The sequence below is a fragment of the Crinia signifera genome, chromosome 1 (assembly GCF_055691185.1).
Source record: "Crinia signifera chromosome 1, ASM5569118v1, whole genome shotgun sequence".
NCBI classification, from domain to species: domain Eukaryota; kingdom Metazoa; phylum Chordata; class Amphibia; order Anura; family Myobatrachidae; genus Crinia; species Crinia signifera.
Window position 1 is genome coordinate 412,964,422 of NC_139217.1, and position 72,089 is coordinate 413,036,510.

The 72,089-nt window shown below is 44.8% G+C and overlaps 1 protein-coding gene across 1 annotated transcript; it reads left to right on the forward strand.

Moving 5' to 3' along the window:
- Positions 1–27,464: 27,464 nt before the first annotated feature.
- On the forward strand, positions 27,465–39,199 carry ARRDC3 (arrestin domain containing 3). The gene is made up of 8 exons (XM_083151796.1): positions 27,465–27,990; positions 31,842–31,923; positions 32,472–32,619; positions 33,267–33,369; positions 33,570–33,826; positions 34,893–35,052; positions 35,297–35,448; positions 36,780–39,199. The coding sequence occupies exons 1-8, from the start codon at positions 27,711–27,713 to the stop codon at positions 36,834–36,836; spliced, it is 1,239 nt and encodes a 412-aa protein (XP_083007922.1). The 5' UTR covers positions 27,465–27,710; the 3' UTR covers positions 36,837–39,199.
- Positions 39,200–72,089: the final 32,890 nt, after the last annotated feature.

A 72,089-nucleotide genomic window follows, 5' to 3' on the forward strand; every position in this document is an offset into this window, starting at 1 on the left:
CGTGAACCCGAAGCGTGGCGAGCGCAGTGATCCCACGAGGTGCGGCGGTACGTGTCCTCCGACCTTTTCATACCCCCACTATCCACGTCGGCATGGAGTTGAGAATAGAAAGTGTGGCGAGCGCAGCGAGCCACCGAGCCCGAAGCGTGGCAAGCGGACGTGGATACCTTCACAGGTATCGGCGTCCCCTCGCGGGCTTCACAGGTATCCGCTGCGCTCGCCAAGCTTCGGGCTCGGTGGCTCGCTGCGCTCGCCACACTTTCTATTCTCAACTCCACGCCGACGTGGATAGTGGGGGTATGAAAAGGTCGGAGGACGCGTACCGCCGCCCCTCGTGGGCTCGCTGCGCTCGCCACGCTTTGGGTTCACGTTTATAGTGGGGGGGTGGCGTGGGGGTGCATTTCACATTGTAAGCACCCATTTGGGTGCTTAAAAGCACCCTTTAGGGTGCTTAAACAATGTTTCATCGCATAGGGGGCAAAAATCGCGTCGCATCGCATGCCATCGGGTGCATGGCATGCGATGCGATAAAAACATCGCACGATGTACATCGGGGGCGCCGCTATAATACACAAGTACCGGTTGAAGTATTGCCCAGGGGGTGTTGAGAAGCCTTACACCGGCCCTGCCTATACTTCGGACACGCGGGCATGTACTGAGGCACGAGGAAAAGAAATTCTGTACTGAATTAAGAAGAGGATTCTTCACCATTAGAGCAGTAACATTCTGGAACACATTGCCGGTGGGGGTGGTTACAGCAACTACTGTTTTATTTAATTCAAAACTGGATGCATTTTTGGCCACTAAGGGAATCCTATAGATATGACTTACTCAATTCAGTTACAAGTTAGATTCTGTAGGTTGAACTCGTTGGAATAATGTCTTTTTTCAGGCTTAATTACTATGTTACTCTGTAGTATAATACTGACTTACAAACTATACAATCAATAGCATGATGCCACAATATATAGTTACATGGTTATTGCACCATATTTCACATTGGGGCTGATTCAGACAGAATTCGGCCCCCTCCCCGATGTTTGGGGTCTGCACATGTGTATGCACATGCGCAAACCCGTGAGCGAACGGGTTTCACTCTGGACAGGGAGGGCTGGGGGCAGGCAGCGGAACCCCCAGAGTTTTATGGGCTTCCCCATAAAAACGCTGGGTGTTCTCCTGAGAATGCAGGTGTGGCAATGCCTGATCGGGGCGGGCTGCTGACGTCACATGACATCAGTGCCTAAGCCCATTTCAGCAATAGGATTGTTCTCATGTAGGCAAAGATCGGAGAGGGTGTCTCCATCACTGCCCTACGGCCCCTCCATTTGGCTAGCAGGATGTGGCCATTGGTGCAGCCTCAGTTCAAGCACCCTGCGATGTGTAGTGTCTGAGCTAGGGATGGCCATCTACCATCGATGATTTATATTCATCAACGGTAACTTCTTTTAGCATGTGTGGCGAGAACCAGATGGTTTCTCTCCATTGATGATACAGAACTACCAATAATTATTTTCTCGGCTCCTGATTGGCCGCTAGGCGGCCAATAGAATCATTTGGAGGAGAGGCGCAGAAGATGAAACATCTCTGCATCTCTCCTCAGTCCATTGCGGGGAGCTGCCAGAATCGCCGGCATTTGGCAGAAGACCTGGACTACTTCGGAACGAAGAGGACAGATCTTCGCAGGAGGAGCTTGGTGAGTTAGATTTCCTTCCACAGGTCCCCCATGGATTTCTTCGGATCCAGGACTCCGGACTCTTCAGCCCTGGAGTCCCAGACCCTGGAGCACCGGACCCTGGAGCCTGGAGGCCCGGACCCAGGAGCACCGAACCCAGGGCCGGCGCCACCACTAGGCAGGATTAGGCATTTGCCTAGGGCGCCGGCCACTGGAGGGCGGTACTGAACCGCCGAGGTACCATAGAGAGGTACCAGAAAGCAGGGAGCAGGTGAGTATGTAATCCTCCTCCCTCTCCCCTCCCCGACCCCCATCCCACCCGTTAATTAATGCTGCCCCCCCCCGCCGCCGGCCGCCTGCTTCCTGCTCCCCGCTGGGGGGATTTCAGTGTGGCAGTATCGCCCGCACACCCCCCCCCCCCCGTGCCGTATCGCGCCCGCCGAACCCGAACACCCCCCCCCCCCCCGTGCCGCAGCATCGACCGCACCGTCCCCCCGGCTGGGCGGGCGGCATGCGGGTTTTGCCTGGGGCGGGCGGGGGACCTACCGACGAGCTCAAGATAGGTAAGTATCAGTATGTGTGGGCTTTGGGTGTATTAAAGTTTTCTTTTTATTGTGTCTGTGTGTGTGTTTGACTATTTTTATTACTGTGGAACTACAAGTGCCAGCGGGCCCTTTAATGCCCCGCATGCTGGGACTTGTGGTTCTCCAAGTCTCAGCATGCGGGGGAGGCTTGCTGGGACTCATAGTTCCACAGTATTAAAAAATAGTTTATGCTATTTTTTTACACAGAATCAGCCCGGTGCTGTCCCCGGTGACCACCGCTCCAGGGTCACCGGGGACAGCACCAGGCTTCAGCCTGGTCAGGTAAGTCCTGGAGGGGGGACCCCTTTATTGGGGGGTCCCCACTCCCCTGGGACTCCTGGCCAGGCTGACTGGTCGGTAGGGTTAATGCTTTGGCCGGGGCGACTTGTATAAAAAGTCTCCCCCCGGCTGTGGCATTACCCTGCTGGCTGGTTTGGCCTGAGGCTGGTTCTTAAATACGGGGGACCCTTAGTCATTTTGTCCCCCGTATTTTGGGAACCAGCCCCGGACCTGGAGCATGGGGCTGGTTGTAAAAAATCGGGGAACCCCTATTTGCCAAGTTCCCTGATTTTTTATTACCAGCCCGGCTCTTTGAGCCTAATGCTGGTTACCAATTTTTTTATTTTTTTATTTCTTTTAACTTTTTTTACACTGAAGCCTGCACGGATCTGACTGATCCATGCAGGCTAAAGCCAAATACGACAGGAAAATGAAGTGTATTTTCCTGCCGTATTTGGCAGGCCATTCGCGGCCGTTTCACGCCAATTAGGCTGCTTATTAAATCAGGAACCACCATTCTATTGAATGGTGATTTCTGTCGTATTCCTTCGATGTTGTATTCATTGTAAATACAAATAGGAATGTCCCATCAATAACAATAAGAATACGAAAATTCATATTTTTGGCATAGTAAATGCCAAAAATACGTATACATATTGTTTTAATCAACAGAGTATGCTTGTGCATTCTATTCTTATCGTCTTTCCAATAAGACAAATATTAATGGAAAAGGTAGCAGGAAAACACATTAAGAGCTACCAAGTCATGCCACAGCATGGAGCAATTCGAAGGGCTGTTTAGTGTGCAGGGAGGCTAGATGTGAGTGGTCTCCTCTGTATTAAGGGGCATAAACATTGGGCAATTTTTGCCTCTTTTCTAAGTGATCTGTCTAGATCGTTTAGAGATGAAGCACAAATAGCTCCATGTGTACACCCCATAACGATGGTGATGCGCGGTTGTCATCTCCCGCTTAACTCTTTAGCACATACAGGCAGAGGCAGAACTCTGGGAGGCAATGGAGTCATCTGCCGCCGGGCTCCTGCTCCCAAGGGGGCACCTATCCTCCCCTGCAGGTTTGAATCAGTTAATTGAAAGCCATTGATATTACTTCTGTGGCTGACTCCCCCTCCCAGCAGGATGATAGAAGTCAAAGTTTCTTTATTTTTAAACATAATATACATAACATACATACATATATATTTACTGTATGTAAGGTGCAGTGTGTGTGTGTGCGGGGGGGGCGCACCAATATTTATCTTGCCTCCAGGCAACTGGGACGAACTTACGCCACTGCATACAGGTAAAATCTATATAGATCGCCTAGCATGGTTAGTACAGATCGCTCAGCACACATCGCTATTTGTGTATAGGCGATCTAACCACAGAGACGTCGTCTATCCTAGATCGCTTAGCACAGATCGCTAAGCACATGTCGCCCCGTAACTGTAAAATAGAGCAGAGATAACAATTAGCACCACCATTCTCAGTACACAATACAGCTTACATGCGGGAAAGCAAAAATATTCTCAAAGCGCTAGAATTAAATATTTGTTTAAAAGCAATTTCTCCATTGCAGACCTACTGTATCACACCTTCCAATGGCCACCTTAGCAAATTGGGTAGTGAGCACAAAGTGAACGTTTATCCACTAGCATCCATACAGGGTTGCAAGGCTTACGGGGCACTCCTGGGTGTCACCCACTGAGTATTGACAAAAAAATGATGGCTCCTCCCCGTGATATATTCCAGGTGCTGCACTGTAATATTATGTGCAGCACTTGGCTTCTGTCCCAGTGTAGGAGAGGGCACTGCAGACAAACAGTCTCCAGTGGTAGTGCAGCATCTGCTGGACCGCTGGATTGATGAAAACTGAGGTAGAACCATGCCTGCTTGCTATGAAGCCACACCCCTACCATCTAAGCCACGCACCCTGTATCCACGGCTAGTGGTGTCTGTCTATGCCTATATTATTATTGATGACAAAATGCAAGTTGTGGGGATGAGTACAAAATGTTTTTGCGCGTCTGCAGACCCCGGGATGCTGTATGCTCCAGGAGGTGGGCGGGGGTGGACAGGGGTCCGGATCAGGGGAACGCCCAGCGTTTTATGGATGTCCCCATGAAAATGCTTGGCATTCCCCTGGGAACACAGGGCGGACCGATACCTGCTGGGGCCAGCAGCTGATGTCACATGATGTCAGAGCCCGCCCCCTTTTCGGTGGACACTGAAAGGAAATAAAAGTCAAACTGAGTTTTATTTTCTGTAGGGGAGAAAAATCGTTTGATGGTCAACGATTTCTCTCCCCTTTTGGCCGCATGCAAGGGGTTGTGTTCGTGTACATCCCTTCACATGTTACAGAGGAGATTCGCTGGCGTGCGGGGTTGGGGGGGGGGGGGGGGGGGGGCGGCGAGCTGCGTTTCAGATCTCGCTATGCATTGATCGACTGCTGCTTAGCATGCCTTGCTGAATCAGGCCCTAACTACCTATGATGAATCTGTAGTGCAACTTTTTTTATTTTAAGGTTCAGTATTAAGAGTTTCCCCGGCAATATACAACAGCATAAAGTGCTCTGTAACCCGTGGTGCTTATCAAGAATTACGGCTCTGTATAAGCCTTTCAGCCATCCCATGTGAACCATAACCAGCAAAAATCCAATATCTTAGCTAAGATGATTGTTTAATGGGCGGCCATCTTTTAAAGGAGACTTTTATCTCTTCATGAGGTGAATCATTTCATGTCATACTTTTCGTTCAGTGGTGAACTTACCATTACTATTTGTCAGACTAGTTTTGTGTAACAATCTCGCAGGTGTACTAAGCTTTGGCGAGTGATACAGTGGAGAGATAACCTACCAACCAATCAGCTCCTGACTGACATTTTCAAACACAGCCTGACACAATGCAGTTGGAAGTTGATTGGCTGGTACTTTGGAGCTGATACAGACCTGTTCGTAGAGCAGCAAATTCAGCCCCTCTGTGAAGGCAGTAATACACATGTGCAGCCCCCCGCTGCGAGCACCTGTGGCAAAATTTTAATTTGCGCAGTGATTGACAGGCGTGGCATTCCGGGGTGGACACCCGTGGTTTAATGGTCGTGGCCACAAAATCAGTAGGCACACCAATAGAAACACAGGGCGGGCACCAGTGTACACAGGCGTCATGTGACGTCGGCCCCTTTCCCCCAATTCAGAGAAAATCATGCAGCCAAAAAGTAAATCCAGGGCTTTATTTCGGCGGCACGCAGAGGGAAAAAAAGGATTTTTCCTCTGTGTGGGCGCTTGTGAGTGGATGCATTAGCGTCAGTGGAGGATTATACATGGGGCAACACATCCGGAGCCCCCACACCCTCCCCTGGTACCTGGCCAGCGCGAGGATCCGGGTGGCGGATGTGAAGGCAGCGGTGGGGTCCCTGCAGCAGATGGGAACTATTAGCAATACTAGTTCCCATCCGCCGCGGGGACCCTGCCACTGACTGCCCATGTGCCGCAAGGACCCCGCTGCCTCCCCAGCGCTGCATGGACCCCGCTGCCTGGATCCCCACTCTGGACTGCCTCTGTCCAGGGCGGTGGGCTGCCTCGGTCTGGGGGGTTTGGCTGCCTCCACGGCTTTTAGTATTTAACTAGCACCCATGTCATGTCAACTCCGGTAGCCATGCAACACTTCAATTGCTCTTTCAGACGCCATCTAGTGGCCGCTGGCATGCAAAACACTTGAATTCCCTATTAGAGGCAAGGAGCAGCATTAGTCTTTTATTATATAGGATTAGTATAAAGTTAAAATTTGTAGTTTTCTGGATCTTTGTAATCCTTGCTCATACCAATTTTCCACTGCTGAAATAACCTGGGTTACTGCCAGGTTAACCCTGGTCGTGACTCAGTGGAAACAGGTCTCTGAAAAATAACCAGGTAAGGAGGCAGTGTAAGTGGGTGCAATGACCCAGATCCCAGTAAATCCTACTGGTTATTGGAGATGATTTCCTAAAAAGCCAATGTACTGTATAATACATTGTCCAGTCCCTGGTAGAACAATAAAGAATGCTAAGCATTATTCTTGTTTAGCCACTAGATACTATGTCACTGAATTTGGCACCTATTGTGTACGGACATGCAGTTCCTGCCCAATAATATAAAGAAGATAAAAAAGAACGGTACTCTTTACCTAGAACGGCGCCCACGATGTCCATCGCGGTCATCGGGGGTAAAAAATCGCGGGCATCGCGGCCATCGCATGCACTAAAAAAACGGGTGCGACGCGATGCCCGCGATTTCCCATAGGGATCAATGTTAAAAGTGTGATTGGACGCGATTTTAGTGTTCAATGCCTCAATGCCCGCGATTTTCCCATAGGAAACAATGTTAAATGGGCCACAGAGCCCTAATAGTCTGAAATGCCCCACCCCACAATTGTTAACGCCACCCCACGATCAACGTGAACCCGAAGCGTGGCGAGCGCAGCGAGCCCGCGAGGGGCGGCGGTACGCGTCCTCCGACCTTTTCATACCCCCACTATCCACGACAGCGTGGAGTTGAGAATAGAATAGTGTGGCGAGCCCGAAGCGTGGCGAGCGGACGTGGATACCTGTGAAGCCCGCGAAGGGACGCGTTTACCTGTGAAGGTATCCGCGTCCGCTCACCACGCTTCGGGCTCGGTGGCTCGCTGCGCTCGCCACACTATTCTATTCTCAACTCCACGCCGACGTGGATAGTGGGGGTATAAAAAGGTCGGAGGACGCGTACCGCCGCCCCTCGCGGGCTCGCTGCGCTCGCCACGCTTCGGGTTCACGTTGATCGTGGGGTGGCGTTAACAATTGTGGGGGCCATTTCAGACTTCAGAGGGACTATTTGGGCTCTGTGGCCCATTTAACATTGTTTCCTATGGAAAAATCGCGGGCATTGAGGCATTGAACAGGAAAATCGCGTCCAATCACACTTTTAACATTGTTCCCTATGGGAAATCGCGGGCATCGTGGGCATCGCGTCGCACCCGTTTTTTAGTGCATGCGATGGCCGCGATGCCCGCGATGGGCGCCGTGCTAGGTAAAGAGTACCAAAAGAACAGACAATAGGCGGGATGCAACTGGCATTGCAATTTGTTTTTGCTGCATCCTGCCACTCTCCACATGCATATCAGCATTTACTAAGGCTGAATATGTGAAGATTTTAGCAGAGTAGCTCTTGTATTAAGAGCTGTTGATTGTGATGATGTGACTCCTTTGTGTCATATCATAAGTATCTGCTTTGTATTATTTTAATCATTTGTGCTGGAATAAACAGTCAAGAGGTCCAAGGCTTCCACTGACAATGGTACCGTTGCTGAAGTGGTGGTCGGCTGTAAAAAAAAACATTGAAAAAAGCAGGAAAAAGAGGTATCCAAGGGCGTAACTACCATAGGTGCAAGGGGTGCAGCTGCTATGGGGCCCAGAGCTGAAGGGGGCCCATCTTTACTTTCTAAGTAATATGTGTTACATACATTTGTCACCATCAGTTGCTAAATAGGGGGCCCTCACAAACCTTTGCTATGGGGCCTACCAATATATAGTTACGCCCCTGGAGGTATCTGTACATCTGCTTCCTTGACAGGGACTTGCCTTCAGCCCTGTCAGCCAGGCAGATGTGATTGGACATCCAATACAGGATCTTCTGTGGGTAGCGGCCATACGCTGCATAGGAATATAGTCTATAATGGCAGCAGCAGCTGGTGGAGATAATTACATACCTGGATCCGAGAGGATCCAGCTCGTGCCAGCCATTCTGGAAAGAGCAGAAATGGTTGCAATTTCAAAAAATTTTTTAAGTTAATTTTTGAAGTTCAAGATGGCCACCCAGAGCCAATCATGGCCCTCTGTGTCATTGACCCTCTCCCTCTGAAGCATGAAGCAGCAGCTGGCAGTCCACCAGCAGTGCAGGAGCATATAAGAGCTCCCAAAAATAGAAGATGCCAGAAGTCCTGGTGGGAGCCGGCCACGCAAAAGAGCTTAACATCTGCCATCCCCCAGGTGATGATGCAGGAAGAAGATGGCGGAAACCCTGGAGAGACGGCAGACATGCAAAAAGTCCGCCACCCCCAAGTGAACATGCTGTTTAGTAAACTATTACAATAGTAAGTGTCTTTATTTATTTTAATATTTTATTTATAGGCAGACTATAAAGGTCTTATCGGGGCTCATTCTTCCCTGCTTACTACCCACCCGGACTGCCTGCTACCCTTAAAGAATACCACTGACGGCAGAGACCTCTCCCTCCCAGCCATGTACTGCTGACAAGCCCGCACCTGCTTACTTCTGGAAGCCACGCACGGAGTACCTGTATCTCCATCACAGGTCAGTGCGGCCCGCTCCCTGCCCAAAACATCATCGGCGGCCTGCCGGCTGTTAGTTGTCCGGCGAGCGGGTTGCAGCTAGAGCCGCACTCTGAACACCCTCCCTGGCTACTGCAGGAATTTGGAGACATGTTTAGCAAGAGGTATTGCCGCAACTTATTCAAAAGGGTAAAAAAGATTCTCCTAAATAACTGTGGATAGATCAGTCACTGGATAAACAGTGGATGTGGTACATTTGTGTCCTTATAATTGGAGGCTAAAAGGAACTGCTTCAAACCACTCCACACCATTAATTTTGTTTATATAGCAACATTCTCTACACACCTATCCTAGAGACTTTTACAACTTAACTATAGGCACTATATTATTCCGGAGCTGGTCTAGTTTAGCAATAACAACTGATTAATATCTCCTGAAATTCTGTGTGAGGAGTTGATATGTTATACTGTTAACCCAATCCTGAATCGATAACATTGTATATGTTTTTATTTATTTTTAATAATAAAATTTTAGTTAATAAATATATGAAAGTCATTAACTAACTTTTCCAGATGTGTGGCACTCTCTTTTATTCATATATATATAAATACACTCATGTATAAAATATACTGGTTTTTAAATATTTACCGGTAATTATCTATTGTTTAGTAAACTATTACAATAGTAAGTGTCTTTATTTATTTTAATATTTTATTTACAGGCTTTTAATGGTTTGGTATGCTGGCACTTGTGGTTTGCTGGGACCTGTAGACGGCCTGTAAAGAACAATATTATCATACTATGGACCCCGCACCAACCACACCTCTCAGGAGGGGTCCCCCTTTTTATTTGTTTGAGTTCCTCACTTTCTGGGGAATTGCAGCACTGGGCTGACCATTTTTGGGGTGGTTAATGTGATTGCGGTGGCATTATACCCCTGGCTGGTTCAGCCTGGTGCAGGTTATTGTTAAATAAGTGGAAACCCTGGGGGGGAAGGGGGGTGTAAATAAGCCTGTGCTGATTACACATCTTCATTTTCTAAATATAGCCTTCTCCAATTCCTTGATAACCGTTCTGTTCCTTCTCAAGAAATCCCTATCTACAGTATAATAGACTAACCTCTTGTTTAGCAGCCAGTGAGCCAAAGGCCTACTGACAGAGTACAGAGGACTATTTCAGTAATCTACACAGGGCAATGACCAAGAGACATTGAGTGATGTACTGTGGAGCACCTGGGGGGACATTTACATGTCTGCACATACTTGTCTGGTCTAGTCAAACAATGGGCCTTATTCAAAGTCGCATAGCAATTTATCTGCAGCTGCATTGTGTGCTCAAAAATAGATGTGTGTTTTATTTGTTTAGAGTCAGCCGCATCTATGTGGCTACCCCTTCCCTTTATATCATTTGTGATAGCATCATAATCTTCATAATCAGCACACAAGCTCTATCCTTGGTGCAACAGTTGTGACTGACCATACTGCACACTTATCCTACGTGCAAACACACGTGTGGTGGCCATAGGCGTGCGCAGCACATTTTATTAGGAGGTGCACTGTCAAAGCGGTGTGCCTAGCACCACCTATTGGGCATGTCTAACACAACCATTGGGTCTGTCTAACACCGCCAATCAGGCGTGCACTCACTACAATATAAAACGTCTCTCACCCACACCATTATATCCTGCCTATTTCAGTTTTAATCTTCTAATTACTCTGTGTAACATTACATGCAAATAAAGTCAAAATCATATCTGTATGACACAGATGTGTAGTGATATGACAATGGTGTAATACAATAAATAATGCAAAACACATAATTGATTGATGGGCGCTTATTTTAATGAAATACAGGTCTAAAAAGCAAAAGTCTTTGGTAAAAGGTATTGCTGGTATTACTAGCAGCAATAAGTGTGGGGTGGGGGCACAGCATTAGGGGGTGCCTGTGCACCCTAACACTCAATGTGTGCACGCCTATGGTGGTGGACTGATAGCCTGAAAATGCTCAGAGGTGCGTTTGCTACCTTGGGCAATCACAAATACATGCACAGATAAGGGTACATAGTGCGGGGGGAGGAACGAGGCCTCACCCTATTCCCCCAGCTCACCTGCACTGAAGCCTTCAGTATGGAGCATAGAGACAAATGGAGATCTGTATCCAGAGTGACCAGAGGTGCTGTGGTAGGAGTGCTGGATGCAGGGCTGGTGTAAGGCTTCTCAGTACCCTAGGCAAAACTTCAACTCCCCCCCCCCACCCCCCCCCCCACCTCCCCCCTCAAATTTTTTTATTACGTGGTCCTCCAATCCCCCCTCCCCCCCCCCCCCTCCCCGGAAGGTAGCCAAGTTCCCTGGAGGTCCTCTGCACCCTCCCCTTTGCCACACACAACAGAGTACAAGGAGGAGGGGGCAGCAATGTAGGAAGTATGACTCAAGGGAAAGTATAGAGGACTTAGAAGTTCCTCAGCCACCACCTGCATTAAGGACAACAAGGATGCTCATAGACATCCTTGATTTTTTGATTTGTAGACTTGATGGTGCCCCCCCAGATCCCAGCACCCTAGGCAGCTGCCTAAAGCTGCCTAGTGGTAGAGCCGGCCCTGGCTGAATGCGGGTTACTGAGGAGACAGATGGTGATGAGGCACAAGCCCCAGCACCAATCACAAGAGGACAGGAGCAGATGAAGCACACCCCAGGCATAGACATTGGTGGGCACACAGCACTTCAAACACCACACACCCGTCAGAAACAGGGTCTGCCCCCCAAATGCTACACACCCATATGTTGCCCTTAATTGTAGTTATATTCCTTTTGTCATGTCACTTTTACACACATTCTATAACTGACACCATTTAAAAAAAATCCCATAGGGCACTTGCACCTGATGAATGTGCACCTCATTTGTACGCCCCACCGCTTGTGACATATTGCTGCTAATCAGGGGCAGGGTTACAAAATAATCCCTTTAGTAAGTGAATTACACAGTTTCTGTGGATGGCTGAGGTCTAGTCTCCATCTCACCTGGTATTAATCAGCCACAAGTTCTTCTCCATCTCACCTGGAGGCAGATCTATTAACATTCCTTTTACATTTTAAAAATAACGGGTCCCGCTTCTCCTGCGAGGAGAAGCGGGCACCGGCTACGGCCGAATGTATTAACTCCCCATTTGCCGATAAGGAGAGCTGTTACACCCAGGGCCGTCTTAACATTAGGAAGGGCCCCTGGGCAACCTAGTTCACTGGACCCCCCCCCCCAAATTAGTTTGCCCAGGAGCCCACAGTCACCTCCCCAACCCTCACCTCTCTGGCTCCGTGCGGCAGCCAGTCAGCTTCCGGCGGCCGGGGATCCGATCATCTTCGCTGGGGGATCCGGGCAGCGGGATCAGAGCAGCGGCGGTAGCTAGGAGCCTGCCCTGAAGTGGCAAAGCGCTATTAACTGGCGGGACGGGAAGCGCTGTTGCATTTGAAAAGACTGGCCAGACGCTGATTGGCTGAATTCAGCCAATCAGCGTTCGGCCAGTCTTTTCAAATGCAGCAGCGCTTCCCGCCCCACCGGCAAATAGCGCTAATGGGAAAGATGGTGGCCGGGTGGCGGGGATCCGACCATCCTCGCTGGGGAAGGGGATCAGGGCGGCGGTGGCGGTAGCTAGGAGCCCGAAGCGGCGAAGCACTATTTGTCGGCGGGGGCGGGAAGCGCTGTTGAATTTGAAAAGACTGGCCGGATGCTGATTGGCTGAATTCAGCCAATCAGCATTCAGCCAGTCATTTTAAATGCAGCAGCGCTTCTCGCCCCCCCCTGCCGGCAAATAGCGCTTCGCCGCTTCGGGCTCCTAGCTACCGCCACCGATGCCCTGATCCCCCTGCCGGATCACCCAGTGAGGGTGATCAGAACCCCGGCACACGGACCCCCGAAATTAAATTCACTGCTAGCTAGGAGGTGAAGCGCTATTTGCCGGCGGGGTGGGAAGCGCTGTTGCCTTTTCAAAGACTGGCCGGATGCTGATTTTCTGAATTCAGCCAATCAGCGTCCGGCCAGTCTATTCAAATGCAACAGCGCTTCCCGCCGGCAAATAGAGCTTCACCGAATCAGGCTTCTAGCTACCGCCACCGCCCTGATCCCCCTGCCCGGATCCCCCAGCGAGGGTGAGCGGATTCCCGGACCCCGGCCACCATCTTTCCCATTGGGCTGGGCTGGGGGCCCCTAGGTCCTAGGGCCCCTGGGCAACTGCCCATCGTGCCCAATGGGAAAGACGGCACTGGTTACACCTAGTGTATCGCCCAGCGTTAGCGGCTCTCCTGATCGACACCCCAGGCAGCCCTGTGCATGCGCATTTAAAAAACCTCTTCTCTCCCCCTGGCCGGCTCTTTGTGCATGCAAGAGATCTCGCTTTTATTGCGAGATACAGCACAGCCCGGAGCCAGCAGCAGGGCTAATGTTGTCCCTGCAGTGCGCATAGGACATTGCTAGGCCTGGGCTAGCGAAGCGGCCAGGGAGCTAATTACTGCAGGGGACAGCCCCAGCGAGCGTTACTCAGCGGGCTGTCCCTAGTGCATGTTAGGTGCTCTGTTAATACATATGAAAAAACGTAGGGCCTTATTCTGATTGACTTTCAAGGCTGCGAAAATCGCAGCCTTGCCAGTCCATCAGACGCCACCCTCCACCCGCAGTGCAGGCCACCACCACCCTCGCACAGCTGCGAATAGATGATTTACATAATCATCCATTTGCAGGCAGGGAGAAATCATTCAATGGTCTCCGACCATCGAATGGTTTCTCCCAGGCACGCAGTTCAGAGTGATACTCTAAACTGCGGGGGTTGTGGTATGACACACCGACAGTCGGGATTCCGACAATCATTTCTCCGACGTCAGAATCCCGACTGCACAGCGGGGGGAGAGCAATGAAGCCCCTTGCGAGCTCGCTGCGCTCACCACTCTGCAGGCACGGATTTTATTCTCCCTCTATGGGGGTTGTGATCCCCCACAAGGGAGCAGTCCGGATTCCGACGTCGGAGTAATGACTGTCGGGGAGCCATCCGGCACCCACTGCGGGCAGGGCGCAAGGGTGCAAGTACAGGGGGCGGGCAGCTGACATCAGGTGATGTCAGCTGCCCACAGAAACGCGCCTGTGCATGTGGAGACACTAAACATCGGTCCTCCGTGCGAACGCACAAAGGACCGAATGAATAAAAAAAAGGCCCTTAATCCCCCCAGTTAACACAGTTGATACATCTGCCCTTGGTATTAATAACTCTCCAAAAATGTTTCAGTTCCCCAGGCAAGTATCATTTTATTACTTAATGCTCATTCTCCTTCATCTTTTCTCACAACCGGAACACTGTACCCAATGCTCAGAACTTAATCTACTGTAAGTGGTTATTTTCTCTACAGCAAGTCGTATTTTAGGTTTGAAGGGAAAGTATTAAAGGAAAACTAAGCCCAAAAGGTAAATTATTAAGGTAAATGCATTCTCCCCGGAATTGACATTAAAATATAAATGTTGCCATTATTTCTTATGTATTATTAGATTGTAAGCTTGCAGCAGGGCCCTCCTACCTCCAAGTCTGTCTGTTGTGTTACCCAGTTTGTTTTATCTCTGTCTACAATTGTAAAGCGCAACGGAATCTGCTGCGCTATATAAGAAACTGTAAATATATAAATATATAAATATTAATAAATATTATTAAAATTATATATAATAAAAGTGCACCAGCTGGTATTTAGGTATCTATTTAAAGTTATATACAGAGTTCAGTTTTGCATATTACATGTAAATTTGATTTAGTTTATACTTATTTATATGGTCTTTCATTTTTTTCTGAGTATGGTGCATAGAACGTAGCACATAGCACAGCGGTGTGGTCAGAAATGTGCTGTAGTTTGTTCAGTAGCAAACAGGAATAGATTTGTTGTTCACAAAACATAGAACTGGGAGAGGCCGGACATTTTTCCTGTGAGCTACTACAGTAATGTTTTGGGCATGATGTAATACTGTATATAGAGGGAGGTATAGCAAGTCTTGGAGAGATATTGGCCCTTATTCTAGTTCATTCGGTCGGATGCGAATTCGCACCAATGCGTGTGAACCAGATCCCACCTTGCAAATGGTGGTACGCCAGTGCACATGGTTTTGTCCATTTGAGAAGAAATTTGCCTTTGCGAGTGAACCGAAAGAGGGCTACAGCCTGTAATGTGGCAGTTAGAAGCTGATCGGCTGGTAGTTTATATCTCTCCAAGTTAACTTCATCCATGGTTTGATACATCTACCTCATATTTTTTTAAGTCCATTAAAATTGCTTGGGCCACTTCCACTTGCCTGACAGTAAAATGTGAAGGATGGTAAGTTGGATCTTCAACCAGCATTGACACAGCACTTACCCCTGTAATCCTAGCCAAGCACACAGCAATATCAGTAAAGTGTTTTCCTATGGCAGTGTTTGTGTCCTAAAGGTGTATTGTATTGATAATATCTTATTTTTGGACATACCTGTGAAAGCGGGAGGCTGATGATTGCTATCGGTGTGAGCGGGATACAGGAGGAGTCCAGTTGACTACCACACTATTCTTATCACCCTGACCTTGAGCCAAAGAAATGTTGCTTTTTTTTATCAAAAGACTTTTGCAGCTTGATAGTAAGAAGTAAGTATTGTACATACGGATATTATCAGTGTGTCTTTGTATAGGTGCTAACCACTCATCTCAGGTGTGTTTAATGTGTAATATGACCTTTGCTAAAAATGAACCAGAAATCTTAGCTAAAGCAAAGATATGACTCCATTGCAAACAGGGATTGTTTCATTTCAATGTGTAATAAATGAGTCATAAATTAGGATTGTGATTTAAATTATGAAAAACAATATTAATGAGACAATCATGATAGATGAGAAAATGACCCGAAGAAGAAAAACAAGGGGATATCCAATTACATGCAGTAAATTAGTGTATGGTGAAAGATTTATTTATGTTTTTGCCAGATAGTACTATCGAGCTATCCTATTATAGCCGGTTTTTACTGTGCAGTGAATGGCCTGTTATAGATTGATAACACAGCATAAGGGATTAAGGGCCTTATTCTGGTTGACTCGCTCGGGTGCGAATTCGCACCCTTGTGAGTCATCCAGAACATGCCCGGCTCATGGTGGTATGCCCACCGGGTTCATTTGTCCGGCACAAGAATGGAAGTTTTACATAAACAACATTCGCATGCCAGTGGGAACCTCCCCCATCTTTCGATGATCGCCGACCACTGAATGATGCGAAAGGCACACGATTTTTACAGGTGGTCCAGACCCTTCATACATATGAACGAAGAAATGCAGTGATATGGGGGGCAGCTGACATCCACACATGCATCTAGACTGCATTTACATATGTACGCCCAGCGTTTTCTTTGGAAAGTCTATGAAACGTGGCCAGTACCCCACGTCTCTCTCCACCCCCCGCTCGGAAGGCTTGGAACGTGCAATCGTCAAACAGATTAAGCGCAGAGTTTGCACGCTCCCAGCCTGTACACATGCGCAGAAATACTGCTGCACATGCACAAAAAATCGTCCCCGTGCAAACGAGCGGCCACAGCGAATGAACCAGATTATGGGCGGGATGTATTCAAATACATCGCCGCCCTTCGCCGCCCCCCCCCCCCCCCCGCCGCGATGCTGCCGCATATGTACTAACATATGCGGCTGGCATCGCGTGCGGTGACGGAGGCCCCCCGCGATACCTGTACACTGGTGTGCGGGGGGTCTCCGTCACCTCCCTGCCGCCACGCTCTCCCCTCATGCCGGGGACAGCTATGCATGCTGTCCCCGGCGCTTCCTCCTCCCCCATGCAGCCGGAAGGAGGCAGGGCTTACCTTCCAGGGTCCAGGAGGACCCTTCAGGAAGGTAAGCCAGAGGGGGGGTCGGCGAATCGGCAGGTTTGCGTCGGCGGGTGGCGAAAAGAAGCCCATAGGCTTCTATAGATACCCTTCAGTGCGGTATCATTTTTGATACATTGGAAAATGCGGTAAAACCGGGGTTTTACCGCATTTTCCATTTGATACATCTCGCCCTAAGGCCTTAATTCCTGGACCTAAGTGTTATAGGCTGAAACTCCTGGGGCTGCTTATTGGGGATTCTGCTTTGTTTGTCCCATTACGTTCTGGCATACGGGACTAACTGGAAAGTCCTCAGTGAAGCAATTACCCAAGGTCAATGACCGTGGGTAATTGGATACTAGCCTTATTGTAAGATGACATTTAAGCCGGGAGAATCAGCAATGTCTACTAAACAGCATTATGGAAACAAGTGATTTCGGTTACCTACCCAGAAACTTAAAATGCCAGTAGGCGTCCCACAGACCATATGTTTCACATGTCGTCTGACACTATTTTACTGTTCTAAGTATTCCCTTTCAGTGAGTTTATTAGAGGAAAGGAACAAGTTTATATTTTCAGGAGACTCTGCGTGAATGCTACAGACTATAGGCACAGTATAATGAGTGGTATAGTGGGTTCAAGTGGAGGAGTTAAGGCAGAGATGGGTAACTCTCTTAAGCTGGGTACACACTTGAGGAAAAGACATTTGTTCCGACATTGGAACGTGTATGTGTATATGTACAGATGGAGCCGCTGCCATCCTTGGCCGGCGCCCGCCAGATCCCTTTCACTGGCGAGCGCCAGCGATAGGGACTGGGACGCACGTGCTGTGTAAGGTAATGTAAGGGTGTGCCGCACTAGAGCCACCCAGCCCAACCAGTCCAGGGGCACCACACCCCACACCCCACACCACCATTACCCTAAATTGGGTCTACGATTAACCAGCAAGAAGTCACATGATAATGGGGCAGATGCATTAAGACTTAGCAAGAGATAAATACAAGGGTGATAAGGAGAGGTAAACCTCCAGCCAATCAGCTCCTTACTGACTTTTTCAAACACAGCCTGTAACATGGCAGTTAGCAGGTGATTTGTTGGGCGTTTATCTCTCCTTATCACCCTTGCATTTATCTCTTGTTAAAGCCTAATACACCTGCCCCAATGTATGTATGATTGCCATCACCTGTGGTGAAACACCTTTCTTATCAATTACCTGGCTCCTCACAGGTGATGGCAATCATACATTACCAGGGAAGTCCAGGAACAGAGCATTGTCTCCCTGAAGGAGAGGGTCAGGTAGGCAACCATTATATATATAAAATCATACCTCCCCAGGAGGGACAAAATACTATGTTCCTGGCCTCTTCTTAATTTGTGATGGCCACCACCTATGATCTTTGTTATACTTAATTAGTTTACCAAAGATGACAGCAATAAGAAAATTAAGAAGGGAGTCCAGAAACAGAGCATTGTATTCCCCTGGAGGAGGTATGTGGGTATATATGCAGTATATTAGCAACATGTCTGGGTTTTAAACCAGACAGGGCACTCACCACCACAGAAGGTAAAATTGCTTTTTAATCAGAAGGACGAAATGGCATGGTCGACGTTTCAACCCCAGAGGGCCGTTGTCAAGACAGCTACAAACTTTTTCAGTGTGTCACCAAAGCAAGCCAGGCATATATACCATAGCCATTCAGGGATTAACACCCAGCAGTTAATTAATGATCATCAAATGTATGGGACCTTCCCATTGATCACAACAATGCAGCAGCAATCATAGGAAATCCAATGGCCATATGCTAGCTAGCCTTGTAAAAAAACAGACACAAAAGAAATACAAACAACCTACAACATACTGTATATCGCTATATACTACCTTAGCCGCCAGGATCCCAGTGGTACGCATGCTGTAATCACACTGGCGGTATCCCAACAGTATAATAGATAGATAGATAGATAGCAGCGGCGTAACTATAGCACCGCAGCCCCCGCCACCTCGGGGGAGCGCTGTGCATATGGGGGCGCCGGGGGCTGTGGTGCTATAGTTAACCACCCCCCCCAATCCCCCGCAGACTTACCTATTGCGCTGGTCCCAGCGGCTCCGTTCTTCTGCTGAGGACCACCACAAAATGGCCGCCCCCATATAGCACACAGTTCTCTGAAACTGTCTGCTGTATGGGGGCGGCCATTTTGTGGTGGTCCTCAGCAGAAGAACGGAGCCGCCGGGACCAGCGCGATAGGTAAGTCTGTGGGGGATGGGGGGGGGGGTTTGCATATGCGGCGAGGCGGCGGGGCGGCAGGGCAGGGGGGTAGGGGTGCTTGGCGGGGCGGCGGCGAGGGGGGCGCCCCCCCCCCCTAACGGCGGGGGGGGCGCCCAAAACGTAGCTACGCCACTGATAGATAGATAGATAGATAGATAGATAGATAATGTTTGTGCACTGTAAGAATAACACATTACTGTTCCAACGTAAATATATAAAATTACTTCAGTGACTTTGAATAGAAACTGAGACCACCTGTGCTCTTTACGTACAACCAAAACAACAGATCTCAGTCAGGAGCAGATTTATTAAGCTTGGGGAATTGATAAAGTGTCTGTTTTTTATCACCGGCCAATCAGCTCCTACCTGTCATTTTTTAAACCAAGCCTGTAACTTCACAGTTAGGAGCTGATTGGCCGGTGATAAAAACCAGACACTTTATCACATCACCGAACTTAATAAATCTACCCCTGAGTTTGTAATTTTATATAGCGCTATATACATACATATGCTACTGTAATGCTTCCAGAAAAATGTTACCGTACCATACCAAACTAGAACACCAAGCCAGACCAAAAATCTATTTTATTACGCAGATGCTTTTGGGCCTTATTTTGGCTCACTCCTTCTGGCAAATTCCTTCTTAGACAAAACCGTGTGCACTGCAGTTGGGGTAGATGTTACTTGTGCAGAGAGAGTTAGATTAGATTTGTCTTCTACCGTTTTCTTCCATCTTACTTAGTGCCTCTTAGTTGAACTCTGAACATTGATCCTGTGAACCATATTTCCAGAAAACTGACAGCAGAGATGAAGCTTCTACATTACATTTCACCAGTGCTTTTTATTAAAAAATGATGAAAATGCAATTCAATTACAAAAATGTTTGTCTACTTGAATATTTTGTTCTTTGAAAAGTACAGACAAATATAGCACTTCTGCAATATGTCTCAAGTAGCATTTAGGGAATGCTTACAGCAATATTTATCGTAGCATATACAGTATATGGGAATAGTATTCACTCAAGACACAATGTCCCTGACGGAGTGATAGAAACAAAATAATATTATACAAATAGAAAATCTAAATGTTTGCTTTTCATACTATAGTGAGAAGAACTAGAAGTTTTGGAAAAGAAACCAAAATATAAAGTAGAGCACTCAAGGTTGAATTTTATATTGAATATAGGCATTAAAGAGAACAAAGTCTATATCAATCTCATACAAACAACACAGCGTATTATAACAAAATGCTAATTTACAAAAATAGAATAAAAAAACACAAAATAAAACATCTATTTAACCCTTTCAGTGCCGACATCTCTGTGAGAGTCAGATATGCAAAACATCCGCTAAATGCCATTTTCGCTCACATTTGTTATATACATTCAAATAAAAAATGTTGGTTCAAAAGAGATTAGATTTCTTATATAAGGCAGGGCCATCCTAACAGCATTGTAGGATGGCCATCCATCCCGCTTGGCCGGGGCGGGCAAAGCAATGCATTTTGGGGCAGGTAGAGAATGCTGGACTCTGATAGGTGGATAGCTCAGCATTCTCTACTGCCTCCCAAAAGGTTCAGAAGGCAGATGGCCACCAGTTGTGTGCGGTGGGGTGAGGCAGGTGAGGCACAGCCTTTCCTGTCATACTAATGTATATGCCAGAGTTTTGAATTCTTAAAATATGTCAAAAATACAAATAAAATATTAAAAAAATCTTATTTTTATCATTCTAATAATTTTTATAGTCAAAACTCTGGACTAAAAAGTCTATGGCAGGTGAGACAGTGCCTCACCTGGCTATCTTTTCGGCACATCTCTTTTCAAAACTCATCGAATCTCCAGCAGTATATACTGCTGCACATGTGTGTAATTCTGGCATGTACCCCATGGCTCATGTGTGCAAATCTGACTCTGGTACCTGCCAGGGACTCCGAAGCCATTTGCCTCACCGCACGGCCCTGATGGCCACAACCCAATATGCCCCAGCTTGAAGGCCCATAGAATTGGGGGCCCTTGGGCAGATGCCCATTAAGCCCATACATTAAGATGGCCCTGATATAAGGTTACAGGTCATTATGATTAACACAAATGTTAGCATGGCAATTTTCACACCTTTGTTGACAAATTTACTTGGCACTCAAAGGGTTAAAACACAACAAAACTACGCCCCACCACTTGTCCTCGGATCTGCAAATCGCAGTGTTTTTTCATGGTGTGGGCAGGGCCTAATGACCTGACAGCCCCATCCCACATCCCAAAGTGGCCAGCAGTGTCTCTTCTTCAGGCTTCTACCTTCGTGGAGACAAAAAAATCTACTCTCTGAGTTCAGGGGAAATACAGTAACTGTCTACACGAACTATGTTTCAATGCTAGGGGTTCAAACACATTCATTTTTTTCAGCAGCAAGGGAAATACTGTCTGCATTGGCAAGATCTGAAACCAGTTGGCAACCCATCTGCAACCAGTGTAGACTCGGCCATCCCGCATCTAAATTTCTCTGTACATCTTACAGCTGCAGTGCATTATGGTCATACCAAGATGCTAAGTTATTTCTTTTTTTTTTTTGATGGGGGGGGGGGGGGGGGGGTTGAACTCAATTCTAAATCAGCCCACATTGTATATATGTGTCCTTACAAGACAGAGTAGTGCACCTCACATTAAATCTTCAGTGGAGGAGTTAGAGGAAAATCACATCAGTGTTTTTTACGCCATTGGGCAGATAAAACAAAAGAGATGGAAATGACAATTTAGGCTATTGTTAAACTATCTCGTTTACTACTGCAGCCCATCCCTGCAAAGCTCTACAGTGCTTTATTCTGTATTGAAAGACATCTGTCACCAGATCCTCTAATGTCAATTAGCAAATAAACAATATTGACCCATTAGCCTAGGAGATAGCATATCACACAGTCAACAATCTTGATTACAAGCTATCTGCCTGTCAGGGTAATCTTCCCTACAGAACAGCAGAAAGGCTGTAATATAAAGAGGAAGTCAACCTGGGAGCCAGATATCCACATTCACAGCCCGGTTCCCCTTGCACATTAACCTCTAAGGTTGCTCTGTATTAAGTCCCAAGCCAGGTCTATCTACACCTCACAGTTCTTTTACGCTGGTGCCTGGAGAAAACCATGAGCATAGCTGATAAAAAGCTTGGTATCACACATTGCACAAGCATTGCCATCAGACATATTAAGGTGTTATTCCAATAATCATTGCCCTTTGGGAGATAAGGTGCGATGAACTCCGTCCTTTAAGCATACAATGTGCTACAGCACCGTACTTTTTGTACTAGATACAATGCAATCTAGTACTAAAAGCAGAGGCTGCACAGACTTTTTGTGCTGTGCGATGGGATACCCACAGGAGCGCGCATTGCATCGCACAGCACTATTGTACCATGTATGGGCACCTATAGGCTCAAATGCTCTATATTCCTCAGATAGCAATCTAAGTAGGTAGTTCCCACCACGTGGTGATTCAGGTTAATTAGCAAAGCGGAAAAAGGGGGGTGTCAGCAGCGCTGGGCTTCACTGAAAGAACCACTAGTATCCAGATAAATGTAAAAATTTATTAAATACACAAATACTAATGTCAAATACAATAAAAATTAAAATTAAAATTAAAAATATTTATAAAAGCAATGGTCAATATTGCAACAATTCAGTCCTGCTTGCTTTATGTAGAGAAGGAGACGTTCTCCGCTATAGATCTGGTCTCTGATGAGGCCTCTGTGATCTCCAATCTCTATTGGTATAAATTGGGCATGTTAGGAATTTAGCATTTAGATGAGTATAGTTCTGGAATATTACCCAGCTTGGGATATTGGTTACCCTGGTCTGGCAGATAAACAGTCCATCTTGAATGGGCCACAATGGGCGAGTAGCACTTCGCTGGCAAAGGTGGAGACGGCAGGGTCCTGTACTGTCTTTTGGAATGCTGGTCAGGAACAGGTGGTTTCCACCACATTGGCATTGGATGCATTGTCTAAGTGTTTCTTATACAACTAGGCAGCACAGTTATGCTGCTTTCAGACCGCAAAACTGGCTTTGACCAGGTATTTTAAAACGTTTCTAGAAACGGGTCTGCCAGCTAAAACCCCTTTCACACCACGTCTTTAAACGGTATTTCAGTGCAGTTTTTGTCCTTAAACGGTATTTCAATGCGGTTTTTGTTCCTTCACAACACTGAACCCGCTTTAACCCATAGAAAACAGTGGATGAAAAAAAACGGGTCTGAAACGGGTAGGACACTGCTTTTTTACCGTTTACAAATACCAGTTTAATCGAACCGGTAAATTCACTATGCACCTTTCAGACTGCACAAATTACCATTTTAAAACTGTAAAAAAACGGCAAAATAACGGGTAAAAAGTGCGGTCTGCTTTATCGCCTCATGAGTTCTATAAGAACCCAGGTACTACAGGTTGAGTATCCCTTATCCGAATATCCGAATCATTCCGAAAACCATACATTGCAGAAAGTGATAAAAAAAATTCTTTGCTGAAAACTTACTGGGGACATTTGTAAAAGCACTACTGAGGACATGATATGTAACTGGCACTACTGGGGACATCTGTAACAGCACTGCTGAGGACATGATATGTAACTGGCACTACTGAGGACATGATATGTAACTGGCACTACTGGGGACATCTGAAACAGCACTACTGAGGACATGATATGTAACTGGCACTACTGGGGACATCTGTAACAGCACTGCTGAGGACATGATAGGTAACTGGCACTACTGGGGACATCTGTAACAGCACTGCTGAGGACATGATATGTAACTGGCACTACTGAGGACATGATATGTAACTGGCACTACTGGGGACATCTGTAACAGCACTACTGAGGACATTATATGCAACTGGCACTACTGAGGACATGATATGTAACTGGCACTACTGGGGACATCTGTAACAGCACTACTGAGGACATGATATGTAACTGGCACTACTGGGGACATCTGTAACAGCACTGCTCAGGACATGATATGTAACTGGCACTACTGAGGACATGATATGTAACTGGCACTACTGGGGACATCTGTAACAGCACTACTGAGGACATGATATGTAACAGCACTACTGAGGACATGATATGTAACTGGCACTACTGAGGACATGATATGTAACTGGCACTACAGGGGACATCTGTAACAGCACTGCTGAGGACATGATATGTAACTGGCACTACTGGGGACATGATATGTTACTGGCACTACTGGGGACATCTGTAACAGCACTACTGAGGACATGATATGTAACTGACAGTATATATAAATGTGCAAGACAATGATTGCTTGGCATTCAAATCCAGTGCCTGAGATAGTACACAATCTTTGTTTCATGTTTTGAAACCTTGTTTTTTGAACAAATAAAATATATTTGTGTGTATTTCATGGTTGATGTGTTTATACAGCATAAATGCAAGATACTTTAAAAAAACATTATTGAAATATTAAAATATTCCGAAATACGGAATAATCCGTTATCTAAAATTCTCCTGGTCCCGAGCATTTTGGATACCGGATACTCAACCTGTATCTGTGTGGAGTTTAATGCAAAGCCAATGTGCACAGTTATTTTTTTTTATTATTATTATTATTATTATTATTATTTTGCTACTATGAGTGCATACATTTTTAATTTTATTTGACAGTATTTGTGTATTTAATAAATTGTTACATTTATCTGGACACTAGTGGTTCTTTCAGTGAAGCCCAGCGCTGCTCAAACCCCCCTTTTTTCTACTTTTGATATTCACAGAGGGTTTCCACAATTCCCTCCTGAGCAGCAGCTAAAGACAGTGCCTATAGATACGTATTGTATTGTATTTTACAAATTAATTTGCAAACCAGATTTAGGGGGTCATTCTGCTTCATTCGCTCCCCAGCACGTTCACACGGGGAAGCGTTATTTTTTTTCTGCACATGCGAATGCGAAACATCTCTATTGCGAAACTTGCATTGGATGCATTGTCTGTGTTTCTTATATAACTAGGCAGCATGGTTAGTGTGATGGTTAGCATTACTGCTTTATCGCCTCATGATTTCTATAAGAGACAAGGCACTATCTGTGTGGAGTTGCATGCAAAGCCAATGTGCACAGTTATTTTTTATTTTTTTTATTTTGCTACTGTAAGTGCGTAAAAATCCTGAAATGTCTTGAAAAAGTGCTGCAAATTAGTCCTCCTTATAAGGGTTAGCAGGCTGCATACCCCGGGTGCTGGATGTGATACCCATACGTGTATGCAGAGGTGGGGGAAACAGAGCAGAGCCAAATAACTGCCTTGTCCCGGTTGAAGAAAGCTGCTGATGTGCCACTGAATTGTTTGCATACACAGATGCTCATTAATTCACTTTGGTGGCCAATGACATTGGAGGCCATAGGAAATTGCCATAGGTTGGTTCTACCGGGGGAATGACAGCATCAAAGTACGCAACTGAGTCCTTGCACACTCATATGCACGGATGTATACCTAGGAAGGGCTTTGTACTGGTATCTGCAGAACATCAGAGAAGTGCAACCACAGTCACATCTGCGTCCACCGATGAATTAGACCCTGTATGTCCGTCCTGTGTCGGGGCTCCAGTCCACCGCATCAAAGGTTGGCAGTTTAATTTGCCTCTGACAAAAAAAAAAATAACCATAGCACATGTGTCCATGAGATAGGGAATATAGTTGGGACAGGGTCTGATGTAAATGATTATCTGACAAGTGCTGCATAATATGTGGGTGCTCTATAAATGATAACTGATCTAAGGGTGTGGACATACAATGCTATCGTGGTCATATCTGAATGAAATTCTCCTTTTATGAACAAATCACGTTTTACAATTCGATGATCAACCACTATCACAGGGAATAACTGTTTAATTCTTATACACAATAAATTGCATTTTATTTTTTCCTAAAAATCTGTACGGCAATGCTATTAGAATATACTTTATTTTATGGAGGCATAAAAAGGCAAATAATAAGAAAATTGAGGGTAGAAACATTTTTCATGTTTACACCAAAATGTAATCAACTAGTTTTCCTAAGCAAATAAATAACATGACAATTGGTGAAACAGAATTTTCACATTTAGAAAAAAAAATCTTGATACATGTGCAAAAAAGTAAAGTAAATGCCTATTTGCCTATAGATTGTAAGTTTGCAAGCAGGGCCCTTCTACCTCTATAGCTGACAATGATGCAATGTCATCAACAATATCCCTTGGACACATACAATGGCCACATCCAGGTTCATGCTGTCTTTGACGATAGTCTGAATCTTACTGCAAAAACCTGAAGACAAAGGGGTTCGATAATGACCGATGAGAATGTGCATCGTTAACAATATGGTGCATACACAGTAGCTGATTTGCATGAAAATATTGTTAAAGATAATTGTCTAATGTGTACGCAATTTACGACTGTCCGCAACTACCCTTTTTTTTCCCACTGTTCCCAATTGTAAAGTGCAACCGAACTTGCTGCGCTACAGAAGAAACTGTTAATAAATAGATACATACATTTGCAGATTTAGATATTTATAGCAACATAAGGGCAGCACGGATGGTGTAATGGCTAGCGTTGCTGCCTCGCAGCACTGAGGTCATGGGTTCAATTCCCACAATGAAATAGGGTTTCCTCCGGTTACTCCGGTGTGTTAAGAAATATAGATTGTAAGCTCTGCGGAGTGATGTGAATTTCCAATTATACTCTGTAAACTGCTGCGGAATATGTGTGCACCATATAAATAACTGGTAATAAATAATAACATCTTAAAAAGCAAGCTTTCCGTACTCATGAACAATATCCAGTGTCACACAATGATCTCATAGATGGTCAGGCAGTCCTTCTACCATTCTTTCTTGTTCTACATCTGTTAGCATCCTTTAACATGCAGATTGGAATCTGCATCCCTTTGTGCCAACACATGGTGATCTATGGTTTATTTGTTCAACCTATAATGTGGCAGCGCACCTATCAAATGTTAAAACTTTCCCAAATGTGAGATAATAGCATCCATTGTAAGTTATCCACCATACCAGTCATTGTGCAGGGGGAAAAGATGACTCTGCATTCAGAAGACTACAGACATATTTCCTGCTGGAGCTCAGGGAATGGCAAACATTGCATGCTGGATCCTAGAGCCAGCTACATCTATTACTGCAGATATGCTTTATCTGCCTGGAAGCATTTTTCTTTTCTCCAATATATCTATGCTGCATTCCTGCTGTTGCAGCCTTCCCTCCATTGCACAGTGGATTCTTCAAGCACATCATATTAACTAGGATATACATGAGGGGCTGGTGTTGTGCAACCTGCAATTGCTGCTGCTGCTGTGAAATAAACACGAGCAAAAAAAAAAAAAAAAAAAAAACAGCACGTCCTGTAAAGTTTTCTGGAAGAAGGGGGTGAAGGATAGAGGAGTGTGGCATATATAAGTTATAAAAAAAAAAGGGAGAGGGTTGGCGCATGCGCAGTGCAGTTGTTTTTCACAAAGCTGTGCATAAAGTGAGCCGGCACACTGCAGACAGCCGTCTTTGTAAGGAGACCACTGAGCTGAGCACTGTGCCAGTCAGCAGCTGCTCTCACCCCCAATGAGCTGCTTGCACCGCCAGCACTGAGCCTGTTATTTTACAGCAAGGCATTTATCAGTGCAATATTAAGATCTCATTTTTTATATGAGATCTTAGCAATTATTCCCTTTCCTCCTCCCCCCTCCTTCACAATTCTAGATCTATTTTTTTATACATTTTTGTTACAACCATGGTGCTGGGCAAGGTGAAGAGTCTCACAATAAGCTTTGACTGCCTGAATGGCAGCCCTGTCCCTGTCTACTCCAGCGGGGACACCGTCTCAGGGAAGGTGAACCTGGAAGTTACCGGGGAGATCAGAGTGAAATCTCTCAAGATCCATGCCAGGGGCCACGCCAAAGTCCGGTGGACTGAGTCTAGGAACGCTGGATCGAACACTGCCTATACCCAGAATTATACTGAGGAAGTGGAGTATTTCAGCCACAAGGAAATCCTTATCGGCCATGAGAGAGGTGAGTGCCCATAATAAGCTTCATGTAAGATAAAAGGGTGTCCATCTGTAACTGATACTGTGTGCCAACCCTGTGCCAATGGGTCATAGTCTTTGTTAGTGGATATTAAGTGTTGGCAGTGTAATGATTGCTGTGGGCATGCAGCATGTATGTGGAGGTGGCCAGGTATGGCACAGCTGATCTGCAGAAGTTGTGATGGAGAAGGGGTGATCACCAGTAATACTGTGTATGATGGAGATGGAATGGGCACAGGCTGGTAGCACATAGGGTTGAGAAGTCATTGCATGGATAGGGGGGGGGGGGTGAAGGAATCATCTTGTTTTTCTGAAGTTTCCAGCAGCCTTTGTTAGAAGCGGTTCAATCCTGTTTTGGGCTAGTGGTGTCAGTGGAGAGAGCTGTGGAAGTGGGAGGGGGCGCCTCCTCTGCTCCCCAGGCATTGGCTGCGCGGCTGTCAGCTGGTGCCAATGACTTCATATCTTCCACACTCACACTCACAGAAAATGCATCCAAAAATAAAATTTCTACCAACAAGGTGCAGTGCTGGTCTGCTGGAGGCTGGCAGCAGCCACTGTGTGCCAGGCAAGACAGGGGAGCAGGCTACCAGGGGTGGTAGATGCTAAAGGCTGGTGGGCACTATGCACCCTGTGCTGCCCAGCACCAGTTGCCTCGCCAGCCTGACCCAGATGCTGCATGTGCCTTCTACCTCCTATTCCCTGCATTGTAGTGGGGAGAGAACGTGTCTGTTGCTCAGGGTTATTGCAGAATAGGGCATCTGTATGTATCCTGCTGGATTGTGCTGTTGTGTGTGAACGTGCATATAATAGCTACAGGTGATTGGGTTACAACTGCCCCCATCACAATGCAATAGGCTATTAGGCAATGCGAGGTATCTGTTGTATTACCCACCCATGGGCAGGTTGTGCTAATGCGGCAGAGACTGGGTTAATTCTGCCCCTCTTCTTGTGCATGCAGCCCGTCAGGCGACTCTCACACAAGCCTGGTTACGGGAGAAGGGAGGGAGTGGAGTACAGCTGCACCCAGGAATTCGCTCATTGGTCAGCAGGCTTTTGTTAGGCTGTTGTCATGGAGATGGCGGCGCTCTGTGACTGGCTGATGCTGTTGCTTAGGGCACCCGAGAGCAGGTGGAGAGAGGTGGGTGTGGCAGTGACGTAATAATGCCGGCTGTTTAACCCGTGCAGTTGGCAGGGTGCGGGGCTTTGGTCCCCTCTCTAGACCTGGTGTAACAATGTCCTGAGGAATAGGCAGCTAGCTTATGAGCTGGTTGCCGACAGTGAGACCTAACCTAAGCCTGTGGCTCTCCAGCTGTTGTGGAACTAAAAGTTTCAGCATATCCTGTCTGACTTGTAATATATTAATGACATAATAATTATAACCAGTATCTAGTCAACCATGTTGCTCAAAATCAAGTCAATTTATATTATATGTTCTACATTGCGCTCATGTAACTATATACTACAGAGGGTTTTATTCATTTTTATCGCCTTAATTTCGGGTAAAAAAACAATTGGCCAGGGCTTCACTGCAAATTACAACCCGAATAAGTGCAATATTGCTCACTAACCGGAGCACTTATCACATTTCTGCCACCTTATTACAAATCTACATCACACACCCTATCCAGTGCCACCTGAACTTTCGAAATCCGTTTAATTGTGGATTAGTTGCTCCCATATAAAATGGCTAAGCAGATAAAATGTATAAATGATAAAACCTTTTGTCCTCTTTCCCTGGCCATGTGATTTGTTGGTTTACGGAGATCATACCCAGCTTGCAGGCTATCCATGTGGCAGGCTGCGATGTCTGAGTGGTACGCTGTGGGCAGCCATTAGCTCTTTATATAGCATGTGTTACCCCATTGTGTCTGCTTAGTATAGCTTGATCTCCTTTCCTAGTATAAAATAAAGCAAATGTGTATTTGTAACCTATGTAAAGGCAGTTGGAGTGGTTGCTAATGTATATATTGTCTTAGGTTATAGCGGGGTTAGCAGAATATATTTATAAACTCTATGGATTCAGGGGTTCTGCCTCGTACAGGGGGATGCCTTACATAGAGTTAAGTGTTTGTTGTATAAGGATTTAGAATGATAAGGAAACCATTATTCCAGGTGACACTTTAGTTTGTGGCTTGGCCACTGTGTACTGCTCTGATATGTCACATCCTGCCCAGCACTATTGTTCCCTCTTCCCTGTACCCCATAGGGCAGCAAAGGAAATGTAGCAAGGTTGATCTCACAGTATGTGCGTCCCAGATCAAATATTGTTTTAATCCATACTTTCGTACCTGACCCCATGTAGCATTGCCATCACCTGTGGGGAACTAGGTAACTGATAAGAAAGGTGTTTCACCACAGGTGACGGCAATCCTACATTACCAGGGAAGTCCAGGAACATAGCATTGTCTCCCTCATGGAGAGGGTCAGGTATGCTCAGTGCCACGCATGATGTACACCACTTCTGTCTGACTTCTTGTCTGCATTTCACCTGGTTTTAATAAGCCACAAAATGTGTAAATCATAGTTGTTGCTGGTTAAATAAATATATATAGAGTGTCTAACTTCTAAGTATATAACGGCGTGCATAGAGGAATGTAGAGCCACATGGGCAGACATTGCCCATGGCTCTGCACAATCCAGCATGGTCTCCAGTAGACCCGGAAGAAGGGGGCGTAAGAGACTAGAGAGTATGGGCCGGGCCAGCAAGTTAGGCTGCGCTCAGCCATCTCTGCAGCGAGCTACGTCATGTCTATGCATATTACAGACTGGCTGAGGATCTGCTTGCACCGGTTCAGGCCGGTCCTCTCCTGCTGGAGTCTGCCTGTGATTGACAGCTCAGGACTTGTTTACCACACAGTACTGCCGCTTGTGCTCTTTTACAGAAGACTGCTGAGCTGGCATTTACAAAGAGGCAACTTTGCAGCAGAAATAAAAGAAAGTAAAGATGGTTTTCGAAATAAAAAGATGAATCCAAAAATAGACATTTGTGCCTTTTGTAGACGGCTTCATTCGCAAGATGTCTTCATACTGGCATGAAAGAAAATAATTTGGATATAGTAGTCTTTGTTCATGTAACGTCTCCTAAGCACTATGAATAAACAATAATGCATTACATAGCTAGTATTACTACTTGCTTTTTATACTTTTATATCTTTATTTTTACATTCCTTCCATAATACAGATTGTTTCACAATACTCTCGACTAACGTGTGTCTGTCCCGTCCGTCAGTCTCCCCCCCCCCCCAACCACCACACTTCACACCCAGAATGAGAAAAAAATGTCTGGCGTGAGTTTGCCAAGGTAGATAGGGAAGGTCATGTTGTTTACTGCAAATAGAAACTCCTCCTCAATATCTCGATTATCCGGGTGCGGTTTAAACTCAACGACATGTTACATGTTCTAGGTTTTATTGTTTGCTAAAGACCTAGTTTGTAGGCTTGCCGTATTGTTCCTTCTCCCCAGCAATTTTACACTGTTGCTAGGCAATTTAAAGATCTGGAACATAATATTTTGTCACCATTCAGTACAAAAAGACATTGTGAAATAATGCATTTAAAATAGTTTGGTAAATTTGACACAGTGTTACGTAATACGAATACATTATTTTCAAGCTTAACTCCGAAATGGCTGAAACAAACTCTGAGATCTATTAAACGTTTTTCATCGAGACAAAAGAAAAGGGTTTTTAATTCTTTTTTAATTTTTCATTTTTTTTTATTTTACCTACCCACTGTACGTAGTGATATAGTAGCAGAGTGCTTTGTATAGAGCAGGATAATTTGAATGATTGATTGCAATAAATGAGTCATTAATGTCCTATTGTTTTCATTTTCTAGATGATGATAATTCAGAAGAAGGACTGACCACTATCCATTCAGGACGCCATGAATATGCATTTAGTTTTGAGCTTCCACAGACGTAAGTGTCTCTTAATGTGCTGCCTCTTTCAATAGTCTTGGACAGAACCACTCCCTGCGATACAGTAGCTGTATCTGACTAGCAGTTGCTACGAGACATATTTACAGATATTAAAATGGGTGGTTGTCATAAAATATGCTCAATAACTTTTTTTTTTTTTTTTATAAATATATCTCCCAATACTTTTTTTAATATACCAGTTTTTTTAGTTTAGCCTTTTTACCCATCTCTTGCTAAAAACGATGGAGCCCATTTATGGACAAGTTTAAGCTATTAAAAATTGGTTGCATAAGATAAATGGTGCTCTAGCAAATCTGCCCTAACTGCCATTTTCCAAACCCATGACTGTTGGGGGCAGATTGGCTTGGAACACCATTTATCGTGCGCAACAAGTTTTGTATAGTTAAGACTTGTTAATAGATTGTGTTCTTTATCTCCTACTTAAATGCTTATTTAAACATTATTTAAAGGTCAATAAGCTGAATTTAAGAAGAAAAAAATTCTTTAGTCGAGCGCTGTCATTCATTTTGCCTTCCTCTCCTGCGCAGACCACTTGCTACCTCATTTGAAGGCAGACATGGCAGCGTACGATATTGGGTGAAAGCAGAATTGCACAGAGCCTGGCTGCTACCAGTAAAATTAAAGAAGGAATTCACCGTGTTTGAACATATAGATATCAACACTCCTTCCTTACTGGTAAGAATTGTTTTTTTTTGTTTTTTTGTTTTTTTTAACCACATTTTTTTTTTTTTTTTATCGTTTGCTATATTTAAAAGAGGGAGGGTTTTTTGCAATTTTTTTTCAACTACTTTACTAAAATATTGTTGAATTAGGAAATGAGATCCATAGCTGTATCTAAATTTAAGCTTATCAATTTGGGTCACAGTGCCAACCATTTGTTTTAAAAGTTTTAATTGGGCATATTGCTTTCAAAGACATAGAAACATGGAGCGTAATTCTAATTTCATAAACTCTTCTATTATTCAGCTGGCCGCTACATAATTAAATTGAAAAAAAATAAGAACTTTTTAGTTCTAACTAAAATAATTTTTTATTTTATATTTTCTTTGTCTACCACCACCTTTGAGGCAGTCATTTTGTAGCTTAAATGTGTATTTATTAGAAACCAGCTTATTAATGATCTTTTTGGAATATTTTAAATGCTTTTGCATGACTATTGGTCCAAGATATAAAATGGCTGCCTCTAGGGTTTCCAAGTGACCGATGCATTTTAGTGTTTGTGTGTGTATGTGTATGTTTTAGGGTTGTTGTTTTTTTTTTTTTGCAGCATTTGTTTGATACAACTAGTTTCTTATGACAGTTGCACTCTTTTTCTATTTCAGTCACCACAAGCAGGCACAAAAGAGAAAACTCTGTGTTGCTGGTTTTGTACCTCAGGTCCCATATCCTTAAGTGCCAAAATAGAGAGGAAGGGCTACACCCCAGGTAAGCATTTGGGTTTAAAACCTAAAATAAACACATCTGATACCAGATTTACATTCACATGCTTTATACAGTAGCTTTGCTTGGTTATCTTAAAGCCAACATTAATGCAAGCCTCTAACATTATAAAAAAAAATATTTTTTTTGTTTAAAGTTGTCTTTCCTTTGCAAACCCCTTAACAACTGTCTGTATTTTCTTGAAGGTGAATCCATTCAAATCTTTGCGGAGATTGAGAATTGCTCTTCCCGAATGGTTGTTCCTAAGGCGGCCATTTATCAAACGCAGACATTTTATGCCAAAGGGAAAATGAAGGAGGTGAAGCAACTCGTTGCCAATTTGCGTGGAGAGTCGCTCAGTTCTGGAAAAACGGAGACTTGGAATGGCAAACTGCTAAAAATCCCACCTGTCTCCCCCTCTATCATTGACTGTAGCATAATCCGCGTGGAATATTCTCTTATGGTATGTGTAACCAGATAGATCTCTGCTCTAGAACATTGTTTGCTTACTCTATGGCATAAAGGGGAGTTATCTTTAGGGGGGGGGGGGGGGAATAAAATATATATATATATATATATATATATATATATATATATATATATATATATATATATATATATATATATATATATATATATATATATATATATATATATATATATATATATACATTTTTTGTTTGGATAGGTACCTGGACTGCTAAATATAATTGGGTATAGATCATTAGGTCTACAAGAGAATGGTCGACAAGCATTGGATCCACACCATAAGGTCATTAGGTCCACACAAGCATTAGGTTGACATGGGCAAGGTCAAAAGTCAAAAAGCTCGAAATGGGGTTTTTTTTACCCGAATTTCGACACACCCCACATGGACACTGAAACGTAACACTGTGTCCCCTTTCATGGCTCGCTGCTCTTGCCATGCTTTGGGCACAGTGCCTCGGTACGTTCGGCACACTATTTTATTCTTCCACCATGGCCTAGTGGATGGTCGGGCATGAAATACCGCCTGTCGACACATGTTGTCTAAAAAAAACAGTGAAACCCCCCCATGTCGACCTTTTGACTGTCGGCCTTGCCCATGTTGACCTAATGCTTGTGTCAATCTAGACCCATGTTGACCTTGGGGCATGTTGACCTGATGGTGTTGACCCAATGCTTGTTGACCTAATGACCATATCCCATATAATTTAGTTTTCTGTATATAATTGTTACATTTAGATCATTAGGTTAAAGGGTTTTCTCCTTATTGTACACATTTTTTTCACAGCGTCTCTTCGAGAGCTTTGCACAGCAGTTTGTCTCACTGGCTGTTCTGTAATGCATCTCGGATAGTGCATTATATAGATAATTACACCCTTTTATAATGTCTAGCTCAGTTATCTATTTGACATTGTTTAGTAATAGTCGCACTTAGTTAGGGATAAGAACATATGCCCATTGCATCAGCCACACCAATGTGATATAGTAATTGTAGTCTAGCACCTATTTCATGTTTCATTGATTGTATTTATTTATTTTTGAAGGTGTATGTGGACATTCCTGGCGCTATGGATTTATTTCTCACTTTACCATTGGTCATTGGGACAATTCCTCTGCACCCGTTTGGCAGCCGGACTTCAAGTGTAAGCAGCCAGTACAGCATAAGCAATTGGCTGGGATTAGTACTTCCTGAACGACCTGAAGGTAATTTCCTAATCCTTTCTACATTCCACATCTGGCAGGTGTCACAATTCCCCCACGTCTCTCCACGTGCTAGTCACTGTCAGCAGGCATGCACACGATCATGCGGTACTAGTGCTAGAGTCTGAACACACGTGTTCTTTCCCAATACCACAGCTGAAAGCTAGACATTTAAAGCCAAGTGTTTTTAATTTTTTCTTTTTTATAAACCTTCTTTTACAATATATGTTCTATGCTCTCATTCTAGCACCTCCAAGTTATGCAGAAATTGTCACAGAAGAGCAAAGACAAAATCTGGTATCCTCTAATGTTTGCGATCATTTTGAGTTGGCACTTCAAGGACCACTGTTTGCGTATATCCAAGAATTTCGTTACCTGCCTCCTCCTCTCTATTCAGAGGTAAGTACACCTATAGAGGTTCCATTCATATGAGATTTCCTAGCTCTCTCATGGAAACAGAGATGCTCATGTTACTGGGAGTGCTACCAGTTAATGATGATTTTTTTTTATTGAGTTCTTTCTGCTGCCTGATTCGATGGCTGCCCACATTAATTGAAAACCTTAGTTAAGCATTATAATGCCGTCATTCTATATTGAGACAAGAAAGCTAGTTTAAATATAACTCTAAGGAACAAAGCAACTTTTATATAGAATTAGCCAAGGCCCTTATTGTAGTCCATTTTAGCTAGATGGTGACAGTAAACACATTGATCTCTGTGTCACATGATAGACAGCCCACAACCACTGTGACCGTAGTGACAATGTCGCAACCAAATTTGCACAATACAACCAAGCTCTTTGTTCATGAACTTAGGCTGAGAGCACTTGTGTAGGATTCACTGAATCCGTGAAAGTGAAAAACCTTGTTCATTATCTGCTTTACACAGAGATAAAGCCTAAAATGAAACCTTGTATAGGCATCATTATTAAAAAAAAATGTTTTAAATAAAGTTTATCACACAAGTACAAAGATTTCTGTCAAAGTAAAGCATCTGGATAAATTTTTTTGCGATCTACTAATCCATTGTATAAGTATTATTTTTTGGCATTAGTGAGGATAACGACCAATAGATGATCCTATGTTTCTTCTCAGGACCTAAATCCCAGTTTTTAAAATTCCCACATAGAATTATTACATTTTTAATCACAGTAGAGCATGGCAAAGAGAATGTGTTTAGATGGCCACAGGAAATTATTTTATGGAAAATAAGTAGTGGCTTGGTGCGATGTTGGCATGCATATGTTAGTGTATCCTTCTTGGTAGGCAGCTGGTGGTTTTTTTTAGAGTCTAGTAGCACACCGACAGCCTAATGCCGTATGTGTCGTGATCCACCATTCTGAACATCAAGGGGGAAATTTACTAACATGGGACTTTCAGATGGGATGTTGCAATGGGCAACCAATCAGATACTATCTATAAGCTGCTAAATAAATATGAAGTAGATTTTGATTGGTTGCCTATAGCAACATCCTATGTGATATTGAATCCCATCTTAATCAATTTCTCCCTAAATTTGGAGAATGTATGATCTATTTATTCTTTAACACTGTTACTTATGGTTTCGCATGACCATGTGATCTAGATATGCATCTATACATATTGGTGTGTATGTATGTATGTGTATATATATATATATATGCCACTGTTAATCGTGCCTGAATGTTGTATTGTACTGTGTGGTTTTATTTGCTAAAATGACTTAGATCCACTCCTTTTGTCCTTTCCTTAGGTTGATCCCAACCCCGATCAGCCCACTGAGGAGCATCCCTCCTGTCCATCTCGCTGAACGGATTTGCTATATTCAGCTGATGAGACTAACTTAGACGCTGCAATGACAAAGCAGCCATATTGGAGATTCTCTTACTTTAACCGAATGCAGTTTGAGTCTCACCTTGGAAGCTCCGAACTGAATCGACCTGTGGTCATGATTGTGGCGCTTACGGCTTTGTAACAAGTTTGTGCCCCATACTTTGGAGGTTGGACTGCCTCGCTGTTGGCACACAAAGATGCTGCACTCATACAGTACCAAGCCAAGCAAGGAGCTGCCCGGGGCAAAGGGACAAGAGGATCCGGGTTCCACTGTAACACTGAAAATTTGCACACCTTCAGTGTGTATGTAGAGCAGCTTGGAGTCACTACAGCTTTCTTTTTTCTCCCTCATTTAACCTGGTTGTGTTGTGCACACCAGGAAGCAAATGAAGGCTTTGAGAAACTATACAATGACAAATGCACTAATATATATTTTTTTTATTATTTTCATTTTGTTCTATTGTAGCCGGGCTTTACCTGCATATTTACATGCTTCGTATTGTCCAATATGGCTGCATGCGCACCATCGTCAGCTTGAATACAGCAATGGATTTCTTTACACACATCAAATGCCTTCATGCCAATCTTTATTGCTGTTATGTTGTGCAGCCTAGCACTCTTGCAGAATAGCACCAATTCCAGCCAGTTAGCAAATAATACAGAAGGAAAAAAATAACGAAAAAAGAAGAGGAAATCGGGCGTTCATCAAGATTGTACACTTACAGTAGTTTCTTTAAGAGACATGTTGCCTTTATGCTGTCACCCCAAGCAGGATTTTGTTACAGACTTCCTACAAATCACTTAATCTCAGGATATTTCATCACTTGCCAAACTTCGGAATGCTATTTGTGTCTTTATGTTGCACTGTACTTTGTAGGGGGTTGTGGAGTGATGTCACCAATAACATGCACAAGAAAGTTAATACGAAAAAAAAAAAAAAACTCCTATTCCCACAATTTTTTCCTTGAAATGTAATCATACACTTTTTTTTTATTTTAATTAGGGCATTCAGAATTTTTCCTTATTTTTTTTTTTTTTTTATAATAATAATAGAGACCTATTCCATCTTGACAGTAATTTGTATGACTGTTATCCCTTTGTTGATGCACAGAAAGTAGTAATCAAGAAATAGCACTCAACATATGATTTATGGTCTGTGTTTTAGCACAAGGTATGGGCTCACGGGCTGGTAATATTTTGTGTATTTCCATTAGCAGTATTAATGGACTTTATGCCATTGGTTATATCATTGCTGTTGTGCTGATTGGAAAGCAAGATTTTTCTATGGAATTTTCTGGTCCTATAAGGTCATTCGTTCCTATCACTTTAGAATAACAAATGCATACCACGTATATGTGTTGAGTGTTACTGTATATCATTTGTTGTTTTGCATCAACCCAAATTCTGATCTAACTATAATCTGCTAGTAATGTTTTAGCTGTTTCCAATCTACAATACATTTTATGCCAGATCAAAGTATCAGCTTAATGATATCCTGACTTCAAATGCTCTATAAGGAAATGAAAGGTGAAAAACTTGTAACGTTTGGTAACATCTAAGCTATTTGCAAGTGTGTTTTTTTTTTTATTATTAGAATTTTTTTTTTTTTTTTTAGATAATTTTTAAACTTTCAGACAGAAAAAAAAACTTCCTGAGAGAAGATAGAAATTTTTAGTCACGTTTTAAGTGATGACACAATACTGAGGAAAAGACATTCGTTTTGAAGACTTTTCTGTGTTTTTTTTTATTTTATTTTTCTGCCTACGGATAACTTTTTTTTTTTTTACCTCTCCCCATAACAGAAAACTGGGAACAATTTCCTGACTTGCCTAGGAAAGTGCAGGCAAACTTTGTCTATATAGGGTTGACCAATATTCATAGCCACTGCAAATGTATGTGAGGTTTAGCATTATTTGAGCCACTGGCACTGTATTGCATGAAATGTGGTAAATCAAAAGTGTTTTAAATTTTGCAAAGTTTGTGAAAATATTTATTTACTCTGTTTAAAGGCATTATTTTTTTTGTTTTTGTTTTTCATTTTACATGTACTGGTTAGTTTCATACAAAATGGTTGGCATATGTAGTCCAGTATTCAAGATGGTTTCCTTACTAGGAATAAGTGAGTGAAATCCAAATTTCTAGAAAAACAAAGTGCAATATTAAGTGTATGCTTATAGATACTAATCTATGGCTGTTTGTACTTTTTACTTATTGTTTTGGTGCTGAAAATGTTTTTATTTTAGGCTCCAGTTTAAAACAAACTGTGGGAAATGTTTCAATTTTCCTGTTCTTCCTTGTTTAAAAAAAACGAAATAAAAAAAACATTTAATTTTTTTTATAGCTATGTCTTGAGCTGTTTTTGTTTGTTGGGGTGTTTACTTTATTAAAGGCCTAAATGAGCAATTGAAAATATCAACAAAGGCCACACTACACAACACACCTTACTTGGAATATATTCTGTAAATAATGCATGTTACAATAGTTTGTTTAGTAATCATTTTACAGGAAATTTTGTTAGCTATGACATTTTGGGAAACCTGGCCATACTTTGTTGGGGATTGTGGGCTCCATCCATTGGTTGAACGCTGTTAAAAATTCAGTCAGCTGGTGACAATAGGAGAACTTTTATAACCCAACTCACTCCTTTCCTTCATCCCCCTCAATGCCCTTGATCACAGTAAAATGTATGCAACTGCTAGAAACCAATTCAAGGTTTGCTATATTTAAAAATTGTACTGGCAAACTACTGAATCGGGGCCTCTGCTGGGAAGTTCTTCTTGGAGGAGTAGACTGCCTTTTACTAAACCTACCTTGTTAAATGGAACACAATTTATATACATTTTTAGACATTTCAGGTTGCAGTCCAGATACAGTATTTATATCTCTTGAGATGAGTGCTCCTAAAATTTGGCAAGAGTGGAGTAAACCAATTTATTAGTATGAACTCCAGCTTCCAGTTTTAGATGGTTTCAATATGTTTTGTTGACAATCTTACTACAGCGAACACAATGTCTACTTGCAAAATCTGAACAGTTATGTGATGTCAACACCCAATTTCACCCATTATGATTAGACATTATGTCTATATCAGGGCCATATTAAGGGGGGGTCGGGATCAGTACCCCTGGGTCTATCTAGGGCCCCTTGTGGTCAAAATTATTTAAAAAAATTATTTAGCTGAAGGTTTTGTATCGGAGTGGGGTAGTGCTGCAGCTTCACCTATCTACCAATGCGACAATGATTAATGGTGCTGGGCATTGGCAGCCAAGGTACACTGACTAGACAAGTATACAGTGCATTACTGGGAGTTGACCCATAAGACTTTTCACAAGAGGTCAGAGGCTGAGAAGCTTGTGCTGAGCTCTGATTGATGGAGCTCATCACATGCTTCTCAGGGCCATGGAAGATAGCAGCAGCAGTGGCCTCGTCATGGGAGGGTTTTTAATTAGAGGCAATGCTGAGCCTGTGAGGTCTCCTACAGAGGAACAAACACAGGCTTTTCATGTGGTGTCTGTGTATGTATGTATGTATGTGTATATATATATATATATATATATATATATATATATATATATATATATATATATTCCCTACCATGCAGTTACCCATTGACCAAGTTTATACTGCCTTTACTCTATGTTTTGACAGTGTAATATTCTTCCATGCAGTTTGCGGCCAGTAATGACAAGTGGAAGGGGCCCCCCTATCTAAAGTGACCCTGGCCCCCTGAAGTGACCCCTTAATCCGCCCCTGGTCTATGTTCCCTTTTTTTAAATTATTATTATTATTTTCTTCAGTGCTTAAGATTTACTGTATGATCCAACTGACACTAGAATTCTGGAATTAATACCTATAAACTTATACCATGGTACTTGTCTCTTTTATATTACATCTATATTTAGATGCATTGTTTAATCATCTAAGTTGGGTACATGCATAAATGCATATACTCAGCTATCTCAGACTATCCTGTCTGAAGCTAATTATTACTTTACTGGTTAAAAGCCTGTCAACACGTCGGCTTAGTCCCTATCTCCACCTACCTCCAATCTCTGTCTTCACAGCTCCCTCTCTCCATATCCAGCAAGTTTGAAACCCGCTACCTGTATTTTGCTTTCACTTTCTGTTAAGGAGTACTTTGGTCTGTCAAGTAGCCTCTAGTACTGTTAAGTTCTATATAAAAATCCACAAATAATTGGGTTTTTATAGTGCTGCGCTCTGCCTAAGTATTAAGGTGTGTGTGTGGTCAGAATAACAGTACGTTATTGAACTTGAAAAAAGTTCAATAACGTACTGTTATTCTGACCACACACACACCTTAATACTTAGGCAGAGCGCAGCACTATAAAAACCCAATTATTTATGTACAAGCAAAGGATTAGTCACCCTTAAAGTGCAGCTGCTAGCCGAACAAGATTCAGTGCGCTGATTACAAACCCATTTCTTACTGTATAAAAATCCACAAATCAAACTAAACTTCAATCAAAGTACAGATATTTTATTTATCCAACCTGGTATTATACTTCAATTATTGTGGTAACCTATAAATTGTTCTAGTCCAGGAATTCAGTATCCGGATGATGGGTCTATAATGGCTAGAAAGACATTCAATAGATCAACACCATATTCTTGACCTGCATTAATCACAACTTTTTTGTTTTTTGTTGGGATGAAGGGATCATATGTTTTATCAACATTTCCTTAATTTGCTATCCATGGGGACATCTATGGGGATAGTAACCTGTCTCGAGGGCAGTGAGCCACCTTGACCAAAGCATAATATGGAATAGAAAAAATGTGGCCCATAAAACCTGGGTTGATCTTTTCACTCTGTCAAACTATTGACTATTTGTAAACGAGCGTTGTTTCATAAATGAGGTAGATTTCAGGATATGACACCACAATCCCTTTGGTGATGTGACACCTGGAAAGTTCCACTCGTCCCCCACACCCCCAGGCCAAATTGCAGCTAGAACTAAAGCTTTGATCATTATTGTAGTCATTTGAATTGAGGGGTTTAGCAGTTGCCTAAAAAATTAACTAAAACCGAATTCTGTTCAAATTTACCCAAATAGGGTTTACAATTGATTCCCCATCCACCCCATTCTCTGGATTTGGCCCCATGCGACTACTTTCTGTTGAAAATCTGGCTTTGCGGAAAGAAGTGCTCATCGAATGAGGAGGTCATCATCACCATTAATGAGTTGAGACACCCTACTTTTCCAACCTATATTAAAAAATTGGGAACTCGCACCAAGTGTATCGCTCTGGAGGGACACTGTAGAGAAATAAAGGTAATTTAAGAAGAAAAAAAATGTAACTTTAAACTTGCCTTTTTTTACCGCACATCTCCAACGAACCTTGTAGATCTATCATAACACACCCCAGGAATACATGTCCCGTAGCCATCCTCTCACTGCAAATTTCTGTATACCCTTCCCTCTCCTATGGAACTAGCTTAAGAGAGGCTAATTCTGTTGCCACTTACAGTGTTAGATCTACCACATGTCCGTTAAAAAAGAAAACTGTATCTTGTCTGTGCCAATCAGCCATCACTGTGGGTTTGTGCAAGGTAGGCAGATGAATGTGGCTTATGTAATGCTGACAGATTTGCAGCTTCAGTATATTTCATGGTCAGTGTAAATTTAGAAATGAGACAGACCAATGCAAGTGTTGGATGGGGAGAGGTAACAATCACAATTTTGAAATTGGGTACAGGATTTTGTAGTCATGATTAACTTTTTATAATTTTTTTAATAGTAATTGTTGCTATTCGCTTAATAATAAAATATGTTTGGATCCTCTGCTTATGGCGTGCACCACTTACTTATACATATGTCATTGGGAGGGGTTAAATATGCTATACTGAAAAATGGTTCTGCTCTGATAATTCCTAAGATTTGTTTCCAGCAAGGATCAAGATTCTGAAGACCGGTTTACCTCCCCCAGCTGTGGCTCTCTCTCCGGCACCCATTAATAGCTGGGGCACGGAATATTCTATATCATAACTGTATTTTATTCAGGTGGGACACATTATTTGTATAAATACAGTATATATCTTTGTATACAGTTATATGCTTAGACATGTTGTCATTTGTACCTGTGTGCGCTAGACTTTTCCTTCTTGCGCTAACACAGTTACACAATAGCCTGGCCTTGGCTGATTACCCAGCCATTTAGATGAAAATTATTCACATAACCCTCCCTTTGCTCTCCATTGTAATTCTGCAAACTCTCGATTTAACACCACTCTCTAAGCATCGGTAGCCCGGCCTGAACGTCTGCCCAAACCCCCCCTCCCTCGGTAACATGCAAACACATCCCCTCATTGACCATTAAATGATTTCTCTCCCCTATGGAAAAAAAAGTCAGTCTAAACTGACTTTTATTTCCTTTGGTGTCCGCTGAAGATTGGGGGGATACGGTCATTGGGACACCACCAAGTAGGTCTACAAGCATTAGGTCGACACCACTAGGTCGACATGCAGATAGGTCGACATGCAGTAAGGTTGACAAGACTTTAGGTCGACAGGGTCATTATGTCAACATGGGTTAGGTTGACATGGGGTAGGTCTACATGGGTCATTAGGTAGACAGGGTCATTAGGTCGACGTGGGCTTTTTTTTACTGTTTAAAAAAAAAAGTCGACCCTGTCGACCTTACCCATGTCGACCTAATGGTCATGTCAACATTACCCCTGTCGGCCTAATGACCCTGTCGACCTAACCCATGTCGACCTAGGCACATGTTGACCTAAATGCATGTCGACCTAATGACTTAGCAACTTGCTGTTGACCAACTGATCCACACCCAGATTGGGCGGGTGCTGACATCCTGCATCGGCCCGCCTGGGGATGCCCATAAAATGCTGGCCATTCCCCTTCAGACGCCCCATACACATACGAACGCCTTGATGGCCGCCAAAGGGGTTCGTACAGCGACCCTGCACATGTGCAAATACATGCATGCACAGAGCCGCACCATCCCCGCCCAGCACAAATACGCTGGGGACCAATCACTATTGATCGGGGCCCTAGTGTGGACAACCTGCAGGAAATATACAGACATCTCTTACAACTCTGTTTAAGAAACACTGCGAGGGGTGGTAGTGGGATTTATGTCACATGGGTCAGCTCGGTCAATAAAAGATTTATTCTAGTTGGTGTCTGGATGATAAATCGACATTGAACAGAAGAACAGTAGTGTCGACCTGCTGACTGTCTATCTAGACACTGGAGGCCTTTTTTATCTAGATCTTTTTTAGTTCTAGTTATTTCTCATCCCCATTCAGTAGATGATGATGAGCATCGCTGAGGCTACCTGAGATAATCTTGAAATTTAGGTGAGTGTGTTAGATGAGCTGGAAAGCGCCATGATCTGTATGAGGAAGATTCTTTGGTGATCTGCAGTGACACTGAGATAAGAGCATGATCAGATATAATAATGGGGGAGATATCAGCAGCTTTGACTTGTGAGAAAAGATCAATAGAAATGCATATAAAGTCTATTCGGGAGAGGGTATTATGTGCTGCGGAGAGGCAGTGGGGTGGAGGGCTCTCCGTGCATCTACCAACTGCAGGGATTCAAGTATAAATGCAATGCCTAATTTGGGGAGTTGTCTGGAATGTTTGAAAGAACTTGATCTGGGATGTGGGATGTAAGGTTAAGATCACCACAAAGAATTAAAGAGGACGAGGCATGTGGCATGAGAAGGCCAAGTATCTTTCTATAGAAGAGCTTGGAGTAAATGTTTCGGGCGTATATGGAGCATAAGATAAAAGGGTACTTATGTATTATCTGGGCTCCCATGTTAAATGCACCCCATTTTTTCATACCCCTACTATCCAACTACGCATGGAGTTGATTTTATATAGTGTGGCGAGCGCAGCGAGCCACCGTGCCCGAAGCGTGGCGAGCGTAGCGAGCCCCGCGAGGGGACGCAGTCTCATAAGAAAAACGGGAGCCCAGATATTACATAAGTACCGATAAAAGGTTTATTATGAACCAAGATATGTACAAGGAGATACCTGTCCTCGGGGTCGGGGGTAGTAGAAGTGATCTCAACATGGAGGGATTTGGGCACCAAGATGACAATACCTCTGGCTTTGCTAGTATAAGGGGCCGAGGCAATAACTGACCACTTAAGCATCTGTAATTCTGTTATTTCTGCTTAATGTAAGCATACTAGGTAGAACTCAATGGACACAAGTCTTTATTCAGCCTTACCTACTATGTAACTATGTAACCTCACATGCTCAGTGATGCCTTTGATTAAAAACCCTCCCATGACTAGGCTGCTGCTGTCCTCCATGGGCCTGAGAAGCATGTAATGACCTTCACCAATCAGAGTTCAGCACAAACCTCTCAGCCTCTGCCCTGTTGTGCAATGTGTCATGAGACTTAGTCAACTCCCAGTAATGCACTGCACACTTGTGCAGTCAGTGTGCCTTGGTGCTCAGCACCATTAATCATTATCACATTGGCAGATAGGTTAAGCTGCAGCACTACCCCACTCCCACTTAAAAAAAAAATACATGTCAACCACAAGGGGCCCCTAGCTAGAAGGGGGCCCAGGGGTACTGAACCCCCCCCCCCCCTTTAATCCGACCCTGGGCACCGCATGACCATACATTACTGGCACTGCCTGCCCATATATACTGGCACTGTCACAGCCTGCCTATACATTACTGGCACTATAACCACGTACCCATACATTGCTTGCACTGTGACCATGTGCCCATACATTACTGGCCATGTGACCGCATGCCCATGCATTACCGGCACTGTCACCGCATACCCATACATTATTGGCTCTGGCACTGCATGCCCATACATTCAGTGGCGTAACTATAAATTTAGCTCCCCCTGCCAAAAAATTTGTGCCCCCCACTTCTTTATTAAAACATGACAATGGTGCAGACTGGTTACCTGGGCCACTGTGCGCCACCATGTGTAGTGCTGCAGCTCTCCAGGAATGACTTGCGTAGCAGGGAGGAAATCCTGTCAGCTTCCAAGGACAGACCTGGGATACTAGCGGAAGTGTGTGCGTGTAATGACAACGGCCGACCCCAGTCGCAGAGGAGGCGAGGAGACTGGGGAGGGGGGGCTGTCGCCTACGGTACGCATCTACAGTACATAGCCACCGTCGCCCACTACTACTGAGTGACAGCAAACTGTGTATTTGTACAGGACAGCAGGTTTTTTTCAGTGCGCCCTGAGGCCATAGTTGCGCCACTGCATACATTAATGTCTCTGTCGCTGCCTGCCCATATATTACTGGCACTGACACATGCCCATACATTACTGGCACTGCATGCCCATACATTACTATTGGCACTGCATAACCATACATTACTGGCTCTGTCGCTAAAGCTATGTCTTAAAGTATTTGGAATTGCTGATGTGTGCTCTGTTACATGTCTGTTAATTTTAAGGAAATCTTTGTGTGTGCTCAGAAATGTTCTTGTTCCATGCAATGAGACATCATGGCCCTGCCAAGACCTTTTGAAGCCTTTCTTGGTAGAATCAGTTATTTGAAGTGATAATCATTGCAACGCGAAGTTGTGCCCTGCATGAAGCTTCTATTACCTGCTCTGCAGCTCTGTCTGACCTTAAAAGACCTTTAAATAGAAACCAAAGCTTATGTCTTATGTAATACCTTGGATTTCATTTCCTTTCTACAGGCAGTTCGTCGAAATACATCCATCCTTTCATCTAAGGAGCTCTTAAAATCTTTGCTATCTGCGTTTTCATGGAATAATTGCAGTCCAATTATGTGTTTTTTTCTGCAGATCCCGGAAGGTAGATCATATTTTTGTCACAGCACTAGAAATGAGCAAACACGCAGCAGGTGCATGAAGACTAGTATGGATATATAATTCCACACATAAGGATTTGGTTGAGATGACATTAGCAGAACAAGTACTGCCATAATATTTATTAAGCAGAGTATTCCGTGCATCAAAATGGGGAAGTTGCCTCTATGGCCCTTATTCTTGTTCACTGACAAAGGCAAATTCCTTCTCAAATGGACGGAACTGCAGGTGGGGCAGATGTAACTTTGGGTGTTATTTTGGATTTGGGTGTTATTTTGTTTCTGTGCAGGGTAAATACTGGATGCTTTACACTACAATATAGATCTCGGGCCTAGGGGCGGCACATATTAAGGGCGGCAGCCAGGCTGCCTAGTCTGGATGGGTGGCATTTAATAGTCAGGGAACATCGGGCAGTCACACAGACCAGCAGGCCGCAGCCCCAGCACCCGATTCTCCATCGCCACCGCCGGCGCTCACATTGAACATGATGTGGGGTGCAGCGCAGCGCTGCTGCTGGGACACGGCAGACTCTGCAGAAGAATGCTGTGTGCGTGCGCACCCTGGAGCCGTTAATCAGCCTGTGCTTTTAAGCACAGGCTGACGGCGGCGCATGCGTAGGAGGACATCACGGACGCTGGGGCTGCACACAGCGCTGTGCCGCTGCCGCTGGAGAATTGGGTGATGGGGATGCGGGCTGCCAGTCTGAGTGACTGCCCGATGCTCCCTGACTATTGAACGCCACCCGTCCAGACAAGTCCCAGTGCCTCCGCAGCATCAGTATATGTACTGTAAGTTCCACTGATAATTTGTGGCAAAAAGTGCACTTAGACAGTGCAGTGCAATGCTGTGTGTGGGGCCCAGCATACCCTGTGGCTCAGTTGCCGTCACCGTGTGGCACTGGTAGGCTGTGAGGGGCCCTTGCGTCCCTGGCCCCTGCTGCTGCCAAGGGCTCAGGCTGCCCTAGAAAAACCCGGCCAGGCTCCAGCCCTGTGATTGTGGGCACACCCTCTTGAGTCCTGTGGCTCTGAGAAGCCCTAAATCGCCCCCCCTGGCCCCTGCTGCCCTAGCAGGTCCCTCCTACTTGGCCTGTTCTCCACAGGGAAGGCTGAGTGACACTGACACCACACAGGTGTCACTGGCTACCTGTCACAGACAAAGCATGAAACCCCTGGCATCAAGCATGAAACCCATAGCAACGAGCATGCAAGTAAGTGGCACTTATGTGGCATAATATGTAATAGGCAGTATGGCGTGTGTTATTATATAATGGGCATTACGGTTTTGGTATAACATGTAATGGGCATTACTGTGTTTGGTATAATGTGTAATGGGCAGTACTGTGTTTGGTATAGTGTGTAATGGGCATTACGGTGTTTGGTATAACATGTAATGAGCATTACAGGGTTTCGTATAACGAGTAAGGGGCATTACAGGGTTTGGTATAATGTGTAAGGGGCATTACGGGGTTTGGTATAATGTGTAATGGGCATTATGGTGTTTGGTATAGCGTGTAATGGGCATTACCACATGTGGTGTAATAGTTATGGTGTGTGGCATAATGTGTAATGGGCATTATGGCATGCAGTATAATATGTAATGGGTGTGTGATGACATCAAGTACATGGTAAAAATAGTGTTGTTTTAATTCAGCATGGTGACTCCTGGAGACTGCTGTCACCATGTTGAATTAATACAACACTATTTTACCAACATGTCAGTCAGTCTCTGAGTGCCGCTGATTTAGGTTTATATTTGTATATTATCAGGCAGGGTCCGGTTTTAGCTCTACTCTAGGCATATTTTATTATTACAGTATACTGGCAATTGCATAGTTAGGACTTAATAATGAATATGTTAAAATCGGGGGAGGAGGGCGGCCAAAAATTTTGTGCCTAGGGGCGGCCTGTCCAGTAAATTCGCCCCTGCTTGTAATACTACTGTCTCCTCTGTGCGGTCTACCTCTGGTGTGCTGTGCTGTAATTATTTTATTCGCTGGGGCTGTCTCCCTCAGTGCTTCTGTGTACTCTGTTCTCCTCTCTGCTTAGGGTGGGATCTCCCTATCAAGGAGGACAGTCTAACTTTGTACTTGTAGTACTACTGTCTCCTCTGTGCTGGGGCCTACCTCTGGTGCTCTGCTGTAATATTATATATTATATTAATAATTAATTATATTATATATATAATATATATATAATATATATATATATATATATATATATATATATATATATATATATATAGTCCACTGGTGCTGCCTGCACTGAATCTGCCAGTATTATTTACTCAGTCCACTGTTGCCACTAGCAGTGCTACTGCCTACCTAGTATACCTACCTAGTATACCTACCTAGTACATACTAGGCTGCTATATATAATTTAATTAAAAAATAATACCTGTGCTGCGTGTGACTGTAAAAAATAATTCCATGCTGCTGGTGCACTGACGTGTGCCACTGAGTGCCACTGCCAAGCAGTACCTAATAATAAAATGAATTATTATAAATTCTGATGGTGCATAATAGTCTGCTACTGGTGGTGTGTAACTACTGTACCTTTTGTGGTGACCACTGGCAGTGCTACTGCCTACCTACCTAGTAGTTTAGTTTATCTACCTACTAGGCTGCTATATTATTAATTCCTAATTAATTTAATTATATATAGACCACTAGTGCTGCCTGCACTGAATACTGTCAATAGAGGTTGCCAGTATTATTTACTCAGTTTGCCACTGGCAGTGTTACTACCTAAGTGTACCTACCTAGTAGTACAACTACATACTAGTCTGCTATATATAATTTAATAAAAAAATAATACTTGTGCTGCATGGGACTGTAAAAAATAATTCCATGCTGCTGGTGCACTGACGTGTGCCACTGAGTGCCAAGCAGTACCTAATAATAAAATTAATTATTATAAATTCTGCTGGTGCACAATACTAGTATTGCTGACGTATCTACCTGTCTTGTGCATAGTTATCCAGCTACCTCGGTGCAACCTTTTGCCCTAAAAACAATATTGTGAGGTGTGAGGTGTTCAGAATAGACTGGAAATGAGTGGAAATGAATGTTATTGAGGTTAAGCACAGGAGCAAAAAAAAACACAAATTTCTGCGATTTTAGCAGTTTTTATGCTTTTTTTAAACCAAAAATAAGAACCCAAAACCAAAAAAATCCAAACAAAAACGTTTAGGGGGTGTTTTGGCAAAACCCATTAGAACTAGGGATGTGCACCAGCCACTTTTCGGGTTTTAGGTTCTGATTACCTTGAGGTTTTGGGTTCTAATGGGTTTTGGCAAAACACCTCCTAAGTGTTTTGTGTTTGGATTTTTTGGGTTTTGGGTTCTGATTTTTTGTTAAAAAAGCATAAAAACTGCTAAAATCGCAGAATTTTGGTTTTTATTTTTTTGCTCCTACGCTATATTAACCTCAATAACATTCATTTCCACTCATTTCCAGTCTATTCTGAACAGCTCACACCTTACAATATTGTTTTTAGGGCAAAAGGTTGCACCGAGGTAGCTGGATAACTATGATAAGCCACACAAGTGTGCGGCACAAATACTAGACTGATATGGCACACTTAGCATCCCCTCTAGGCTGATACTGTACACCTAGAATTACCCCTGGACTGATATGGCACAGGTAGCATCACCCCTGGACTGATATGGCACACTTGACAGCACCCCATGAATTAGCAGACTTGGCTTACCCCAGGAATTATACGGCACAGATGGTGGCACACCTGACCTGATACAGCACACATGGAATTATACGGCACAGATCGCGGCACCCCTGTACTGATACGGCACACATGGCGGCAGGCATGGAATTATACGGCAGACACATTCCTGCAGTAAAAATAAAAATTTGTATTCTTTTAATTATAAAAAAGAGCAGCACACCTTACTTAGCAACACCCCATGAATTATACAGCACTCTTGGCTCACCCCTGGACTACAGCGCATTTAACAGCCCTTGCAGTAAAAAAAAAAAAACACCTTATTTTTATTTTCATTTAAAAAAGGGCAGCTCTCCATGTCTGATATGGGACACATGGGGCACCCCTGGAATTATACGGCACACATGCGGGCACCCCAGGACTGATACAGGACACATGGGGGCACCCATGGAATTATATGGCACACATGTGGGCACCCCTGGACTGATACAGGACACAAGGGGGCACCCATAGAATTATACAGCACACATGTGGGCACCCCTGGACAAATGCAGCACACATCTGGGCACCCCTGGATGGATACAGTACACATGCGGGCACCCCTGGACTGATACAGCACAAATGTGGGCACCCCTGGACAAATACAGCACATATGTGGGCACCCCTGGATGGATACAGTACAAATGTGGGCACCCTGGACTGATGCAGCACACATGCGGGCACCCTGAACTTATACTGTGCACTGGAAGCAGTCATTTAAAAAAATTTTTTTTTGCTGAATTAAAATAATGTAGCCCCCTCTGTAGCACTAGCAGCAGCCCCCTATGCATAAATCATCCCCCCCCCAGCATGTCATCCCCCCCACTCCGCTCAGCAGACAGCACGGACACATCTGAAATTACCAGCCTGTTTGAAAATGGCGCTGACCGCCGGGAACTATATATCCCCAGGTCTCGCGAGAATCCGACAGCGGGAAGATGACGTTTGGCCTCGTTTTGAACACAGAAAAATGGCGGCGACCATCGAACTCCCTGGATCCGGCCTCGGATCAGGTAAGTTCGTGGGGGTTTGGATCTCTAGGATCCGAACCCGCTCATCTCTAATTAGAACCCAAAACCTCAAGGTAATCAGAACCCAAAACCCGAAAAGTGGCCGGTGCACATCCCTAATTAAAACCATAATTATGAAAAAAACAACACAGACACGTATACTGTATAGGGAGAAAAAGAAAGGTCAGCTTATTTTATTTAAATGGAGTAACTATCTCAAGGAATAAGAGGATAGATCAAGCTTACCTACTTTTACGAGTCTCCTCTCCAGAAGAAGACAATTTGCATCATTTTAGCCTCCTGTGAATTGCGGTATTTAAATGCTGACCACAGGGAGATACGGGGTGTCTGGGGGTGCGGGGGGGGAGTTCCAGTGGAATGCGGGAGACTTGCCCACCTCTCCGGGGGGCCGGGAGATGGACCTGATTTTCAGCAACCCTGGGACAAATCAAGTATGGTGGTGGAGAAAAAACAGCCCCATGAAACAATGGGGGTTATTCAGACCTGATCGCTGCTGCCTATGATCATTTAGCCACTGCCCACTAGAGTAAGTCTGTGAATGGCTTGTACCATTGAATGATTTTTGCAGTGTTTGCAAGTGTATGTATGCGCAGTTGTTCTATAATCGATCATTGATCATCTTTCAAATTTGCACAACAGCAATCAGGTTTGAATAACCCCCAACATCACCATTTAAAACACCTCTTCCACCTATATGGGAGCCAAACTGCCAACCCATCCACAACTTAAGCTTCTCAGTTCACGCTGCTGGCTGCTGCTGCATAACGTGTCTTAGGTGCAACCGGCAGCAATAAAATCAGCAGAGTAGGGAGAGCACCTCTCCAGCCTGGCGCCTCTCTGCTTTGTAGACTCTGCTGAGCGGTAGCACTAGCTCTGGCTGCATGACCAATGAGACAATCCTGGTAATGGCAGCATGCATTCTAGATGCAGCCACAAACTATATAGTTGTGCAATATTTTGTTTAGTGTGTATGGCATGACCGATATATTGTTATATTGCTCACGTCATCGGCTATGTTACACATCATCTAATGTTTTCCCAGTCTAGGCGATCATTCAACCCAGCTGATCGGGCCAACATATTTATATTGGCGCACATCGGGCATAGTGGTAGCCCAATATGCGCTCCTTGTATTGTTTGCCATAGGTATGGTGCTGCAAACCGCTTGTTCTGTATTATAAATAACATATAAAATCTATACATTTTTTTTAAGAAGTCCCTCTTTTTGTTCCCAGTGGTCCAAATATATCACATGCAAGAGGCTGCTGTGGTTTCTCTAATGCTGGTTTGCATACATCTCCGATTCTGGGGCACCAGCACATGCACAGTATCTGTTCTTTGCATGTGCAGAAAGGGTCTTGCATCAGTGCACACCTGTAACCGTTTGGGGGGGTGGAATTCAGACGCAGGAGTTGCAGTGTCCATCTGTGAATGAAGCCCTTAATTCCTACAGCAACAGTGAACCACATGTTTGGCTCCCTTCTTATTAGAGATGTGCAGAGATCCCTCAAGTATTTCTTGATTCATCATATAATTTGGACCTCTCACATAGGGCCTTTACAGTATTATTAATATCTGATTCATTGACAGATACTATGGCGATTGCATCTGAGATTTTGCATGTTGAGCATGTGTGAAATAATTGAAAAAAACAAAACAAAAAAAACAGTATTCCCATTAAGCACAGATGCTCAGCAGAGCAATCGCAAAGTCGCAGCACATCCTTCAATAATCAGTTAAGTGAACGGCCACACAGCATGGAATCCTGCACAGACATGTAGCTTGAGCATGCATACGCAGATGCATCCGGCTGCACTCAAGGACATGCCCACATTTTGCCACTACGCCCTCATCAACGCTTGCAAATGATGCCTGACTGTCAGTCACAATGTAAAGGTAAACACTGCAAGTGGCATCACTATTAGATTTTGGTGCATGTGCTAAATTCAGCATAGTGTTGTGCTATTATACTGTATATTGCAGTTTGATTTTGTGTTCGATTTGTCTTCAAAATCTTTTTTTATTCATTGAAGCATTGGTTAAGTTTTGAGTCTGACATATTTTTCTTTCTTTTTGTACACTGTACAGTAAAATTACAAAGGTTCTCTTTAACATCATTTAGTCATATAGTCATCGGCATTCCACAATCTTTGCTGCTGCCCTAATAACAATGTGTTCTCAAATCAGTTTAATATTCACAAAATCAGTTATTATAATATCCAATAGTAAACTCCAAACCATCGCCAAAGAAACAAGAGTACACACATAGGCCCTTATTCTGGTTGGTGCGGATATGTCCGCGTGCGTCAGAGGCGTAACTAGAACGATGTGGGCCCCATAGCAAAATCTTGGACGGGGCCCCCCATTGTCACTACAGTGCCCATGGGGGAAGGGGCGCCAGAAGAAAGAGTGTAGGGAGAGAAACAGTGCCAGGTAGAGTTGGGGAGAAAGACTGTCAGAGAGGGTGTCGGGATATGTACACAGCTCTGGCACCATTGAACATGGAGAAAGGGAGCAATAAAGGTGAAGGGAGGACCAGGCATCCAGGTCTCTCCAGTGGGGGACAGGACAGTGCACAGTGTGTGACCTGTGTCTGCCCTGTTAAAGCCCCGCTGGTGCATGGGCCCAGTAACTGCCCCCTTCACCTCTCAAAAACTGTGCAGTGCACAGACATGCCATGTAATCTTGAGGCATTCCTGGCTGAACAAGGCAGCATGCGGGGATTGGAGCTGCTCTGCCATGAAGTGACAGAGTGTAAAATAATTTAATCTGTGCTTGCAGTCCGGGAGTCAATCAGAAGCCGCCGCTTCCTGATTGGCTGCCTGACTGAAAACTACAATTACCTTGCAGGCTGACAGCGGCGGTACATTTCAAATACAGCACACAGTGGTGCTGTTTCAACAGCCTCCTTCTCTGCAGAGTGCACCCTCCTGCCTGTGGAGCCATGCCCGGCATATTGGTTGCGTCAGTACTGGCCACAGGTCATTGGTGCCACGTCCCCTCCCTCCCAGACTCACAGTAAAGATCTGCGGACGCCGGGTGGCCCGCAGACTGCCAGGTGTGCGCGGTCATCATTATGGGTCAGCAGGTTGTCGGTCCGGGGCCAGGGCTAATACCACCAGCAGCAGCAGCTCCTGCTGCTGCAGACCCGCGAGAATGATGACGCTACATCTCGCGGGTCAGAGTTCACGTCGGCGGCATCCTCCCCCGGCAGGCTTCTCCCCCGGCCAGCCCAGCACACTGCACAGTGAGTTACTGACTGCACAGCGGAAGCGGTGGCTCTTATCTGGCTGGCAATATTACTGGCGTTCACGGTGCAGGGGGTGCTTGCTTGCTTGCTGTCCATGGGGCCGGGCCCCCCCAGCCGCCGGGCCCCATAGCAGCTGCACCCCCTGCACCCACGGTAGTTCCGCCACTGGCGTGCGTTCGTTCCGCCGATGTTTTGTGTCTGCGCATGTGCGAAAGGGACATACGTCCAAATTCCGCATGAATTGTTTACACTACAAACAGGGGGAGGAGAGGGGCTTGAAGGGCTGTTTGGCCTCATTAACATATGCATACTCCCCGCGTTTCATGGGCGTTCCCATGAAAACGCTGGGCGTACGTATGGTAATGCGGCCGTGACGCACATGTAGGGGGCGGACATATGACATTGCCGGATGTCAGCTGCCCGCCCAGATCCCTGCTTTTGCATGGAGAAATGCCCGAGTGGTCTGAGCTCGGTCCTGCATTCGATGGTATGCGACCATCGAATGATGGGGGAGGTTCCCAGAGATGGAGGAGGTGTATACATGAGAAATCCACTCGTGCTCCGTGCGGTCAGCGGCTTACCGCATTCGGACGGAGTGAGCGATCCGTACGGAAGGCGGGGTTTAGGACGCACGGTCCTAACCGCATATTCGGCTCCGGCCGCACAGACCAGAATAAGGCCCATAGAAACAGGGCTTTTCTATATCTATGATTCAATCTAAAATATTTACCAGGTTGTTTTGTTGCGTTGTACTAGTTTCTCCTTAAATAATACCATTGTTGGGGCAGATTTTTTTATCCACATATGCACTATGCTTTTACATGCAGCTGCCAAGATTAAAAGTCATATTTTTTTCCGAGCCTTTCTGTATTTTTATTTATTTTGGCAATAGTCCAAAAATTGCCCATTCTGCAGTCATAGGGAATGGGCTTGCTAGATGGCGGATGGTATATTGCCAGACTTTTATGCAAGCACATTGCCATATGCACTAATACAAATCTGCCATCAGTGTTTTGCATCTGTGTTCTTCTGACAGACCAATATTAAATCGTCTTTTGGGGATAGGTAAGTCCCATGAAACATCTTATAAAACCTTTCTATATATGTCATGAATCTTCAAACTGTGGCCCTCCAGATGTTGTGAAACTACAAATCCCAGCATGCCTTGCCACAGTTTTAACACTCCCTTATAGCAAAACTGTGGCAAGGCATGCTGGAATTTGTAGTTTCACAACATCTGGAGGGCCACAGTTTGATGACCCATGGTATATGTTATTGCAAGCATTGTTCTTACTGACTCCTCTAATGCTGGCATTAACATCTCCAAGGTTAAATGGGGGAAATGCCCTTTTCATCTCCCAATTCCAGTAATTATTTTTGAGTAGTCAAGTGGAGTGTGTAAAAAGTTGTAGTGAGATGATATGGCTTTTCGGGGTGGTACTGGCTGGTTTAGTAGATGATCTTAAGTATTTGATAAGTCTATACTAGTTAGCTGTTGTACAACAGTATTAGTGTGGTGTTGGGCCTGCAAGAACGTCAGGTTGTGTGAGATAATAGCTTCATATATTTCCCGGCAGTGTGCGTTGGTTTGCCCCTAGATTTTTCTATGAGGTTGCCTATGTTTCTTATACTGTACCTTCTTGACTCCATATGGTAAAGGGAAAGCCACTCTACCTTTCTGGAAGTCTGGGTTCTGTGAGAAGGGCAAAAACTGTGAGGCATAGGGGTTAAGATTAAGCTTTTTTTCGTAGAATAAACCATAAATGTCTGGTTGACATTAATATTGGGTTATTGACAAATGCTGAATCTAGTTTTATGTGCTGCATATGAAGAAATGCTATCAGATGTGTTTCTGACATAAATCCCTGTTCCAATGATGTGTCTGTATATACTTGTGTCTGTTGATCCAGTCTCTTAAGTGTCTAAATATGGCGGCTTGATTATACCATCCTGGAAAAAAGAGATGGTATAGTCCCAAGGCGCAAAGCCAGGATCCTGCTGCCGTACACTGGAAGGTGAGGAACACCGGAATCCTCTAGTAGTCGATATTCTTTGGAAAGAACCAATGTAAAATGGGCGCGGGATCCCTTGTTTTTAACTCCCTATATATGAGACCAATATACAGTATGTCTCATATGTATTGGGTATAAAAAATGAAAAAAAGACATATATTAGTGTAATGTCTTAATGTCAAAACATATATGAAGGGGAATGGGGTGGTGAGTTCCTAGGTATATAGGAGATCCCGTACCCTCACTCACTCAAAGTGATTGTTATGCAGTTACATCAAGGTATCTTTAGATTTTTCTGGGACACCACTGTGCTCAAACAATCCAAAGGAGTCGGTGCGTACCGTACTGACATAAAAAATGGGTGCAAGCTGGTAGGTTGAAGGATTACCTGAAGAAACGGTGCGTGGCCACCCACCGCTAACCAGGCAATTCCAGGGGTACAGATGTAGTCAGCACAGGTCCTCTCCACCAGGACCTGTGCTGACTACATCTGTACCCCTGGAACTGCCTGGTTAGCGGTGGGTGGCCACGCACCGTTTCTTCAGGTAATCCTTCAACCTACCAGCTTGGGGGCAGTTTGTTTCGATGCACCCATTTTTTATGTCACCTTAAATAAAACTTTGTTATTGAGTCCATTTGCACTCTCCTCCTTTCTTTGGGACCACTGGGAACGTTTGAGCGCCATTTGACCTGAAAGGGACTCAGAGACAGCCAGTGGACCAAAAGATACCTTGATAGGAGAGGCATTATATTCGTACATGTGAGTACGGTACGCACCGACTCCTTTGGATTGTTTGAGCACAGTGGTGTCCCAGAAAAATCTAAAGATACCTTGATGTAACTGCATAACAATCACTTTGAGTGAGTGAGGGTACGGGATCTCCTATATACCTAGGAACTCACCACCCCATTCCCCTTCATATATGTTTTGACATTAAGACATTACACTAATACAATAGGAGCAAGTTTCAACTTTGCTCCTTTGGGCGTGGCTAGCCATGGCTATTCTATTGTTCTCAGCTGCAATACAATACGTATTGCAGCTGAGAACAAAAGAATAGCCATGGCTGGCCATGGCTAGCCATGGCCAAAGGAGCAAAGATGAAACTTGCTCCTACTGTATATGTCTTTTTTTCATTTTTTATACCCAACACATATGAGACATATATTGATTATACCATCCCACATTTGGGAAATTAACCCCTTCCCGACGCAGCATGTTTTTGCCTTCCTGACAGAGCCCTTTTTTCAAATCTGACATGTATCACTTAAGTGGGGATAACTTTTTTTTGCTTTTACTTATCCCAGTGATTTTGAGATTGTTTTCTCGTGACACATTGTACTTTAAATTAGTGGTAAATTTTGGTCGATACAGTTTTTTTTTTTTGTGTGAAAAATACCAAAATGTCGTAAAAAAATTGAACATTTTGCTATTTGCAAAATGTAAAATTTTCTGCTTGTGAGACAAATAATCATACCACTCAAAATAGTTAATAACTAACATAGACCATATCTAAACTTTATTATTACATCATTATTTCAACTTTCTTTTATTTTTTTTGGACGCTAGGGGGCAGCAGAGTCTAAATTTTACACATCACACAGTAAACGCTGCTTTTGGCTGTTCACGTTTGAACAGCCAATCACAGCGATCGCCCATGGTGGGGGGCATCGCTGCCCCCCCTGGGCAATGAGGGAAGATGTCTGCTGTCAGGGACAGCAGACATCGTCCCTCTGTCACCGCGTCTCTAGACGCGGTGACAGTTACAAGTCATGACGTACATTTATGCCATGTGTCGGGAAGTACATCCCGACCATGACGTAAATGTACGTCAAATGTCGGGAAGGGGTTAATGCCCCATGTTTTTTTTTTTTTTTCTGTTGCAGTTTGGTCAGGCTAATTCATGTTTTCTTACCCTGACAAATAAAATTGCTAAAGAGCTTAATTATTTGTGTGAAACAATCATTTTGTTTTGGGGAGGGTAACAATATCTTTTTTTTTTTTTTCAAACATTTCAAAAGTAGCAGGAGGGAGACATCTACACAGGGCCGGACTGGCCATCTGGCACTTCTGGCAAATGCCAAAGGGGACGATTTCTTCTTGTAAGTGGAGGCTCCACCTCCCGATTGGTGCACAGAGAGAGGTGCTGGACTCACAGTTGGTCCAGCGGCTCTCTTTGTGTGCGCCACTGAGGTCCAGGAGAGAAGGGACATCACACGCCGCTATTACCCTCTGTCCTGCAAGCTGGGAGAGGCTGCGCACGCATGCGTGTGCCCGTCGTGTGCACACGCGCGACCTTTGTCCAGGGCCCAGTCCGTCGCTGCATCTACATATCCAGCATACCTTTTGTGTAGCGAATAAATGGATTTGGGGCACCACAATTATATAGAACAAGGGCCGCATAGGCTCGAGTGTATTTAAAAGCCTGTGAATTTGTGATTGTTAAATAAAGCTATTGAAAAGATAGGATAAGGCCAAAGGAAATTTCAGGTGAGTGGCAGTTAGATCTGCCAATCAGGTAGCAAAGGGGCGGCAGCTTAGAGAGGGGTACTTATAGGCAAGTGGATAGGAAGGACTTCTTCTTTGAGTCTGGATTCTCCCTTCCCTCTCTCTGTGCTACCTGGCTTACGGGCCTTTAACCAAATTTGATTTGATAGCTTTAATTATAAATCGGCGAGAAGGCGCTCTCAACCAGCACTCAGGTGGGGTGTCAGGTGGTCTCTGTGCGGTACGCCCCCCCCCCCCTCTGCCAGGACGGCGGGCGAGTCCCGACTCAACACGGTGGGGTGTTGGGCACTTCCTGGAGGTGTCCTCATCAAGCCATAGGAGGGGTGTGGCATGTCCGTCACAGCGCAGGCTGTAACCACAATTGAGGGATGTTAGCGGATTGGGGTGCCCTGGGCGCTGGCATGAGGAACATCCGCGGGGGTGCTGGTCTCAAGTGCTTTTCTTTGCCATCCCTTAACAAATAGGGTCATACCAGTTACAATAAATATTACATGACCTTTAAACTTACGCAGTTGGTGTCCGTGTCTTATTTTTAGTATAAGGTGTTTCAGTGTGAGTTATTTCTAGGCGTTAGAGTTAACTAAAGGTATAGGCCAAGCAGCATAATTCACTAGGCGCCTTATTATTATTAGTATTATTATTATCATCTATATAGCACCAGTGCATTCCGTTATGCTTTTATTTTGGGAACCTTTTTTAATAATAAAAAAATGAAGTTAACAAGAGAACAGAAAAACCTGTGTTAAAAAAGTAGCTTTAATGAGGAATGTGAAACGTGGCCCTACTACAATAGGCGTACAGTGCTGGTCATGCTTTGTGTGTCACGGTGCAGAGTGTACGGGTAGCACATGACTGTCACTTGCACGGGGTTTGCAGTCTCCTTTTGTACCAGCTGGTAGTATTGGCAAATTGTTGCACAATGTAGATATGCAAATATGCATCAATGGTCACATTTATTTACTGAGTGTGTTCATAGCACTGACATAAACTCATGCCCGTTATATTAACTCTCGGGAATTATCCCATTTAAGATAAAGGACTATTCAGAAGAATATTTTTCTACAGTACATATTTTTTATCAATGTGATTCGTTTTATGCTATTGATTGCTTGTCCCAATTGTTTATTATTTGTTTGAGCATATATATGATCTCATCTTTGTTATGAGTCTAATTTTGATGTATGTTATCTTGCACAGTGCCCCCAGCTGTACTCGGCGCTCCTGAGCCGGCGCCGCGTCACTTCCGGTTTCAAACCCGGAAGTTACAAATCGAACCCAGATGGGAGACTGAAGGGCAGCGGGGTGAGCCTTTACACTTGGTATGTACAGATGTGGCCAGGTACATCGTGGTTTACAACGCGCTTTTGAGGGCTCTGACTCGCGAGTTGTAGATTGCATTATGTCCTGCGTTATGTACCACGCCATGTAATACATAGTTTAACCACTGGGTGACTAATGTTCCACGTTAAGACTACGGTGCCGAATACAGCGATATTGGAGTTGACATTGAGAGTATGAGAAACTGGCCAATCAACGTTCTTCCCTTTATAAAAGAAAAAAAATCTACAGTACTGTACAGTATCTTCTACAAAACGCAGTCACGCAACTTCACACCACAGATTTTGTCCTCTGCTAAACAGTCAAGCTGCCACTTTACACTACGGATTTTGTCCTTACTTTACGGACAGAGGTCTTGCATTTTATTCGCAGCCGCAGCTACGTACGGTAATTTATGTAATTGGTACAGAAGCCATGCTAACCTTTGCTATTGCTGGATGACTACTGAAAACATTATTTGAGGACCTACAGTATCATACGGAGCATGTCATACAGTACGTACTGTACTTTACGGGGCATGTCTTCTATTGTATAAATTGCACTAAAGTTTTGTTCACTGTAAGTGTCCTGAAGAAGGGCTATATATATGCCCCACTCCCCGCACACACTACACTAACGCCGCTACCCTACACCTCCTACCCTACCTTACACACAGTACGCGTGGTATCGTAATGTGTGTACGGTAGGGTAGTGGTGGTAGTGTAGTTTGTGCAAGGAGTTGGGTGCAGTGTAGTGGCAGTAGTGTGTGTAAGGTAGCGGTGGTAGTGTAGTGAGTGTGGTGCAGGGTCGCAGCAGTGGAGTAGTGAGTGCGGGGAGGGGGTTGCAGGGTAGTGACAGTAGTGTCATTTGTGTGGTGAGGGGGGTACAGGGTAGTGGCAGTAGTGTGCACAGGGATGGGGTACAGGATAGCAACGGTTTTGTAGTGTGTGTGTGGGGGTTGCAGGGTGGCACTCATGTAGTTTGTTTCGTAGGGGGTGCAGGGTAGCGGCGGTAGTGTGTGCAGGGAGGAGGTGCGGGTTGTGCTGATGTAGTGTGCTGTGTTTGTGGGTGGGCACAAAATTTGTAGTTTACAGAAGGGCGCCAAACACCCTAGCACTGGCCCTGTGTGTGACAGCGCCTCCCCTGAGTGGGTGTTACTGCAGCACATCACTTGTTGAGCACAGCCTCCACCCCCTGAGTGCAGGATATTCCCATGACAGCTGCTGCCCCTCATCGGGCCCTAGCAGCGCCCCGCTCTGATCATTACTGCACGGCGCAGAGTGGGTAACCCGTGAGCACCAGGAGATGCGGGGGAGCTCTGCACTGTGAGAATGCTCTGCAAATTCAACTGACTGCTGCCCAGTGTCTGCTGCTTGTGTGCTCAGCAGATTGGCAGGGAGGTAGTAAGTAACCAACTGCTCCTCTTACTGTTCTGCACTGTGCAGCACTCACCAGGAGCTCTGTGCCCACTGCACTCGCTGCCTGTGCCACTTGCCCGGTCTCTCATAAGCTGTGTGACTGACTTATAGGGGGGAGGTGGAGGGGGGTGGTGTACACTGTACTTCTCATGCAACAGAACCTACCAGCCCAGTTACATGCAGGTGGCAATCACTGTGCACAAGGTAATCACAGCTTATTTGCCCTACAGTATCAGAGTGTGTACCTCGGTGACATGAGGTAAATCCAGTCCGGTGCATCTCCCTAAAAAGCAGGCTCCTTTCAGCCACAGGAAGGCCAAGTTAGTAGCTACTACACCCCCCTTGCAGCCTAACCCTATCCATATACACACCCAGCCACGGCCTAACCCTATCCATATACACACCCAGCCACAGCCTAACCCTATCCATATACACACCCAGCCACAGCCTAACCCTATCCATATACACACACCCAGCCACGGCCTAAACCTATCCATATACACACCCAGCCACAGCCTACCCCTATCCATATACACACCCAGCCACAGCCTAACCCTATCCATATACACACCCAGCCACGGCCTAACCATATCTATATACACACCCAGCCACAGCCTAACCCTATCTATATACACACCCAGCCACGGCCTAACCCTATCCATATACACACCCAGCCACGGCCTAACCCTATCCATATACACACCCAGCCACGGCCTAACCCTATCTATATACATACCCAGCCACAGCCTAACCCTATCCATATACACACCTAGCCACGGCCTAACCCTATCCATATACACACACCCAGCCACGACCTAACCCTATCCATATACACACCCAGCCACGGCCTAACCCTATCTATATACACACCCAGCCATGGCCTAACCCTATCCATATACACACCCAGCCTAACCCTATCCATATACACACCCAGCCACTGGTAGTGCAGAGAGGTAGGGGTGAGTATGCAAGGGGAGGGAGGTAGTGCAGAGAGGAAGGGGTGAGTATGCAAGGGGAGGGAGGTAGTGCAGAGAGGTAGGGGTGAGTATGCCAGGGAGGAAGGTAGTGCAGAGAAGTAGGGGTGAGTATGCAGCAGTCAGGGTGGCAGTGATGGCTGTAAGGGTTAAGAATGCAGGGACATGCAGACTTGGGGCCAGACTGCTAGTGGTGAAACCATCAATCCTGATGACAAGCTGGGAACAGAGGGGTCTGATTGTTTGGAGGGATGGGCCCAGAAGCAGGCATCACAGTGCATATATCTATCTCTATAATACATGTGCTCATGCAGGGATGGTAAAGTAGAGACTCTCTCTTTCACATTCTCCACCATCCCATGCAGAGCGCTTGTTTGTACTTACCACAGGCGCTTCTTTCATAGTGTCACATGCATAATGCCCCCGTAGTGCCACATGCATAATGCTCCCCATAGTACCACATGCATAATGCCCCCCATAGTGCCACATGCATAATGCACCCATAGGACAACGGAGCCGGGAGCTGTCGCTCACGAGCTCCACAAAGGCCCATGGCCATTTTGAATTTGGGCAAAGTGCCAAGGCCGCTAAGTGCTGTTGCGCGGTCTGCGGCCCAGCCAGCCGATTTATGGGCCAGCCGACTGGAAAATGGCCCAATTTCCTGCCAGGTCAATCCGCCCCTGGCTGCGGGTACTTAAAATTTGCAGGTCTGCCCCAAAAGGGGAGATTTCAGGGGATATCCAACAATTTATTTGATAAATACGCTACTAAATTGCCTTATATTTATATAGGCAGCCATAGGTATGTAGCTAACTGGGGAGCGATAGAAGACTGGGCAATGCTATGATCTGCCTGTGAAATATAATATTTCCTCCCCATCAGGGGGAATCTACAGTATAACATAAACAGCAGCTCATGTATTCAGGCCACATATCACCCCCATTTATTATTTATACTGTATATATGTGTGTGTGTCTAACTATATATGAACCTGTAAATGTTTATCTGTTTATCTGTATAACTGTATATATGTGGTTGTAACTACATGCAGGATCACCAGGCACAGAGTGGGCAGGCGGTTCTAACAGGCACTGCGACTCTCAGTATAATATAATTAAATTGCTCTCAGTATTGTCTGGTGGCAGGGGCGGATCCAGGATAAAATGACAGGGGGGGCACCATGATAAAAGAGGGTTTAGGTGGGGGAGGGGCGGTGTTAGTGGTGCCAGTGTACATGCTAAAAGAGCGGCAGAGAGAGGGTGGGAATGGGATTAAAAATAGGCCCTGGCATTTAAAGTGCGCAGGCCCACCATGGCAACAAAAGTGAAGGATGTAGTTGTGCGCTCGCCGAAGGCGCGCTCCGGAAAAGGGGGTGTGGCCACTCAACAGGGGGCATGTCCTTGAGTGTAGTGTACAACAACTTCTACACATTATGCAACAAAATACTAGACCCCATTATACTTGCCCCTTACACATGATGCCAAATGGAATGAGCCAAAATTCACATAATGCCACATGGATTGAGCCAAAATTTACATAATAACACATGGATTGAGCCAAATTCATAAAATGCCAAATGGATTGAGACAACATTCACATAATGCCACATGGATTGAGCCAAAATTCACATAATGCCACATGGATTGAGCCATATGTATTATGCCAAACACCATAATGCCTATTAAAAATGCTACATAAGTGCTGCTTATCTACATGCTCATTGCCAAGGGTTCCATGCTCATTGCCAGAGGTTCCATGCTCGTTGCCATGTGGGATTACATGCTCATTGCCAAGGGGGAATACATGCTCGCGGTAAATGGGGGACAACCGCCACCAGGCAGAAGTGATAGCCGCTGATAGTGGCAGAGCCTGGCTGTATTCAGAGCACTGCAGGTCCTGGCTATTTGAAATAATACCCCTTTAACACCAGAAAATGCATTCCCAGGTTGGCTCCTTTTACACCAGCCTAGTCCCTGCATTTTCTGGTGTGAGGGGGAGAGAAAACCACCCCTCCCCCCCTTTAACCAGTTATCTCATTTAACCAGCTATATCTTTGGAACCAACTAACCCATTTACATGAGACAAGTATCATATTGAAGAACTTTTGAGTGGGCTTTGAATGATTTTGGTCCAGTGAAACTGGAACGTTTGGTTCCAGAGTAATCTGCCCTCAAAGAACATGAACAGCCATGAAATTGCATTTCAAAAATTAAAAAATCGGTTTACATGCAATATCTCTGGAACCGATTGACCGATATGGACCAGCCTGGTATCATATTGATTGAAGGCCCAGCGATTTGGAATTGAATGAGATCAACCTCAAGCTTCTGTGATGCCAGGGGGGAACTGGCAGCCGTCGGAACCGGGTGGGGGTCGGAATTGACGGGTCCCATATTATCCTATGGAGAAAAAACGTTACAGCTTTGCCAGGCGATATCTCCGGTTCCCGGGGGCTAGAGACACGGGGCTGGGCTCGTTGGAAAGCCCTGGTCCTCAGCTACAAAATGAAATGACAGGGGGGGCACGTGCCTGGGTGCCCCCCCCCCCCCCCTGAATCCGCCACTGTCTGGTGGTCACAAAGATTGCTGATCATCAATATTTCTGCACTTCTATCATTGAACGAGACTTAAAACCTGCACACATAAAAACCTATGGAACTTTGTTTTGTGTGGATGAGGGTCGTCATACTGCGCGTGTTTGCACTGCACATGCATCAAGATTCTGCTGTGATCCCGCTTGCAATAAGTATTTCCTCACACAGTGATTGACAGGAAGTGACCATTTCATACCTCCCAACATTGAAATCTTGTTGGACAGGATGTGGCCTACACAGAAGAGGGCGTGGCTTCACAGGGATGCCTCGACCGCAAGCCATGCCCCCGTTTTCCATCACTATGGGGGCATGGCCAGCACTGTGTAAGCTGCTAGCCATGTCCTCAGCCCCCCATTTCTCACTGATTGGGTAGGATTTCTCACTGATTGGGTAGGATGCAGGAAAGCCACTATTTTTAGGAGGTGCATCTGCCATCAGCTCATACAATTATTAGACCCTGTGTTCTGCATATAGGCTGTGAATGTATACAGAGTTTCTAATGAGTTTGCGACAGCTCCAATGGGCGTTTGTCTTCTTTAATAAGCGTCAGCTTCACTTACTAACATTAGCAGGTCTGTAGCCTAGAAAATCGCCGGTTTCGTTTGCATACAGCCCATACTTGCCTACTTTCAAATTCACCTCTCCAGGAGAAGCCTGGAGAGGCAATACATCAGGGGAGCAGGAGCAAGGCTGACATCACTTGGCCCCGCCCCCATGCCAGAAAAGGCCGTGGAGAGGGGACGGGGCTTAAATGGCGTGAAATGCAGTGATTGCGTCATTTTAGCCCCGCCCCCTCTCCGCGAACCCACAATTTCCAGTAATTAAACTAGAGTGCATGGGGGGAGCGGGGCTATTACCACAAAGCGGTAGACTAGCCTACCTTCCCGTGGTGCCAGGAGGCGGACCCGATTTCCAGGAGATTCCGGGAGGGTAGGCAAGCCTGATACAGCCATGAACTAGGCCCCAAGTGCAATATACTAACAAACTTGCTGGGGTGCCAACTTTTGGTCTGTAGAACTACATGTGACGGTCCATCAGCACTTAGCATGAAACCTGTTGGTATTATCAGGAACAGGTTATAAACTAGAAATAACTAGATCCCAATGATAAGTGACACAGCTCTGCAGACCTCGCACTAAGGACTCTATAATACTGTATATTGTAAGCAAGCACTGATTGATGTATCTAGGCACAGACTGGTACTCACACACCAGATGGAAGTGTTCCTGCCTGTGTACCTGTGGATTACAGACAGCTAGGATCCTATTTCTCATGCTCATGATCTGTTCTCCCTGACACGGCTGCTGCTTACTAATATGGACGGCTCTCACTTTCCCATGCATTTACACAGTTACCCAGGGCATAAAGTGGTCATGCAGAGGTGGGGGAACTCATTTCTCCATTCCACCTAATTACACTCCCTCCCCCCATTAGGCAGAGAGGGTTTTTGGCATCTCCCTGCAAACTAGAATGCTTTTCTGTGAGAATTACTGTGCAGGGCCAAGGTGGAGATTAAAATGTTCCACCTCACCATTAGAGGTGGTGGAACTCAGTTCCACCCCGTTCCCCCTCACTTTAACCCCTGCAGTTAACTATCTTCATTACTGAGATCATTGTTTATCTACACAAATAATGGGGGCGATTGAACACCGCTTGCTCAGCAGCGGTCATTCGCTGCTTAGTGAGAAGCTTAATGGCGCCCACCTCACTGGCCGAGCGACCCCCTCCCCCCCACGCTGAACTCCTAGTAACATGCGAGGGAATGCAGGCAAACACACATCCCCTCACATCCGGCCAAAGGAGGCAGAATCATTTGATGGACCATTGAATGATTTGCCTTTCCTTTGGAAATAAAAGTCAGTCTGTGTCTGCCGAAGAAGGGGCATCGGCCCCAGCATTTTCATGGGGATGTCCATAAAATGCTTGGCGTTCTCGTCTAGACCCCGAACACCCCCCCCCCCACTACCCGTACAAACTCCTCTGTGACTGTGATAGTCTACAAAGGCGTTAGTACAGTGGCCATGCACATGCGCAGAGTCGCACCATCGTTTCTAGCACGAATAAGCTGGGGACTGTTCACTATTGAATCGGGCCCAATGTGTTCTAAAATCCCCCCCCCCCCCCCCCCAAACAAAAATATTTTTTTTATAGAAAAAAGTGTTGTATCGACTATTGAGGTTTTCATTCATTTAGACCAGGGGTGGGGAACCTCAGGCCCGGGGGCCGTATGCGGCCCCGGTAGCCGGTTTGAGTGGCCCTTCCACCCTTTGCCAGGAGTCAAGTACAGGGGAATTCTCGTGAGAAGTTGGTAGTTCTTGCGAGATTCCTCTTAATTAACAGCAGCGGGGACTGTCAGTCCTATTCAGCGGCAGCCGCCAGAGAGTGAAACGGCTGCAGCAGAACAATTTGTAAGATAAATTTTTACATATGGCCCCCGAGGGATTTTTTTCCCCATACAAACGGCCCTTGGCACAGAAAAGGTTCCTCACCCCTGATTTAGACTTCCACTTTCCTAATTGACACATACATTCTTTTTGAAGGCACTGCTGTATCTGTACAATGTAATGGCCAATTCGGCTGATTCCATGGCAGGCACATCTCCTATACAGGCAGTTCCACATGGTCAGCATCATGTTCCTCTTGATGGCTACTGTAGGCCCTGTGAGTCCAAGGTTCATATGAGTTCAATGCCAGGGGCCCATTCCTCAAATCCATGCGCTTTTTAATCGTTACAGACATTTCCTGGAAAGGGCAGTCTGGAATCTTCTAGTCAGTGGAATTGTGGGCACGTCTAATCCAGTCCCTGCTGCTCTATGCATTCAGCTGTCACGCAGTCCAAGAGATGACTCAGCTCGGACTTACTGATTCCTTTGCCAATGGATTTCCCAGTATGTCAGCTCAGCTGTTGCAGGCAGCCTATCCCTGACAGCCAGAGGAAAAAACACACACACACTTACTATAAAGCCACCTTCCATCCATTTCAGTGCACAGCATCAGTGATGCCGTTTGTGCTGTTTTACTGTAGTGTGCTTTGCTTTTATATTGCAGTTGTATTCTTCTGGAACATTGACGCTGAATAGCCCAATTATGACATTTGGATTTGTAATTCATTGTTAAAGTACCAATTTTCTTTCGATTGATGGGCCGGTGAAACATGATTTAATGAATCTCTTTAACCGTGTCCTTTCGTCAGTACCTCGGTGCCATAAGGTTATCTGAGGCTTGGGTCTGGTGGCAGACCTTAGCACTGCCCTGCACTAGCAATGACGCACACCGATAATGTTCTTGGCACGTAGCGTTGGCACTCTGTGACATTTTAAAGAAAACATTTTCCACTGCTGTTTGAAATGTGATTTCCCCCTAAAGCTGGCATCTGATTAAATGTAATTTATAGTGTCTCTTTGCTTATCTGCCTCGTGGTCAGGGTCTTGTGCTACTTGGCACGGGCTACAGTTGACTCTGTAGCCTCCAAAGATTTCCCAATGACTCTGCCCATGTTGTCTTTTGTATATAAACGGCTTACATAATATGAGTTCATATAGTCATATGTTATTAAATCCCTATTGCCCATCTTTGGCCAGTTTCCTATAGAGCCGCGGTTCTCAAACTGTGGGTCCTGACCCCAAAGTGGATCCCGACCTTCTCAGCATGGGGTCGCGACTCCATGTTGCTGACCATCAGGCCGATGACTTTTCTAATCTCAATCAGTGATTAAAGGAGTCTGAAAAATCTGTTCAATTGTCTGTTACTTTAGGCTCCTCCCACTATTTTCTGCCTCCACAATGCTGCCATGTATGTGCTGTCTGCTGACTACACATGGGATATGATGACCTTCTGTAGTCACTTGCTGGGGTCCTGTAATTATTTTTATTGTCTGATGTGGTCCCAGAGCAAAACAGTTTGAGTACCCCTTCTATAGAGCAATGCTGGTATAATAAAACTGTGATGGCAAACAATAGTCATAGCTAATAAGAAATGATTATACTGTATTCGCTGAGTAGCTTAGAATTAAGGTGACATGAGACATTGCTTATGGTTTGTTTTTATGGGTTCAGGATGTTTTGTGCACATCGTAATGTTGAGTTATTATCCAGACACCATATTGTGGATGGATACCATGAACGACAGACAAACTGCTGGCAAGCAGAGGCTACAAGAGAGGAGGTACTAATTACCCATTCCTTGGTCTGATGGAGGGGCCCGTGGGGGCCCTGGTCCTCTGCCCATTAGCAGGAAGCAGAAGCTACAGGAGCTTTTCTCAGCTCAGCATATGCTGCTGTGTACTTGGGTGCTGTGTGGCCCTCTCCTGTCCGCTGCGCCAAGAAGTAGGTGGGATGCCTGAGGAATGTCCTCACTTTCGAGAGTGTAGGGGACAACCTGGACAATCTGGAGCAAGGGCGTAACTACCATAGGTGCAAGGGGTGCAGCTGCTATGGGGCCCAGAGCTGAAGGGGGCCCATCTTTACTTTCTAAGTAATATGTGTTACATACATTTGTCACCATCAGTTGCTAAATAGGAGGCCCTCACAAACCTTTGCTATGGGGCCTACCAATATATAGTTACGCCCCTGATCTGGAGGTTCCTGCAACATTCAGGAGAGTAGGTAACTATGTGGTGTGGTATATTAAGCCAACGAGTAAACAATTAATTTACATTCACTTTGAATCTAAGCCTAACCCTACAGCATCCTTACCCTAAAATCGCCATTATGTCAGTGTGGACATTGTGAAAGTCGCCATGCTGAATGTCAATATTCTGTCCATGTGACACTTTCAGACCATGCCGACGTTCTAAATGTCAAAATTCTGACTGCATACCCTACACAATGCAGTAAGCAACATCTACTGTAGCTAAAGCACTTCATACTCATTGAACAATAGGACTTTTTAATATTGAAGATCCTGCGTAAAATAAGGTTACTCCTGTGTCTGAGAGAGGTTCCGGATGATGGGTCAACAGTCAATAGTTTGACCCCATATTGTTGACAATGCTTAAGGTCAAAAGTTTCAAATGGTGGACATTATAATGGTAAACGCACAAATGCCCAACACAAGTTTTTTGTTTTTTTTTTAATTAAAAAAAATCCCCATCTTCATCTTTACCATTTTTATGGACTGTGACTGGAAATAGTAACCTGTGTCGGTCACAGTGGTAGCGGAGTGTGGCACTATGCCCGAAACATACACTAATTTGGGTCATATGTGGTATAAAAAGGAAAATCGCACCCCAAAAAACCTGTGGCGGCATTTACATGTCAATCTTTTGACCATACAACCTTTTCAGGAGTCTACCTTTTGCATGCCGATCCACTGACCCTGTGGACTTTTTGATCCTGTTGACCGATTGCGTTGGCTCATGCGAGCAGATGTGTAAGCGTATGCATCCGCCTGCAGCATAGCAAGTAGAAACAGCCGGCGGGTTAGGTGTACACACCGTGGGGCAACGTTAACCTATATGATATGATCCGAATATATGCTGCCTAGCGAGCGGGACTGAATCGGGCCCCCTGACGGTTAAACAATAACACTTATTGGAAACCATTGATTCTAAACCAGGCACCAACTCATTGTGACCTGAGACAATTCAACTCATGTGTCCTCTAGGACAAGTACAAATGTCAATGTTTTCTTCCTGGTAAAACAATTTATAGAAAAAGAAAATGGACAATTATTAAAATGTTGCTTCATTAGTCCACAAACTTAGACTTTGGCAAGTTCAACCCAAATACGATAGTTTAATATTAACTGAAGCACAGCTGAAATGTGTACTCTTGTACTAAAGTAAGCACAATACTATGTGGTGTGAGCTATTTACATGCATTACTGCAAACTCTCCATTCTCAGAGGGGGTTTCCCACATTTGCATACACTACTACAGCAGTTACTGAAGACTTTGTTATTTTTCTGACTCAGACATTTATTATAGACAGATTTGTGTCCCAACATTTTGGAGCAAGTAGCAGAAAAAGAGGGGTGGCTTTGAGTCATGGCCATGGCTAGTTCACGCCCCCTTTTCAGTCACTCTGTCCAGTGCATCCCAAGCTGCTGGGATGTTCCCATTCTCTGTCTGCACTGTTAATACCATAAGTATGAGAGAGTGCATCCCTACCAATCTTTCTTGTAGCACGCAGTTGGGATGCGGGGAGAGTGCCCAAAATGTGGGACTGTCCCTCCTAAATCGGGACAGCTGGTGGGGTATTGTTCTGTATGTTATTGTTCCAGCACACTACTAAAGTTGATGATTTCAGGGTTTCCTGATCCCTAGCCCTTTTGCAAACCTGTGTTCTTAAACCTTTCTAATGTATTACAAGCCTTACAGCACCATACCTCCCAACTTTCGTGCTGAAGAAATAGGGACACTCGTGCGGCGAAGCGCACAGCGTCTATTCTATTAGATTGGGGGGTCTCCCAACTGCCACCCCCCGCAGCGGGACAATGCCTGCCGCGGGTGGGACAGCGGGACAGGACCCGAAAATCGGGACTGTCCCGCTGTAATCGTGACAGTTGGGAGGTATGCAGCACTGCCAGACAGGCACCTTCTCTGTTGGTTTATACTAGCATGTATCCACTTTAGTCAGGGATGCCAACAGCTGTG

Coding starts and splice junctions, on each gene's coding strand:
- ARRDC3 (XM_083151796.1), top strand. CDS start 27,711: ATGGTGCTGGGCAAGGTGAAGAGTCTCACAATAAGCTTTGACTGCCTG. Junction 31,924..32,471: donor AGTTTTGAGCTTCCACAGAC/GTAAGTGTCTCT, acceptor TCTCCTGCGCAG/ACCACTTGCTACCTCATTTG. Junction 33,370..33,569: donor GAGGAAGGGCTACACCCCAG/GTAAGCATTTGG, acceptor ATTTTCTTGAAG/GTGAATCCATTCAAATCTTT.